Genomic DNA, 72,089 nt, shown 5'->3' with positions numbered 1-72,089 from the left:
TATTATTGACCAAAACATATAGTCAAGCCTAAAGAATGACTAAGCAATAATTAGTCAAATCTGGAGACCTTTTTATACAAAAATACCTCGGAGTTTGGTTCAGCTTCCTGAGTGCATAGTGCAAGTAAGCCATACGCAGCAGCTAATTGATGGCAGGCTGGAGTTCCAGCATTACATTTTTCACCATAAAAGTTCTTCTGTTTAAAAAATACTTCAAGTTTGTGATTTGATTCAACGCCAAAAAGAAGCAATAGAATTACAACTAATATCAATAGGAAAAAAATAAAGAAGCAATCCCATGCAGAACTCAAAACCTCACCATAATAGATATAGCTTCAGACAAGCACCATATACAGTCATTTAAAGCTTCAATCCCATTAGCCCTTAGTGTTCTTCCCTTTCTAATTAAAATTTTTGCTCTCTGTAAAGGATTATCTTTTATGTCATAATCATCTTGCATAAGTAAATCGATAACTTTCATTTGCATTCTCTGACAAAAATCTGGGTACACATGAGTCATTTCTTGATATGCAATAAGCTCCTGAAATTGGAAAAATCATTCATTGATCATAAGCAAGAAGAATAGAAAATACCTAGAAGGGCTATTTTTCCAATAAAATAATTTCAGATATGAACCTGCTCTAAAATTTTGCCAATTGCCCTCTTTGACACTTCCAAAGAAGACAGCAGCATACAACATAAAGTTGGAGCACTATCCTCTAAATCCATGTTTTTATGAAGTTTACATTGTATCTGAAATCAAATGAACAATTGGCCATCATAACAAAAATATGCAGAAAAACAGACCGAGATTTGAAGATTATACCTTAACCCATTGTCTTATCAAAGGCATAGGACTTGACAACTGTCTAAACAAATTTTCAAGAGTGGACCAGTTTTCAAGGCTCTCCACAATAATTCTTTCCACCTTAAGATTTCCACATGCATGGAGAACTTCCAAAAGAAAAGCAGTTCTACTACATGCATCAGAAACCAAATCTTTAATAGAATCTTCTGACAAATGATCATCAGAACTTTTCTTTTGAGTATACATCTCACAGAGAAGCTGAATATTTGTCCATGATGCTCTATGAGAAAGTTTTAAAGCCTTCAATGCCTGCAAAGGTTGGATTGATAACTTATATGAACAAGGAACTTAGACGCAAAGCAAATGAACTGGCAAGGATGCTTCCAAACATGAACATCAACATGCAGATGCCAGATCCAACATAAATAAGTATGCATGAAAATAGCTTCAATCACACAGAAATGAAATAGGTTCATTTAGAAATTAAAAACTAATAGGATTCACCAACCATGCAAAAGAACTGTTATATAATACGATAGCCTTAACATCCACAAATTTCAAAGATTAAGTACCTCTTCAATCTGCTTATTTCTGTACACAAGAACACCAATATTATATAGAGAGATATAGACGTATTTTAGCCCTTGAGATTGAATCCAACTGCTGCCAACTATTTGCTTAATGTAACCCACACTCTTCTGAAATATAAAAGGGAAAACAAATCAGCAACTGTAGAAATTTAATAGACATCATCTCATCCAAAATTAGTCAATAAATTAACCATGTTTTGTACAGATAAGTTTAACTGACCGGAATATTAAGCTTTGTACAGATGGAAACAATAAATCCGGCCACAATTATACTGGGTACCAACACTTCATCATCATCAAATCCTTCTCCCTTTGCTTCAGATGTACAGCTGCAAGGGTAAGTAAGAAAATTTAGACGACCATTGTATTCATAACTGATTTATGTAAATAATGATTTCCCATATATTTTAAAAAATATGTTACAAATAATTTTATTACCATTTAGACTAAATTCAACATCATCCATAGTTGGGCATGTATCAACTCAAATCCGTAAACACGATGATACATCATCGGTTGATATTGTAACCTTCTAATAATGACCCAAAAAGTACATAATTCTTTAAAGTTGCATAATTAGAATAATATCAGCATACACAAGCAAAGAGAATGTCATATTTAGAAGGCATAAGATTATGTCCTTTAGTCACCTAGATACAAAGAAAAATTAACACTCCTTTGACTACAAAGTCAAATTGTAATTGTAATCACATTTGGTTATAACAAAGCAAAATTAGTCCATCCAAGACAGAAATAGGCTTACCTTTCAAGAGAGAAGAAACTATCACAGAACTGATAAAAGGCGTCCTGGATAATGCAAAGGTTGCTAGAATCAGATGAAGCTTTGGTTTCAGCAAGTATCTGTTTTTTCTCTGCATTTACTAGTTCAGCAAGCGGCTGACACAAGAATTTCAGTGTATTATGGTACATCAGTAGATAAACCTTTCTCTCTCCACAGGCCACAAAATTTTTACATTCAACGTCAGATGCTAAGCTAGTCTCAACTTTGCCAGTGCTACAGAAATTTCCAAGTAAAGCAGACAAAGTGTGCAGCTTATCCCTTTCAAGAACCAAAATATCAATAGCTGAATCATCTTCTGCACCTTTGGAAGTGGTACGATTATCATATTTCAGCTTAACATTGTGCTCAGAAAAATCTAGCCCAATTGCATAAAGCCTCAATATTAGATCAACAGGGATTGTAGCCTGTGAAATTTTACCAAATTTAATAACATAACTTAGGGCATCTTATCCAAATAAATAAAATAGGTACAAATCCAATCCGCAGAAAAGCTGAAGTCAAGCAACATACCTCACGAAAATCACCTGCTATGTCATTTAAATGTTTCGCTAGAGTGCTACAAAAAGTTGCACCAGCAGCTCGACATTTATAGGCACAGTAATCAACAAGTTCAACAAACTCTATTGCATTATTATCTAGATCAACCTGCCAACAAATAAGTTAATAAATAAATCACAATGTAAGAAATATACATCAGCTATGAAGCCCTAAGATGGTTGAAATTATACATTAAAATAATTTAAAAAAACTAACTGAAAAGGTTAAAAATGAGCGAGTAAAGCAAAATTATGTGTGGAATAACTAGTAGCAGTTTAGGAAGAATATTTGGTATATCTCAAATTATTGACTAAGCCAAATAAAAAGAACAATGATATGTAAACAAAACAGAATGACACCATCATTCATACAGACCACCTTCAAAAACAGCATCATAGGTCTTCAAGTAATGGTTTCAAAAGCTGATACATAAATTCCAGTTTACGATGCACAATAACTGCTTAATTGGAAAGGTTCAAAAGGGTACAGAAGGAATGCAGGTATCAGCATTCCGAACAAGAAACATATTTATAACGTTACTATCATGTGACACTACTATCAGCATTGGTGTTGGGGAACTATTGGCTGGAACATGAATTTATAGTCAAAACTTGCACGCATACAAAAATCCTAGAATTGTTGAAGCTAAATGACTTATTCCACATATTCCTCAACCATTCTAAAACGTTATATAGTCTATCTTACCTTGCATTCACGGGACGTGGATGCTAACAAAAACGTTACTAAGGCAATCTGAACTGAGCTATTGGTTCTCTCTAGCGAGAACAATGAGGAACATATTCTGCGGGTAAACTGCAAATGTAAAAATTAGAAGATTTAAAAAAAACAATAAACATGTATGTTTGGCTAAATATTAAGTAAAAGCGTATACCTTATAAACTTGATCCTTCATCATTGACCTAGCATACTCGGCCAAACATTCAATGCAAAACCGTCGTACCAACTCCAAGCCAAAATGATTAATCTCCTCAACCAAAAACCGACAGCATCTGCCCAGAAAAGTAACAAGAACATTGTGCGATTTCTCAACAACGTCGGAGTCTAATGCCCTGTAAAGACTCACACACACAAAAAAACAATAAATAAGCAAATCATTTCGCGAAAGTATTTAAGTAAATCAAGAAATTCAATACCTGCACCAAGGCCTCACTTGTTCCACCAAAGCAAGAACCCTTTCATATTTCCCATAATCTTTACTGTGTCCCATGGCCACATTTTTCACTACAGAAGCCACTGCTTCGACCACAATAGATCCAAACTTCGAATCTCCGCCAGCAACATCGATATTCGGAACAACTTCACCTTTTGACTTAGCTTCCCCTCTAAGCCTCTCCAAAACCCTGAGTGCTTCGCTCTCTCCATCATCGTACCGTCCCCAGGAATGCAAACAGTAAACGAGCTTCAACCTCTGGATCTGAACCAAGTGCGCGCCGCCGGCTATCTGCGAAGAGACGAACTCAAGACATGTTATGCAAAGTCGGTAAGTCTCGAAGAAATCACCGAGAGAGGATTTCTGTTGTTCGGTAGGGTTTTGTATGTAGATGCGCTTGTAGATTATCGGGAAGGATTTGGAAATGAAGGACAAGAACTGTTTGGCGAGCGAGCGGACGGCGGCTTCGTCGGGTTTCTTCTTTTTGGAATTCGCGAGAGTGTAGATGGGACGTAGGTAGTCAGAGACCAGTGAGTGGATGATTTTGGAATCGCCGGCGGTCTGTAGATCGGAGAGGATGGACGATTCAGTTGGAGTGGCCATTGAGAATGAAAATGGAAAAAGGTTCGAAGATAGGAATAAAATTTTGGGGGAAAAGCGTATAAGAAAGAGAAAGCCCGCTTAAAGGATGTTCAAATATTTTTCCCATTTGGAATGTAAAGTAAATATAGGGTGAGAGGTAATAGCAGGTTTGCCCCCTCTACTTTATAAAATATTCTAATATGATATCCCTAATTTTTAATGTCTAATTTAATACTTCAACATTTCATTTCATTTATCAATATGGTAACAACGTTAAGATAAGAATGGGCGTTTGACGTAATGAATTTATTAACTACTATTTAAGTTAGTAACGAAAATTTTAAAAATAAAAAAGTATTAAAAATAATAAATAAAATAAAATTATTAAATATGTCATTTATATATAATAAATGAATTAATAATAAAATTTGACTAAAATATAAATTTAACTAGTAAATTGATACTTTAAGCGACTTCGATGGTTAAAAAGAATGTTGTTATTTCTAAATATTCTACGTTAGAGCATATGTATTTGTAAAATGTGTGTTGTCATTGGCTAAGATATGGTTTGAACAATTTAAAAATAAAATAAAATCCATATATTATTTCAAATGAAAAAAATACAACATTTTTTATCATTATGAGAAAAAATGATGAAATTTAAGTACTAACATGTGAATTAAGAAAAAGAACATGAGATGGATGTAAGACTGAGTTTTTTATTGAGTTGAGTTGTGTTGAGTCAAAAAGATTTTAAGTTATTCGAGTTGATAAATTATATTTTTAAAAATATAGTCGGAGTTTATAAAATTCTACCGGAGTCAATTCGATTTGTTCAAATTTATATTTTAATTTAATTGTAAAATATGTATAATATTATTGTATTACTTAATTATAATTTAAAAGATTTTCTATAATCATATGCAATATATATATATATATTCATATTTTTTATATGTGATGTACATATATCATATAGAATTGAAGGATTCGACTCAAACTTTGAAAATAATTATTAAAAATTAAGTTATTTTTTAACTTTTATTTTATAACTTGACTCAAATTTAAATTTTTTAAAAATCAAAATTATTTATATAATTATAAATCAAATTAATTTAAATCGAATCGAGTCAACAAAAACATTTTTCTTCGTGGCAAATTTTACTCATCCTTACAAGAAAGTGTACATAAATTTCATTTCTCATTTTTTTTTAATTATTATTTAGGTTTAATATGAAAATAAATGCTTAAATTATACCATTTTTCTCATGTACATGCATAAATTTTTTTCGTTCAATCAATATATCTAACATTACAAACATATTCATTTTAGGTATTCAAATCGTAAATATCGTTAAAAATTTATATTAAGTGTCACCTGTCACGTATTCATGTTCTAATAACTTTGAGATTTTTTATTTAAAATAGAAAGACAAAAAATATAATTTAAAAAATCAAAATTTCCTCAATCTTAAAAAAACCTCAAACTTTTAAAACCTTAATTTTAATTCTTTTATCACCTTCGATTGATATTGTCAATTGTCCGAACACCAAATAACGTGTGACCTACCAACCACCTACAGCCAAAAACTCTATACTTCTGTAATCGGCCGAACATCTAAAAATGATGTTAATCAACTGTTTCACTTTCGTTAGTCTTTTGTCGTTTGAAAAGATTGCATGGGGATACAGAGAAAGAGGGGGAGGGGATGGTGTGGGGAGGAATTATTTTTTATTTTTAATAATATTTTATTTTTAGAAATAAATAAATTTTTAAAATTTTATAAAAACAACATGTGTTATTTAACTATAAATTTTAACAGTTATTACAATCAAGACTCCTAAAAACATAATGTTAAAAACGTTAAACACTTCAATTGATTGAAAAAGAATTTAAACACTTATTTTGAAACAAAAATATAATTTAAACACTTATTTTTATATTAAATATATTATTTAATCTCATTGTTTCCATATTGTAACACCCTACAACGGTACGACACGCAGTTGACTGATTTAATGTGCTACACGAAATCACTGAAGTGACTAACCAATTTTAAACTTACTTTCTAATGCTTTAAAAGAACCATAAAATAAACTGAAATATAATAAAAATCTTTTCACTTAGGAGTTCTAAAATAAAATATTTACACTTCAAAAATATTACAGATCAACTTTACTGAATCTACGAATCAACTGAATAATAATGCTTACAAATATACATGCCCAAATAAAAACGTTGAGACGTACATCTGATCTACACTAGACTGGTCTGAACCTTGGTCTATCTACTGCTTCCCAATTACTTTATCTACTAACCTGCCCTCGGAAACATCTTAGCTCAACGCCACACTAACAGCTAAAACATACTAATTGCATCACTGAAATCCCAAGCTATCAAGTCTACTGGTATAAGGTCTACTGCTATATGTTATTTTCCACTAGCCCACTCCTTGAGTGTTGGACCTTGCGCCCAAGCTAGTATGCTTTAAAACTGTTTTAGTGAGTATTCTCGAATACTCACTCTCTAAGCTATGGTATACATCATGGTGCGACTGAGGGTTCTCTATCTTGGAGCTCACACATCCCTCTAGTCTACCCTTGATATGGTCCCCAGAAGTCTCTGCATCATAAACCATACCCCTTACTAACCCACTATTTCTTCTAAAGAGTGTTAAGGCCTAGACTAGGGATGGCAATGGGTCGGGTCGGGTCGGGTTTTTGGGCCACCCGACCCGACCCGAGAAGAAAGGGTTTTTCACCCGTGACCCGACCCGACCCGACGAAATTAAGGTTTCACCTGACCCGACCCGACCCGAATATATGACTTAGAAACCCGACCCGACCCGACCCGAAATAATAATAAAAAAAAATTTATTCAATGAAAACAGTGACTTAATTGAAAAAAATTATATATGGAGGGACATTATTGTAATTATCCCTAAATATATAGGATAAAATTATATATATTTTTCGGGTCGGGTCGGGTCGGATTTTTTTCACCCTAAACCCGACCCGACCCGAACAGTACATTTAAAAAAAACCCGACCCGACCCGATTGAGTCGGGTCGGGTCGGAACCCGTCGGATTCGGGTTGAGTTGCCATCCCTAGCCTAGACAAACATAGTTAGTCATAAGGGTTTCGGCCCTACCTAAGGATATCCGGACTGAATCTATACTGTCGACTCTACTATCTTTTCTAAAAGAACTCGGGTGTCCAAGTAATTTTCCTGAGCATTCAAACAAAGCTAGTCTTATTTCACCATACTTTATTCTCGTTTCTACGTTTGAATTAAACAATAATAAATGTTCTCACTTGTAGTCTTATTTGAGAGAAATTATAAGCTTTTGGAAACCTCACTTACTTCTATATTTTCTTTTGACTTAAAGCCCATTTCTCAACATTGGTATCGATATTGGCCTTACAATATCGATACCCTCGCTTGCCCTTTACACTTACTCGTGATTTAATGCTCAAACCATACCCTTAGTATCGATATTGTCCTTATAACGTCAATACCCTCTCTGTAGTATCGATACCCCTATAACTATTTCATCCATTTTAACCCAACTTTAAACACCTTTTATAACACTTATTCTAGTGTTTTACACCTATTCGATTCCATTTATGGTCATATTATGGGTCTAGGGCCTCTCGGGTAACGTTTTGACCAAAATAGACTTCTGCAAAAGTTTCGATACTTTATATAAGTAACGATACTTTTAAACATTATGTTCTTCCTAGTTTTGAAACTTTATGGGAGTTTCAAAATTATAACCCAAAGTTTCGATGCTCTTACCTAGAAACTCACGAATCTGCCCAAAACGAAGAACAGATATCGATACTATCGATACTCTACATGCAAAAGTCATGAAACAAGTACTAAAAAGTCTATTTTTCAATCACAAATACCTTAGTGAGGTCTTCAAACATGCTTAAAGTTTTATGTGAATATAAAGAGCATAAATAAGGCTTTATACCATGCTTATAACAACAAATGAATAATCTACCATGGAAATTGCTAAACAAGCTTTAAACTTAACTTTCTAACACATTTTAACTTTTCATGATCTACACTTGGTATGAAAAAGCTATAAGTTCATCCATTTTAACCCAACTTTAAACACCTTTTATAACACTTATTCTAGTGTTTTACACCTATTCGATCCAATTTATGGTCATATTATGGGTCTAGGGCCTCTCGGGTAACGTTTTGACCAAAATAGACTTCTGCAAAAGTTTTGATACTTTATATAAGTAACGATACTTTTAAACATTTTGTTCTTCCTAGTTTTGAAATTTTATGGAAGTTTCGAAATTATAACCCAAAGTTTCGATACTCTTACCTATAAACTCACGAATCTGCCCAAAATGAAAAACAAATATCGATACTATCCCTATAGTATCGATACTCTAACTGCAAAAGTCATAAAACAAGTACTAAAAAGTCTATTTTTCAATCCCAAAGACCTTAGTGAGATCTTCAAACATGGTTAAAGTTTTATGTAAATACAAGGATCATAAATAAAACTTTATAACATGCTTATAACATAGAAATTGTTAAACAAGCTTTAAACTTAACTTTCTAACACATTTTAATTTTTCATGATCTACATTTAGTATGAAAAAACTATAAGTATATTACCTTACTGCCTTTGGCTGTTAAAACACCTCTTGAAACAACTAGCATTCATCCTACCTTCAAGAAAAACTCATTTTGAAAACTAATTCTAAAACTTAAAATGGAAATTAAAACAAAGGCGAACAAAGCTGTTAATTTGACTAACTTTTTCCTTCCTTATTTTTTCCTCCTGGTTTTCTGATAGTTTTTTTAAAATTTGATTCCCTGAATTGCGAACACCAAGAGAATTGAGGGACGACGTAGCCTCGATAGCCGTACGATTGAGATTATCTTTACTTTTTTTAATCTGATTTAGATTGTTAGCGACTGATAATCCTTATGATAATCTGAGAATTTTCTTTTCCTTTCACTTTGTTACTGAACTGTTCATAGTAGGAAATAGAGAGAGAGAGAGAGAGAGAGAGAGAGAGAGAGAACCTGTTTTTTCAGAGGGTTTGATGAAGGGATATGAATATTTTAGGGTTCAAAATTTCTAGTTATTTACAATATTGGGTCTAGGTTCTTCATTCAAAGCCGTCTCGTTTTGTACTTTCTTGTTGAAATGATAGAACTGTCATCTTAGACATGTGGAGGTCTTGGTCTTCTTAGTTTGTTCTTGTCTGGTTTTGAAGCACTCTAGAAGCAGCCCTTATATTGAATTTGGAATAGGAATATAAAGGGAGGAAATAACCGGGTCATTTGAATTGCAGAAGTTCTTGTTTTGAGTGTTACCGTTTTTAGAAGAATTTTTGGAAAATCTTCAAGTATATTTTATTACTCAGCAATGCCATGATCATAGTTTCTTTGAATTATTGACTTGATTGGCTTGTTTGATAACCTTGAAAGTGTATATTGTATAGGAGGAACACGAAGGACAAACTTAGTTACAGTGTAAAGAAAAGAATTCTGAAATTGCGAAATTTTGGTTTTAATAGTTAGAAACTTTGAAGTACAAGTTAAGGTATTTGATGGGTGAAACTGGATTTAAGGGAGCATAACATTTTTGGAATTTGAGAAGTTTAACCTGGAAATAGAGAAACAGAATTTGAATTTTTTTTCTTTATGATCATGTTTTGTGAGAGTTATGGAAAGAATGAGCCTTCAATGATACCAGAATGGTTGAAGAGCGGGGGATGTCTTACTGTTATTTTTTTCCCTATGTAGTTGCCTGCAACTTCATTTTGCTTGAAAAAAAAGAACATTATTGTAATTATTGTAAAGTTTCTTCTTTATTTTATATTTAGAGGTGGGTCTAAAAGTTGTTGTTTTTCTCTGTAGTTGCCTGCAACTTGTTTGCCTAGTTTCTGATGGCACTGTTGACAGTTAGCAAAATTTGAGATTTATCTTCTTGTAATTCTTTTCATGCAAAATTGAAAATAAATTTATAATTTCTAATCTTCGATTCTTTTTTCCCCCCATATAAAATCATTCTGCATTGAAGCATGCCAGAAATAAGTTGTTTGTTGACAGTGATAGTGATATAGAATGGGCATCTGGTTTGGATAGGCCCTCTTATGTCTATTCTAGGAGGAGTTCTAGTAGAAAAGGATCTTCTGACTCACTGGCTTATAGCAATTTTGCTAAAGGCAACCGGGAAAGGGATTGGGAAAAATTTACTAATGGTTATCATGACTGGAAGAATGCTGTTCTTAGGAACCGAAACTATTCTGATTCTCTGGATAACCTGCTGCCAAGCATATCTGAGAAGGATGTCTTACAGCGTAACAGTCTATGGTAATTGGCAAGCACAGTGACAGATGGCCAAGGAAAGTGACAAATGAATCTAGTAGCAACAGAAAAAGCCATCATGACAGTGGTAATGGTAAGATCAGCACATCTATCCATGATAAATTTGCATTTGAACGTGATTTTCCTTCGCTTGGTGCTGAAGAAAGACCGGTGGGGTCTGAAATAGGAAGCACTTCATCTCCTGGCTTGAGTAATAAATCCACGTTCGAACATGATTTTCCTTCACTTGGTGCTGAAGAAAGACAACTTGGGTAGGAAGAGTTTCATCTCCTGGTTTGAGTAATCCTGGGCAGAGCTTTCCCTTGGGGATCAAACCTGGCACTGGCAGGACATCAGCTCTTGCAGACATTTCTGTGGGTGTGGGAAGCAGTGGCAGAGGTGTGGCAGTTGCTTCACTAAATGCTTCTGCAGGCTCAACTCCAATTACAGCGACGAGCCTTAATATGGCTGAAGCAGTTGCTCAGGGGCCTTCTTGTGCTCGCACACCTCCCATGGCAAACAATTCTTCTGTACTTAGTTTATTCACTAGAAACTATACGAGTGCTGAAATAAGATCTGATGTGTTCCTTCTAGTTTTTTTTGTTTTAAATAGATTAATGATTCTTTCCGATTCGCAGGACATAGTTATTTTTCCTCAGCCCTATAATTAAGTATAATTCGAGGATAATATTATTTCCGTCTGATTAAAGAAACTAATTTGGGTCGGGCCAACTATTACTATTTTTTTCTTTTTTTCTTCATTTATCATCACCTTCGAGAAGTGATGGGTTCTCGATTACCTCAACTAATAAAATTGTGACAAAGATTGATTTTATTCATAATTTTATTTATATGTTGTATTAGTTAATTTAAAATTATAATCCACACGTATATACTACTTGTAAGATTTAAGATTAAATATACAAAAGATGTTCAATCTATATCATTTTTTAATTTAGTTTTTTACGTTTATTTTATTTTAATTTAATATTTAATATTTTATTCCTTAACTCAAAATTAATCCAATCGTGACGATCGTTAAATTTAACTGTTAACCAATTAAAAATGTCACATGATATATTTTTTAACGTAAAATATATAAATAATTTCTAAACTTTTAAAACGCTTACATTTTAATCACTCCGTTAATCTCATCATCCTCCTCCTGTTCATCATTTTAAGCCATGGATCTACCACCTTCCTATGCCCCTAGGCTACGACTGATGTGTAGCTACAGCGGCCGCATTGTCTCACTCCCCAAACCAAATCACTTTACTATTCCGGCGGTGAAAACCGCTTACTTACCATCCCACCACCGACAACTACACCATCACACTTACACTTTCTTCCCTTACCACCCACGTCTCCACCTTTCTCCGCCTCACCATCCCATTTACTCTCAAATACCAACTTCCAAATCACGACCTCGACTCGCTCATTTTTGTCTCGATCGAATATGATCTCCAAATCACTTTTTCCAGTTGGCAATGGCAATAAAACTGAGTTGACTCATCCAAAACGAGAGAGTTGGTTTGTTGATGCTTTAAGCAGTACAAGAGAGGGGTTTGGAGGTGAAAGTGGTGAACAAGCTGAGTCCATTCCTTTGGAAACTTCTTCTTCTTTTGGTTTTATTTCTTCTTCGCTTTCCTTGTCTAGTTTGCCTCCAATCGAACTAGACAATGAAGACCCAAGTTTGTTTTTATGACCTTGGTATTGAATCAGGAGAGGTGAGTGGTGAGGGAAGGAAGTGTAAGTGTGGTGGTGTAGTTATCGGCGGTGGGGATGGTAAGTAAGCGGTTTTCACCGCTGGAATAGTAAAGTGATTTAGTTTGGGGACGTGAGACGATGCGACGGATGTAGCTACACATCAGTCGTAGTCAGGGCAGACACAGAACAAAAATTAAGGGATTATACAAAAAAAATTCTTATAATTTTTGTAGGGGTTGCACAATATTAAAAGTGACACTTATATTAATTAAAAAAATTAAAAAAAATTAACATTAAGTAGATAATTTTGTTGTATAATTTTTTTTTTCTATAAGAATTTATCTGAAATATAGGAATTCTACCTAAAAATCACAAAAAATATATATATAAATACTAAAATAATATCATTTGATCAATATTCCTCATAATTTGAGGGATTACTCGGGTTACCCCTGGCAACCCCGAAGTTCGCCCCTGGTCGTAGCTTAGGGGCAGAGGAAGGTGTTAGCAAAATATTACAGCGAATCAAGCTTAAAATAATGGAGGAGGAGGAGTTTAACGGGGTGACAAAATGCAAGCGCATAAAAATTTGGGGACTATTTCTATATTTTATTCTAAAAAAATATGTTAGGCAGTATTTTTAATGGGTTAACAATTAAATTTAATGGGCTGTCACATCTAGACACATTTTGAGTCAAAGAATATAACTTTATGTATCAAACTGAAACAAAATAAATGTTAGATACTAAACTGAAAAAATGAGCATAAGTAACTTTTGTATTTTTAAGCCTAAGATTTATATGATAAATAAATAATTAAATTATATAATTAAAGTATATACTACTTGTAAGATTTTAGCTTGTTCTTCATGCACATATCTATTCTTATAAATACTTACTATTCTTAAAATCATTCATTAACTTCTCGTAAATATTCAACGAACATGTCTATCAAACCATTTTAGTTTGTTCTTCATGCACAAATCAAGTTTTTGTATCGTTTTGAACGCGTTTATCCCGCTTATAATGTCTCGCATGTACTGGTATTAGACTAAAATGAAATATAAGTTCAAATAATACGAACTAATATTATAAATTATGAAAATGTTACAATTTACGACATGTGAGAACGCGTGTGTCGGAACCGTCTTTCGGTTGGGCCCCGGAATTGGGCTTCGACTTGAATTGATTGGGTTGGAGTCGCCACCGACCATTTTAAAAACATTTAGGTAGATCGGACACCATCTTACCTGATCTGCGTCATACAAAAAACGTGTCGGGTTCGAGAGTCGGTTACGGTCAAGGAAGAATTAGCACCCTTGAACCGCCCTTTCGGTACCAATTAATTTGTCGGTTGTCTCTGGTTGCGAAAATTGAAAAATTTAAATTGAAATTTAAAAATCCGATTCGAATTAGTTACCTTTGATCAATCGAAATTACTACTGAAAAAGTCAAAAAGGTATTAGATGGTAAAATAAAATATTAAATGAAACGCCAGAAACAAAATAAAAAATAATAATAAAAATGTTAAGAAATAAAGAAAAATTTATTTATGTAAAATGACCCGGTTTCTCTATGTACTGTATTACAAAAGAAACACTTATTTATCACTTAAAAATTAATTCGAAAAAAGATATAGATAGGTGTTTTATTATGTTTTCACATGATAGACTCTGGTTTGAAAGAACATTTTAGTATAAGTGCAACAATAATGGGGTAAAAAAATAATCCAAATAAAATTAGAACTGCATGACGCCAATGTAGGGGTCTCACAAGGAATAATCACATGGAGTTTGTAATCCAAGCAAGAACATATAAATCGAGCATGGCCACTGGATCAAAGCAGTAACGAAAACTAAAAGTTGTCATAAAGACAGGGATGGAACAATTAATTAATACATTAATCAAAATGCCAAAAATCAACTAGTCCATCAAGAAGCTAATCTTCAAATAAAGTTGAATCATTAAACATGATAAATGTTCCTCAGATACAAATGAGCTATCTGGAATCAAATAGATAGAAAGGCAAACTCTCATGAACCCACAGAACAAATAAGAAAGATGGCAAACTGGAAGTCACGTTTACTACAAGTTGATTTACCATTCTATTTTATCTCTGGAAATTATTAATGGATACCAAACGTACGAGCAGAAGAGCATAACATTTCCTGGTTATATGGTTTATAAATTTCAGATTCTTAAATAAAAAAGAAGATACCATAATAACTCAAGTTCCGATTACCTGATTTGTTAATTTGCTGTTAAAGTGCGAGTTGGGTCGGCACCAACATTGCTTCCATGGGAGAGCAAAAGGAAGCCCTTGGTAAAGGCTCAGTGCTCGAAATTCCTTTTGGCAAATCAATATCTTCATAGGCCTTCTGTAACGCTGGTTGTTCGCTGGACAACTCCCCCTCGCCCATTCGTCATGGTAAAGTTCGATGCAAAATTCAAACAATAGCAACATAAAGCATGGCAAATTACATATATGAAGCATCTTACACCTCTTAATCTCAATATAAGACAGAGACATGGACCCACGCGTTTTGGAAGGCTAAAAACTCGATGCTAACTGGCATGCAATTAAAAAAGACAAGAAAGTTTAACCCCATAACCTTTACCTGGCTGTCAAATTAGAGACGACGATAGCTACCTTGTAAAGGAACAATGGAGAGGTTGTCATCCATATTGAGTGTAAAACATATATTGGCGCCTTCAATTACAGCAAGCAGAACCCCACCAAGATCTCGAAGCAACACCGAGTCCTTAAAAAGAAACCCTCCAGTTGCAGCACCGGCTATAATCGAGTTCCCCGTATCTTTGCAAACGAAGGTGGAAAATGATCCAGACCAAACAACCAAACAGCGAATCCACCACCAACACGATGGGCGGGCATGCATCTGCACTGCTTGAGTTGCTCCGGCTTGTTGAACTTTTCTCTCGAGCAGTTGACTGAGCAGTTGGAAATCAATCACGAGGTCGGTGCTTCGCAAAGGAGCAGCGTGAGAAATCCTGGCGACATACTGGAGAGTTGCAGCGTCTTTAACAACGGAGATCGGACCAAAATTTGATCGTAACCCCAGAACAGGGAACAAAAGAGAAAAAGAGGAGGCAGTGAGTAGATGAAGCCATGGGAGTGAGGTTGGGAGTGTTTTAAAAGCAAAGGAAATCCAAAACAGAGATGGGAGAGAAGAAGGGTCCCACTGAGTCCACCAACTGATCTCCACTCTGCCTTTTTTCTCTCCCCCCCTTTTGCATTTTTACAACTAGTTTATATAACAAGCCTAGCATGTCGAGAATCATGGAGAAAGATCATAACAACCTCAACTGCCCTCTTTTTTTATGGTGTCGTGATCCTTATCCAGTAAGTGGCAACCTAAAATCCACTTTTTAAGGACCCACAAAGCCATTTCTCTCAAAGTCACCGGATTTCATGGGATTCCAAGTAGATAACTAACCCAATATATATATAACATAATAATAGTAATTAATAATAAGAATTAATTATTATAATATTATATATATATATTTTTTAAACCCGGTCAAAAACGGGTGTCTACAGCTGCCCCTCTTTGCACATTCTTGTGTTAACAAGAATAGGGCAAAGACGAAAAAGACAACCAGTTTTTGTCCAATCTTCTCAAATGTGATTGAGCTTCCTGGAATTGGGCCTCTGTTTTCTTCTCGGTTTAAAGATTTCGGCTTGAAAATTCTTCTAGAAAGTAGTTCACCACTGTCATCGAGCTAAATGAAATCGAACTCGTTAGGTCTTTGGTTGGCAGATAGCCCTTCTCGACTTAAGCTATGCTGCAAATGATGTGCCTCGGAGCTGAGAGTAGTCGAACTCAAGGTCTTTGGTTAGCAAATAGCCCTTCTTGCCTTGAGCTATGTTGCAAATGATGTGCCTTGGAGTTGAGCGTAGTCGAACTCAAAGGTCTTTGTGTTTCAAGAGAAACATTTTCAAAGGTTTTTTGTGTTTCAAGAGGAACGATTTCAAAGGTTTTTTGTGTTTCAAGAGAAACGATTTCAAAGATTTTTTTTGTGTTTAAAGAGAAACTGTCTCCATGAATGCAAAATTTTGTTTCAAGAGAAACATATTGGTTGGTATTTCAAGGGAAACTGTCTCAAGAGAGACAAAATTTGTTTCAAGAGAAACCGTCTCAAGAGAGACAAAATTTGTTTCAAGAGAAATTGTCTCAAGAGAGACAAAATCTTTAGTTTCGAGGGAAACCATCTAAAGCGACACAAAATCTTCTGTTTCGAGGGAAATAATCTCAAAGGCGACCGATAATCCGCTTGTTCCTGCATGTTAAAGAAATCCTCTCAGAAGCTCTAATCGTTGACTTAAGGAAGTCAAATCTGTGGATGGCATGATTGCTTGTGGGCACGATTCCCTTCGTCGTGAAGTTGAAACAGTGGGTGACCCCTTCGCCATGAAGTTGAGCCAGGAATTGGATATCATTCGTCGTGAAGTTGAAATTAGCTCTGAAACTAGAAAGTTTGTTGACAGATGCTCCTTCTTTGAGTTGGATATCCTTCGTCGTGAAGTTGAAATCCAATCTAAAGATGGATTCTGCTCGTGTGTACGATTCCCTTCGTCGTAGAGTTGAAATTGGTTCTGGAACTGGAAAATTGTTTGTTGACAACCAGCCGTCCCTTCGTTGTGAAGTTGAACTTGTGTTGTCTCGAGTCCAATATCCTTCATTGTGAAGTTGAAATTGGCTCTGAAATTGAGAAGTTGTTTGTTGACAACCAGCCGTCCCTTCGTTTGTGAAGTTGAACTTGCGTTGTCTTGAGTCCAATATCCTTCGCTGTGAAGTTGAAATTGGCTCTGAAATTGGGAAATTGTTTATTGACAACCAGCGGTCCCTTCGTCGTGAAGTTGAACTTGCATTGTCTGGAGTCCAATATCCTTCACTGTGAAGTTGAAATTGGCTCTGAAATTGGGAAGTTGTTTATTGACAACCAGCGGTCCCTTCGTCGTGAAGTTGAACTTGCATTGTCTTGAGTCCAATATCCTTCGCTGTGAAGTTGAAATTGACTCTGAAATTGGGAAATTATTTATTGACAACCAGCGGTCCCTTCGTCGTGAAGTTAAACTTGCGTTGTCTGGAGTCCAATATCCTTCGTTGTGAAGTTGAAATTGGCTCTTGAAATTGGGAAATTGTTTATTGACAACCAGCGGTCCCTTCGTCGTGAAGTTGAACTTGCGTTGTCTGGAGTCCAATATCCTTCGTTGTGAAGTTGAAATTGGCTCTGAAATTGAGAAGTTGTTTGTTGACAACCAGCGGTCCCTTCGTCGTTAAGTTGAACTTGCGTTGTCTTGAGTCCAATATCCTTCGCTGTGAAGTTGAAATTGACTTTGAAATTTGGAAATTGTTTATTGACAACCAGCGGTCCCTTCGTCGTAAAGTTGAACTTGCGTTGTCTGGAGTCCAATATCCTTCGTTGTGAAGTTGAAATTGGCTCTAAAATTGAGAAGTTGTTTGTTGACAACCAGCGGTCCCTTCGTCGTGAAGTTGAACATGCGTTGTCTGGAGTCCAATATCCTTCGTTGTGAAGTTGAAATTGGCTCTGATATTGGGAAATTGTTTATTGACAACCAGCGGTCCCTTCGTCGTAAAGTTGAACTTGCGTTGTCTGGAGTCCAATATCCTTCGTTATGAAGTTGAAATTGTCTCTGAAATTGAGAAGTTGTTTATTGACAACCAGCGGTCCATTCGTCGTGAAGTTGAACATGCATTGTCTGGAGTCCAATTTTCTTCACTGCAAAGTTGAAATAGACTCTGAATGAAATTGGAAAGTTGTTTGTTGACAGACAACTTTTCTTGACTTAAGTTGTGCTGTAAATTTCCTTTAAATGAATGATGTCCCCTTTCGCCAAATTTTGTGAGCCGAATATCTTTCGTCGTGGAATTGAAATCTAGCTTGAAAGTGTTAACTGGAAACATACTGCTCATGGTTGAGTTTGTGTCGAACTGGATTTGTTTTGAACTGGTTCTCGAACCTATCTAAAATTGGTTCTAAGATGTCAAGTCGATTGAGGTGTAGCTTCTTACTGCCGAGTTAATCAACCACCATCCTTCTTTGAAGGCGCTTGAGAATCGAGTATCCTTCATCCTGAAGTCAAAACTTGACTCTAAAAGCTGCAAAAACATGTATGCTAAAATGATGAATGTGATGCACCTAAGTATGTTTAAGATGCATGCCATATGAATGAATTACATGTTATCTTCTGGATGGAGTCTCGTGCTTTGTCTGTCAATCAGGTCCTTGGAATGGATCGTGCCCCATTTGCTTCCCGAGCTTTGGCTTTACAGATCTTTCATATTTGAGACTGTTCTGCTTGAAAATGTTTTTCTCCTCTTTCTTGTTTTAGGAGAGAGACATGATAAAAATGTTGTAAATTATTGTTCGCAATTGAATCAAATTGTAAATGTGAGTTCAAAAAATATCAAAGGAATCAAGAGCTCTTTTAATGCTTTCAGAGTTACAAATCTTTGACAAATGTTCAAATGGATGAGTTGGCTTTAGGTTGGCCTCCTTTCTAAGGTTTTGGTAACCCAAAATGTCATTTTTTTAAATATCGAAATATGCTTTGGCATTTCATTTGGGTGCGGACAAAATGACGCAACTAGCTTGATCACTTACTAGACCTTTTATTTCGGTCCTCTGAAATCTTCCATTTGCTCAAGCTTTGTAGGCTCCTCCAACAAAGGCAGTGCAAAAAATATCGGTCTAAAAATGAAATTCTTGAGTGCTCGTGTGTAGTCGACTATAACAGATGTTCCTTAATTCCCTTAGTCCATTTTACCGAAACTTTACGCTTAGATAAATTCGATTTAATTTACCATTATCTGGCTAGCTGAATCCATAAGGCCAGGGCGTTTAACCAATTGCTTTAGAGGGACAACTTATCATTATAATCATTTTTATCAAGTTAACTGAAGGGTTCATCTCATCACAAAGTCTTCGGCCTGACAAAAGCAGTGGAGCAAACACCGAATTGCCAAGTGTCCGAGCAATGTCATGGTTTGAATACAATCTATTCATAAAGCCAGGGCTTTCGAGTTTCCTCTGTAACCAATTGCCTTAGTGGAATAACTCAGTTTTACGGATTTAATTTCTTAAGATTGTCAAGAAGAACCTGTTATAGTCTAGGTGTTTGTTGAAAGTAAAAAATTTCATCTTTAGAGTTCAATTTTCAAGCAACTGACCTAAACTAGATTCACTTACTCGACTATTCCATCTGTGAAGATCGTTATCATCACTGAACGTCTTAAATAAAAAGTATAATAATGTCATATGCAAAAGGATGCCCCATGTTGTCCGCACCTTATGAAAGGAAAATGTTATATTGGTTAATTACAAGAGCAGGGTACGGTGTTTGAGTGTATATTCTGGTAAAGTCAAGTTCATTGTTTTAAATCATGTTATGTCGTCAAAGATATGTAACTTTGAACCATTTCAGAGTTTCTTAATTCAGATGATATTCAAAGAATTACAAGTTTGCAAATGTGATTCATTGTTTAACATCTTTAAAGTAACATAAATTTATTTAAAAGTCCTTACAAAAAAAATAAAAAAACAAATTCAAACAAAATGTCTCAATTGATGAAATGGTCTTCCTCACTTGGATGCCCCAAGTTGTTGAAGTCGATCCGATTCTATTTACGTATTTTATGTATGATTCTCTTGATTGTGGAGTAATTCTCGATAGTGTGCCCTGGGACACCGTCATGATATTCGAAATGAGCGTTCTCATCATACCACTAGGGGTATGGGGGCTTCGTGAGTTCCACCGGATATGGTGATACTATGTGAATGTCAAAAAGTTATTTGTAGAGCTCTTTGTAGGTCATAGGATCGAAATGTTCTCATTTTTGATGAAACATGTGAATGTAAAGAAATGAACAAAATGCAAAATGTTTAAATGCATGATGCATGACATGTCCGAGGCATTGATCCGAAAAATGTGCCTATTATTCTGAATAATCCTTATTGGGGACAAAAATGTTACGTCTGAAGAGACAAAAAACTTTTTGATGGTATAGATCCCGCACAGCCTCTGACAAGTTGATTCGTCTTCCGCTTTTTTACTGGTTGAATATCCTGTCGAACCATTCCGGCTCCTTTGGCTAAAATGTGCAAATAATGAGCTGCTTACCCCAAAAAAGATCTCGAATGACTGCATCTCCGACTTTCACTTTCTACCGAGCTTGTTTCTAACGAAAGTGTCATTGGAGCCCTCCATCGAGAGAAACTATCCGAAGCTTGCTTCTTGAATTCGTCAGTAATGGCATCCAGCTCAGCTAGGGTTTCACCATCTTGTTCTTGTAGTTTTCGAAAGGAGCGACCGGGTCAGTGACCTTTTCCTCGTATTGCCCCTGCAACTTTGCCTTTGAGTATTCTTTGACCACGGTTGGACTTCTGAGTTTTTTTTTATCTCTTTGTATTATAACCCCTTTGTCTATTAATGCAGATTATTTACGTTTAACAAACACATTTTTGGTGGATCAACACCTCGTTTTAATGATGCGAATGATAAAAAAAATGCCAAAGAATAAAAATGAAAGGGAGGAAAAAAAGTTAGTGAGATAAGGATAATAATAAAAAAATAATAAAAATAAAAAGTCCTACCCCACATGATATCTACCCCACATGCTTATTATTCATACCCGGACATGATCTCTATCCCGCATGCTAATTTCAAACAAATCCTAACCGCATATTTGTCTAGTTCGCATGCTTTGAACAGAAAGTAAAGCAGGAAATAATTTCGGCATCCTAGGGTTTGAAATGAGGTTTTGGGGTGGGCTCTAACTCCCTGCACTCTCCTAGTTTAGGTTCTAAAAAGGTACTCGAGTTCTCCTTGCCGGTGCCCCCTTGGGTTTGCCAGACCCTTAGTCCTAAGCCCATCACAGGCTTGTGTGGACTAAGTTAAACTCGAGAGGACACATTCCCTTATGCCCATACGGAGAATAAATTCACACGAAGGCATAAGGTATATGAATCCCGAAGGTTACTTGCTAGGCCCATACGGTGAATAAATTCACACGAAGGCGTCGCTTTCGCCCCCATTTAAAAGGGTTCGGAGCTCGAGTACAGAGCCTGAGATAGAAACTTTTCAAAAATCTAAAATCATTTAAAAAATGTTAGTACAACTATTTATTTGAAAAATAATCAAAGGTAAATAATTGGAACCGAATAAATAAATTAAAATTAAAATTTACAATTTTTGCATAAAAAGACAACCGGAAATTAATTCTGGCCTGACTCACTTACCTGTCCCCAGTGGAGTCGCCAAGCTGTCGGAACCGTCTTTCGGTTGGGCCCCAGAATTGGGCTTCGACTTGAATTGATTGGGTTGGAGTCGCCACCGACCATTTTAAAAACATTTAGGTAGATCGGACACCATCTTACCTGATCTGCGTCATACAAAAAACGTGTCGGGTTCGAGAGTCGGTTACGGTCAAGGAAGGATTAGCACCCTTGAACCGCCCTTTCGGTACCAATTAATTTGTCGGTTGTCTCTGGTTGCGAAAATTGAAAAATTTAAATTGAAATTTAAAAATCCGATTCAAATTAGTTACCTTTGATCAATCGAAATTACTACTGAAAAAGTCAAAAAGGTATTAGATGGTAAAATAAAATATTAAATGAAACGCCAGAAACAAAATAAAAATAATAATAAAAATGTTAAGAAATAAAGAAAAATTTATTTATGTAAAATGACCCGGTTTCTCTATGTACTGTATTACAAAAGAAACACTTATCTATCACTTAAAAATTAATACGAAAAAAGATATAGATAGGTGTTTTATTATGTTTTCACATGATAGACTCTGGTTTGAAAGAATATTTTAGTATAAGTTTTATTATGTTTTCACATGATAGACTCTGGTTTGAAATAATCCAAATAAAATTAGAACTGCATGACGCCAATGCAGGGGTCTCACGATGAATAATCACATGGAGTTTGTAATCCAAACAAGAACATATAAATCGAGCATGGCCACTGGATCAAAGCAGTAACGAAAACTAAAAGTTGTCATAAAGACAGGGATGGAACAATTAATTAATACATTAATCAAAATGCCAAAAATCAACTAGTCCATCAAGAAGCTAATCTTCAAATAAAGTTGAATCATTAAACATGATAAATGTTCCTCAGATACAAATGAGCTAACTGGAATCAAATAGATAGAAAGGCAAACTCTCATGAACCCACAGAACAAATAAGAAAGATGGCAAACTGGAAGTCACGTTTACTATAAGTTGATTTACCATTCTATTTTATCTCTGGAAATTATTAATGGATACCAAACGTACAAGCATAAGAGCATAACATTTCCTGGTTATATGGTTTATAAATTTCAGATTCTTAATTAAAAAAGAAGATACCATAATAACTCAAGTTCCGATTACCTGATTTGTTAATTTGCTGTTAAAGTGCGAGTTGGGTCGGCACCAACATTGCTTCCATGGGAGAGCAAAAGGAAGCCCTTGGTAAAGGCTCAGTGCTCGAAATTCCTTTTGGCAAATCAGTATCTTCATAGGCCTTCTGTAACGCTGGTTGTTCGCTAGACAACTCCCCCTTGCCCATTCGTCATGGTAAAGTTCGATGCAAAATTCAAACAATATCAACATAAAGCATGGCAAATTACATATATGAAGCATCTTACACCTCTTAATCTCAATATAAGACAGAGACATGGACCCACGCGTTTTGGAAGGCTAAAAACTCGATGCTAACTGGCATGCAATTAAAAAAGACAAGAAAGTTTAGCCCCATAACCTTTACCTGGCTGTCAAATTAGAGATGACGATAGCTACCTTGTAAAGGAACAATGGAGAGGTTGTCATCGATATTGAGTGTAAAACATATATTGGCGCCTTCAATTACAGCAAGCAGAACCCCACCAAGATCTCGAAGCAGCACCGAGTCCTTAAAAAGAAACCCTCCAGTTGCAGCACCGGCTATAATCGAGTTCCCCGTATCTTTGCAAACGAAGGTGGAAAATGATCCAGACCAAACAACCAAACAGCGAATCCACCACCAACACGATGGGCGGGCATGCATCTGCACTGCTTGAGTTGCTCCGACTTGTTGAACTTTGCTCTCGAGCAGTTGACTGAGCAGTTGGAGATCAATCACGAGGTCGGTGTTTCGCAAAGGAGCAGCGTGAGAAATCCTGGCGACATACTGGAGAGTTGCAGCGTCTTTAACAACGGAGATCGGACCAAAATTTGATCGTAAACCCAGAACAGGGAACAAAAGAGAAAAAGAGGAGGCAGTGAGTAGATGAAGCCATGGGAGTGAGGTTGGGAGTGTTTTAAAAGCAAAGGAAATCCAAAACAGAGATGGGAGAGAAGAAGGGTCCCACTGAGTCCACCAACTGATCTCCACTCTGCCTTTTTTTCTCTCCCCCCCTTTTGCATTTTTACAACTAGTTTATATAACAAGCCTAGCATGTCGAGAATCATGGAGAAAGATCATAACAACCTCAACTGCCCTCTTTTTTTATGGTGTCGTGATCCTTATCCAGTAAGTGACAACCTAAAATCCACTTTTTAAGGACCCACAAAGCCATTTCTCTCAAAGTCACCGGATTTCATGGGATTCCAAGTAGATAACTAACCCAATATATATATAACATAATAATAGTAATTAATAATAAGAATTAATTATTATAATATTATTATATATATATATATATATATATATATTTTAAACCCGGTCAAAAACGGGTGTCTACAGCATGGAACATGGATAGGAAGAAAAGGAATGCGAGCTATATTTTACAATTTATGACCTCGCGCTTTGCAACCAACGATGTTATTTTTGACACGTTGGATTTTATTCAAATCAGAAATCGCGTTATTGTGTAATGCGAGTTCCTTTCTGACACGTTGGATATTGTTCGATTTAAAGGTAGTGTATTTTCAACGGATCTCGTGTCCTACCAAATGCAAGTTCCATTGATTCCTCGCTTCGAAACGAGTGCGAGAACTATTATAAATAGAAGTCCATTTTGAAGGTTTCCTAAACACATTTCAAAGAAAAATGACAAAGAAAATACATATTAATATTGTGGAGTCAATCTCAAGAGAAGAGTTATAAAAATTCTTGTGCTTGTGGTGTCTAATTCTATCTTCGATTTCATCAACACGCAATTGAGTTGCAAGATTTTTCATGAAACTACATATCACAATTATATTTTTCAAAACGTTTCAATGAAAATTTTCTATGTCGTGTTGTGGATTCAAGTTGAGAAAACTTTTCACAAAAAATGTCTTATTGCGGATAATCATGAAGCTTTATATAGAAACGATATGTATAATTATTTTAGTAGAAAAAATTCAGAGTCCTGTCTGCATTGTTTGAAAAAGCAGTTGGTAAAGGTAACATCAACGTCATATATTTCTATGACCATATTCTAATTTGTCCTTAAGCGAATTAATAGATGAATGACTTCGAATCGTGAAAGCTCTCGATCTTGTCAATTCTAAGAAAATAAATGTAGAAGTTATTCGTTCGAAGATGAATTCGTTTTTAGGGTTAATGTCATGGAGTCGTCACAACATTACATTCCCATAATAAATCGAAGCCTGCAATTGTCCTAACAACCGTCCGCGGAATTCACACGAACAAAGTTTGGCAACCAAGTAACAACTTATGTACTTGTTATGATTCTTATTTTTAGAACCAATAAGCAACTTTGTTTTGTAACATTTTATATTTGTATTGAATTGTAATTTTAATAAGTAATTTTAATTTATTTATAACGATATAATTTTTTGTTATTTTATTATATATTATACAATAAAAATATAATGATTAAAACAAATTCATAAGATGTATAGATTTCACGTTATGCAAACCTCGAGGTTCGTTCAAAAGTCGTAATACTTCAAATTCTCGGGAATTTTGCATTTCGCTGAACACGTGGTCATTAATTAATATATTAAATTGTATTCCTTAAAAAGTATATCCACATTGGAAGAAACTCGCGCCTCATAGGTCTTTACACATTTTTCAAGACACAAGGTAGTCGTATGTGTGCAATTTAAAGCATATTTTTTCACAAAAAAAAAAAATCTTATATGAGACACTGTTAAAAAAATGAATTTTTGGAATTATTAAAGTAATAACGCCGTTTTCTTACTCAGCCCTATAATTAAGTATAATTTTATTCATAATTTTATTTATATGTTGTATTAGTTAATTTAAAATTATAATCCACACATATACACTACTTGTACATTTATATGATAAATAACTAATTAAAGTATATTATTTTTTTCTTTCTAAATATTTAATTTTTTTATTAAAGTATTTAAAATTATATTTTTAGTCAAAATATGTGTCTAAAATATTTTTTTTATCAAAATAGGTACATAAATTTTTTACTTTTTTTTATCTAAGCACCTAAAGTATTCTTTAAATAATCTTATGTATCAACATTTTAGAACTAATATGAAAAAATTGAATATTTTAGATGTTTATTTTGATTAAAAAAATACTTTAAGTACATATTTTAATAAAAAAAATAACTTATACTAACTTTAACAAAAAGTACTTTAGGTACTTATTGAAAAAGCTAGTGTACTTTAGGTACTTGTTTGTATAAGCCTAACTGTAATTATAACTTTAAAAAATTCATAGAATATTCCATTCTATTAAATGAATGAGTAATTAAGCAAGAAACCATGCCATTATTTAAACCAAGTTACATAGACCGTTAATTCTTAATTAAATTACTCTTTGCTTTTTTGAATTAATTAAGATATATTAACAAGTAATTGATATTTTTTAACATGAAGATTCGATCCAAATAAGATCATTGATTACATGTGCAATTGGATACATAGCAGCCTCATAAGTCAAAGCTTCAAATAAATAAGAATCTATTTAAATTTCGTGAACTAGATTGGGAAATTACAAATCAGTTCAAATAATTAAAAGAAGGATGAAATTGTAAAAGTAAAGAAATAAAATATACAAAGGGCAATTACGGGGTAAATTTTTAAGAAGGCTTCACCAAACACAAGAGTGTCCCATCGACACTGGTCCCATGCATTATATTTACAAAAATGACTACATCTGGTTATTTATTTAATATGTGATGTGTATTATGATATTATTATATATATCATAGTTTCTATATATTAATTCAAATTTCAAGATATGATATAATAATGCATATATTTATGATGAAAGTGTACATCTTATTTTTAACATTAATCATATTTTTTTTAGATAATTCAAATTTGTATTGCTCGAAAGAATCACAGTTCTGCTAAAGTACAATCATCAACATAGTTCAACATTCAACTATACAAAAGAAAATGATCGGTTAGACAATACCCCAAGAATTAAAATGAGTGCGGTTTATGCTATCAATTATGTTGATTTGTTTCCCTTTTAATTGTATTCCTACGCTTTCCTTAATGACTTTGAGGAGATCCTCGGTTGTTTTTGCGCTACCTCGAAACATTCTTCGGTTTCTTTCCTCCCATAGAGTATATATATAAGCACACCAAGCAATTTTTAATATTGTTGTGAGAAGCGATTTTCCTTTCCAAGCGTTACATGCCCATCTTTCCATGTCTTCCCATGACGAAGTAGAAATTCTCAACCCATTAAGGTTCATTATAGAATCCCATAAGGAAATAGCCATTGGGCATAATAAGAACAAATGGTCCCTTGTTTACATAGCATTAGAGCATAAAATACAGTCCCCTTCGGTGGTGATGCCCATTCTTTGAAGTCGGTTTCTTGTAGGTAGACGATCCAAGTGAGCCATCCATGCTATTAAGCTATGTTTGGGGATGTGGTGTGGATACCAAATCAGTCTCTGCCAATCAACTTTGTCACCCTTGAGTCGGACGTCCTCCCATATGTCTCTAATATTTTTTGCGCCGGTTGACATTATTGGATATGCTTCAACCCTTAATTTGAGTAATCTATTGAAGCTCCAACTTGCATTAGGTTTGATTTGAAGCTGCCAGAAATCTGTCTCCTTCAAGACGTATTCTTTAAGCCATGCAACCCATAAAGAGCCTTCACCCGAGAGGATTTTTCGGATAAGGTGCAGAAGACAAGCTTTATTCCATGATTTTAAATTCCTCAATCCGAGCCCACCTTCTGATTTTGAATGACAGACTTTATCCCAACTTACTCTAGCTCCGGATGCGGCTTTATTTTCACCTTTCCAGAAAAAACGGGAGCAAAGTTGATTGATCTTGTTTAAGATGGATTGTGGTAGCATTAGTTATCGACACCAATAGTATGCAACACTGAACAAGACTGATCTGATGAGTTACAGTCTGCCTGCATAGCTCAAATTTTTCCATGTCCAGCGATGAAGCCTAGCTTTGATTTTCTCAATTAAAATGTCACAGTCTTTTTCGGAGAGTTTCCGAGTGACAAGTGGGACTCCTAAATATCTCACAGGCAAGGTTTCATGTTTAAAGCCAGTAATTTGCTTAATATCATCTAAAGTTCTAGTAGAAATTCCAGCAGCAAAAAATTCTGTTTTAGATGCATTAAGCCTAAGTCCAGACATTTCATAAAATTGATCTAATACGCTTATTATGCCAACAATTGATTCAACATTACCTTTGCAAAAAATCAGCAAGTCGTCAGCAAAGGATAAGTGTGTTAAGCCGATCTTCTTGCTTTTTGGGTGGTAGCCAAACACGCCTCTAGCAGCAGCCAAATTGAGTAATCTGGAAAGCACATTCATAGAGAGAACAAAAAGGAAGGGTGAGAGAGGGTCTCCCTGTCGGATTCCTCTAGCTCCCTTGAAATAGCCAATTAAGCTCCCATTGAATGAAATTGAGAATCTCGCTTTAGTAAAGCAAGCTTCAATCCATGCTATGAATCTCGTAGGAAGTCCAAGCGCCTGAAGAATGTTTATGATGGACCCCTAGTGAAGTGTATCAAAAGCTTTGTGAAGATCAATTTTTATGGAGCATCGTGGGGAAATGGTTTTCCTACCATAGCCTCTGACCATTTCCTGAGCAAGGAGTGTATTTTCAACTATGCTCATTCCTTTAATAAAAGCTGTCTGGTTCAAAGTTATCATGTCAGGAAGGAGATTAGTCAATCTTTTGACCAATATCTTGGTTATAGCCTTATAGACCACTGAGCAACATGAAATAGGCCGAAAGTCTTTAACAGATTTTGGGTTGGGGACTTTAGGAACCAATGTTAGAATGGTAGCATTAAAAGATGGCAATAGATGAGAATTGTGGAAGAAGTAGTGGACTGCAGCAACCACCTCATCACCTATAATTGGCCAAGTTTTCTTGAAGAAAAGGGGGGTGTACCCGTCTGGACCAGGTGATTTTTTGTTCCCTTGGCTAAAGATGGCTTCCTTGATCTCCTCGACAGTTAATTCCTTAATCAAATTTGTAGTTGCTTCTGCAGGCAAAGAGTAATGTAATAATTCCTTGAGAACAAAAGGATTCGTTTCTCTGACCCTTGGATCGACTGAGCCGATTAGATTGAAAAAGAAATTAGTCACCTCGGTAGCCATATCGTCGAATGATTCAAGTTTGTCACCTTGATCGTTAAGCAAAACCCGAATACTGTTCCTTTTATTTTTAATGGCAAGCCTGGAGTGGAATAATTTGGAACATTTATCACCTTCCTTAAGCCACTGAATTTTGTCTTTTTGCTTAAGGAACAATACTTCTGCCTCTTCAAGACTGCTAAGTTCTGCTTGCAGTAATAACTCCTTATCGATTACATCTTCTCCTTTTAATGTGAGAATTTGTTGAAGCTCCAGTTCGATTCTCTTTTGTCTCACGCGGGCTGAAATGTCGCTGAAGTTATCTCTATTTAAATTCTTGAGGCAGCTTTTAAGTCTCTTCAATTTAATAAAGAGTATATTCATTGGGTTGCCTAACACTGGTGTTTGCCACGAGTGTCTAACCTCCTTCATGAAATTTGGGTGAAGTGTCCAAAAGTTGAAGAACTTGAAAGGCTTCGGTCTGTTACATGGAATCTCCTTCGATAGCCAAACAATGGCCATACAATGATCAGAAATACCTGGGGCAGTGAACTCAACAAAGGATTGTTGGAAAGCGGTAGCCCAATAGGGATTAATAAGAACCCTGTCAAGTTTCCGAGCTAGAAAATTATCTTTCTGTTTATTAGTCCAAGTGAAAGAAGGCCCGAAAAAAGGATGATCCTAGAGGTCGAGCTCATGTACGAAGTCTTGAAAATCGCTCATTTCTGGAGTAAGGTAGTGACCAGAAAGCTCATGATCCGAGCTTTCAGTAGAATGCAGTATAATATTAAAGTCCCCTCCAAGTATCCAAGGGGATTGCTCAATTGTAGAGTCCAGTTCACGAAGTCGTTTCCATAGTTGTCTTCTTTCTATTCCTTCGTTGCTTCCATATACTGCCGAGATGAACATAGGAGCTCCTAGATAGTTTCCTTTTACTGTAATGCTCTGGTATGTTACTTGAATGATGGAAAAATCAGTTCCTTTCCTCCATAAAACCCACAGTCTCCCGTTAACAGCATGGTCGTAATTAGTGCAGACATCCCAATCAGAGAATTTTGATTTAAAAATAGAATCAGACTTGTCTATTTTGACTCTAGTCTCCATTAGGCACATAACGTCAACTTTGAAATGATTAGCTCATTGAAGTACTCTTTCTTGCTTTAGAGGTTTATTAAGACCTCTTACGTTCCAGAAGCTTAATATTATTTGGTGGATGGTCCCACTAAACCCCCATTACCTTCTACCGTGGTGCTTTGAGCTTTATCTATGTGTTCCTTCTTTTTGATTTTAACTCTTTCACCAGTTCTGCTACTCCCAATGAAGCTGTTCAGATTTTCCTTGAAGGTTTATCAGCACTATGTGGGTTTTCTTCAGCAGAAGAGAGGATTTCGAATATGTTTTTAGAACCAGCTAATGGTACTTTTGAGTGTTCTTTGGCAGGCCTACCTCTTCCACGTTTATGATCGACTTTTTGCGCGACTGTTGTATCTTCCTCCTGCTCAGTAAGATCATCATTTGTTTGTTTAGCCATTTCTTCAACTATATCATTTGGAACACTTTCTGTTAGAACAGAAACAGTTTGCTGGAACTGTTCTCCTTGATTTGTAAAATCTGTTCAAGTCTCTTTGAGTACTTTGTCGTTTACTTTAACTGCATCAATAGAATTCTGATCTTCAGAAAGCTTTGGTCCAGAATTAAAAGTTTCTTTGAGTAATTCAACTCCTTCTGTTTTTGAGGATCCATAATCTCCCTTCTTTTTCCAGACTTTGTAAGCTGTTGGAGCTGAATTTTGTTTTTGCTGACATTCATTATCAAGATGGCCAAAAACTTTGCATTTTTTGCAGGTTGGTGGCAGCCAAGGAACTCCCACTTGAATCGATGCAGTTTGTCCATCTTTCAGAACAACATCTATAAAATTAGGAATACCTTCATTAGCCCCGATTTTGACACAGACTTTAGCATATTCAAGTCGGGATTTCGAAGCAGTAATTGAATCCATAGAGATGGGATTTCCAATAGCACTTGCTAAATAACTTAGGCCAACTCGGGTAAAAAGTTCTAGAGGAACATTAAAAAGATGCACCCAAACTGGTAGTTTAGATAAATCAAAGCTGAGTTTTTTCATATTTGGCTCCCATTTTCTACGTATTAGTGGCTTATTATGGATATGCCATGGACCGTTTTCAATCACCCAATCTCTAGCAGTTGCTGTGTCAAATGAGAATAAGAAAATGTTGTTACCATCCGAACTCACCTGAACTTGTGATCCTTGTAAAGCTTTGTTCCACAGGTTGTCGACGATCCGTTGAAGAGAGGGGAAATTGGGTGTTGCTCCGAGGAATTGCCCTACCAGAGATAGTTCCCATTCTGAAATTTCGGCTTCAAGAACCTCCGGTGGGGGGGTGAACAACCGGAGTCCCTTCTCGTTGCTTTGGGGGGAAAAATCTAAGTTTTGTTCTGTCATGCTCCCGAACAATTTCCTCCAGTCCATCGGATGAGCAATAAGAGGAGGTAAAGCGATAAACCGACCAAGCTTTACCGAGGTGATAGGCAGCGTCACTGGGGGAAATGGGTCACCGAGATCCGCTACCAAAGAACCGGTCCCGTCTCTGGTTAGGCACTTTCGAAACGGCCGAGCGTTCCCAATGCCTTATGTTTTGGAAGAATCGATGAATAATGTAATTTAAGGTAATCCACCCATTAATCATATTTGCAGGGTTAATACTATGATTGATAAAAAAATTTGAAGGAAAATAAAAAGAATGATGTCACATATTCAGGGATGGTTCCGATCTGATTTAATCTGGTCAAATCTTTATAGAAAAATTTTAGGTTCGGGTTGGGATTTTTTAACAAATATGTACGGGTCAAGTTCAAGTTTAAGGTGAAAAATATCTAACCCGACCTGACCCAAAAAATAATAAAAATTTACCTTATATATTCAGGAATAATTACAATAATAACCATCTATATATTATTTTTTTTCAATTATATCTATATTTTTATTGAATAAAAATAATATTTTTTTTATAAATATATTTATTTTAGATTGGATCTTCAAAAAACTGGATCGAGTGAAGTCATACCTAGATTCACATCGATTCAAGTGGAAGGTGTATAGTTTTCGAGATTGGATCGACTGAGACCTAACCTGGCCTACATCTATTCCTATCACATCAACAAATTTTAAGAAATAAAAAAATTAATTAAGAAATAAGTGAAGACTTTGATAATTAAGTTTAGTATTCTAAAATCACATGGATGATAAATATATTTTAATGGTTAGCAAAACATGGATCAATGAATAGGGTCATATGAGGTATTCTATAGTTGACATTTTCTTGAAATATATGATCCCTAGGTGGCTTCTTATTCGTTATTGGATTTCAAAAATGGCTCGTAAATTTATTTATTTATTTATATAATTTTCTTCATTTATTATCATTAAGTTTAATTATTTACTTCTGATCACGCAACGATTAGAAAAAGTGTAAAAGTAAATAATGGTTACTCTTGATTAATTAATAATAATAATAATAATAATAATATAGTCAAAGCTCGGATGCTTCTCCTAGTGTATCATATTATACGTCTTAGAGACGATGGCATTGACTTTGGTGCCTCAAAAGCTGCATTTGCAGAGGCTAAAGTTACAATCTTCACAAACAATGGCGAGTTCATCATCAGCAGAAGATGACGGAGCACCATTAGCATTGCCTAGCTTGCAAGGAAACGACAACACAAAAGAGGTAGCTACTCTTTTAACTATCACCTTAGTTGCAGTTATCGAGATTCGAATCGAATTCAAATCTGGGTTTTTCGTAACGATCGTTTTTGCAATCTTAAATTGCATGGATGATGAAATCTTGCAATTTTCTAGTTGTCTGTGCTGCAAATGGAGATGAATCGCATGAAAGAAGAGAAAAAAGTGTTGAGGAAAGCGGTGGAGAAAACTTTGCAGGATTACAACCATCTCCAGATGAAGTTTGCTCTTATTCAGCAAAACAACCCATTGAAGGTGAATATGTATTAGTTTAAATATTTCTTTTTTTGTTAATATTGATTCTTGAGTTTCTGAATTTGTTTGATGTTTAGGACCCTCGAATCTTTCTCTCACCAAATGGAAATGGAGGTTTAATTCAAGAACAACGGCAGGGAATTGAAAGAGACTTAAATATTGTCAACAACCCAAGACATGGGTCACCATCACCAGGTGACAGCGACGGTGAAGATGATCACGAACTGGGGTTGTCCTTAACGCTGAAAACCAGCTCAATTCAACCAGAAATTCGAGAAGAAGAAACCCCAAACGATGTGCAGAACAAGCTTCAACAAACTCATTCATCTGCAATCACAAGCCATGCTGTTTCCACATTCAACAGGAAAGCTAGGGTTTCCATCAGAGCAAGATGTCAAACAGCTACAGTAAGTTCAATATAACAACAACAACAAAACCCTATTTCATATGCAATGGGGTAAGGAGTAAGTTCAATATATATATATATATATATATATATATATATATATATATATAATTTGGATTGATCTTAGATTATGAGTACGAATATGTCTACTTTATAGGTATATTTCGAGTTCTTATTGATATTTTTGATTCCATCAATGTATTAGATATGGTTCGCTAAAAATTCTTCAAAACACGATTATTACAAAACATACTTCAACTTCTAGGTTGGTGAGACCAGTTCTTATTCATTTGCAGATGAACGATGGGTGTCAATGGAGGAAATATGGCCAGAAGATTACAAAAGGAAATCCTTGCCCACGAGCTTACTATAGTTGCACGGTAGCTCCGGGATGCCTGGTCAGGAAGCAAGTACGTATAGTCTCAATTTAACAACGAACGTAAGATTTTATATCAATAAAAAATATCTAAACCGTATGAAAATTTAAAATATTTAGAGGCAACTGTCCCTCTTTTCTTAATAAATACACTCTATTCTTATGTTACAACACTTTAAATTTCGATCTCTTTTGCGATTTAGGTGCAACGATGCATCGACGACATGTCGATTCTTATTACAACATACGAAGGAACCCACAATCATCCGCTCCCTGCGGGTGCACCCGCCATGGCTTCCACAGCTTCATCAACAGCTTTACCAGCTTCGACCTTCATGTTACTGGATTCGGGCCATGGTATCGCGAACCCTCACCTCATGAACTCATCGGCTGCTTCCATGAACGTTAACTACCCTTCAATAGGAATGGTTCTTAGCCTCACAAACAATCAACATTTCGATAATCAAATATTGCCCTCGGTTCCGTTAGCTCATCAACAAGCTTTCCCGTGGATGCCGAGCAGATAAAAACCACCACAATGGCAGGGAATGCAAACCATCTGAACAAGTAGATAAGTCAATGTTAGCTGAAAATGTTAAAGCATGTTTACATTTGGCTAGAACTTGTATTGGAATATTTCTTCTTCTTAGTGAGAATTCATACTTTATACCGTGAGGAACGGATGGAGGATTCTATATTAGAGGGAAGAAATTGAATTTCATGAAGAATATATTTTCAATAGAAAATACATAGAAAAGAATCTAAAATATACAATAATTTTAAAATTTCAAGGGACGACTGCCCCCATCAGTCTCCCTTGGTCCATCCCTAGTTATGCTCTTCTTGGCATAACTGTATGAATTTATCCGTTAATAGTACATCAAATACAAACCCTTAGTTAGATTTATTGTGGATTATATATATACATACTATTCTACATGCAAAAATATCATTTACAAGATAGAATTGAATTCATGTATATAATTTAAAACAAAGCCAAAGCCTTGTACACCATAACCAGAATATATTGATTTGCTTACTTTAGTAGGGAAGAGTACGAGATGATAGGAAGAAAAAATGGGAATTTATTGGTCTTAGACCAAAAAGTATAAAGTTTCCCGGTTCGAGCTAATAATCAATTTCCAGAATCAACCCTCCCATTTGGATGAAAGTTCACCTGATGTTTCATGTGAGCAATACGAAGCCTTCGTTCAAGCAAATTCCCACATGTATCTTGTCCCCGTTCAAATCCAATCAGTTTCATGACTTTCCCGTCACTCGATGAAGCTTTGAGGGATGCACAACCATGTGATGGTAGGGGATAAGAAAAACATCATGTGTTGATCGACCTATTAGTTTTTGGTATTGGCTCATGAAGTTATTCAAAGCCAATTTGCTTAAAATCAACAAACAAGCGATTGTTTATCTGCATGCATGGCTTTGATTGAAATAATTATCTGATGAGCTGCGGTAAGTAGTAATGGAACTGAGCACCGCTCTCTCCACATCCTTATCTGATCTGGGCTTCACTTTAGAACAGTGCATCATAAAGCATAAGAAGCTTAACGTCCCGACTTTGAAAGAGCTGAACAGAGGCTAGCAATAACTGAAACATGAAAATAATAAAATGAACCCTCCAATGGCGTCGCCCGGACTCGAACCGGAGACCTTCAGTGTGTAAGACTGACGTGATAACCAACTACACCACGACTCCTTTGGGTACTTGCGTTCGTAAAATTTATATAAATCTACAAAAAAAAAGTCTACAGTTATATTTTTAGCCAGATAGGTGGTACAAAGTCCATATTAACTTCAAAAGATGTAAGAATTGATGCAAGACAAATGTCATGAGATTGAAAGAGCAGCTGCTGATCCGGGGCTCATTTTAGAACGGAACTTGATATTTTGGGTGCATCATAAAGCAGAAGGAACTTAACTTCCTGATATTGAAAGAAATAACTGAAAATGAAACATATTTTGGTCAGAATCATCTTATAAGGAAACATCTTTTGTTAATACAATATGTATCAAAACTCAACAAAGTGGCTGTTGATCCGCATGTACTTGATTAAAATAAGTATCTGATGAGCAGTGATATCTGAATAAAAATATGTGATTGCCTCCAAAAAATGGAAGATTGTACGCATTTCATGGGATTCACAATAAATAGTGTATGGCTGATGTTTGGCAATGGATTCAGAGCAGAAAATTGTTTTTTCCCTATGATCCCAACATCAAAAGAAGTAAAAGTGTGTCAGTATCCAGAAAACATGAAAAATAATTAAAAAAACTGGCGTCGCTCGGACTCGAACCAGAGACCTTCAGTGTGTTAGATTGACGTGATAACCAACTACACCACGACACCATCTGTTCATGATTTGGTAAAGATTTTATTAATTTAATAAAAAACTTGTACAACTGTATTAACATGATGCGTTTTCTTCTCGGTGTTTGATGCAACATCAGCCTCTACAGCTGGTTCAGGTATGATTTTTAATTGTTTTAATCAGCATCCTAATATTGGGTGGATTATAGACTCAAGGGCTACCTATCACATTGTAAATTCAATGTGTTACTTTAGAGATTATTGTTCTATTGATGGTAAGTTTGTTAGATTACCAAATGGCCAATTAGTTAAAGTTACGCATATAGGGACTGTGGAGATTTCACCAAGTTTAATCCTTAAGAATGTGTTTTACATACCCAATTTTTCGTTCAACCTGCTTTCTACTTCGTAACTTACGAAGGATGGCTCCTGATGTTTAATTTTTTCTTTTGATTCTTGTGTTATACATGGGTTGAATCTTTGGAAGATGATTGGTATGTCTAAGAAAGTAGATGGTCTATATGTCTTGGAAATCTGTGAAAAACAGATTTCTACAGTGTTAGCTTGTAATTCTGTGAACTTTAATCATTGGCATAATAGATTAGGACATCTTGCTGATCAAAAGATGAGGTTTTTTTTTCTTATCTGAACAATAATGTGCCTGTTTTGATTTGGTTATATGGACGTTTGGGGTCTTTTTCCTATTAAGAGCATTTATGGTCACAATTATTTTTTAACTGTGATGGATGATAAGAGTAGATTTTTGTGGATTTTTCCTATGCAAGAAAAATCTGAGGTAAGAAGGATAATTGTTGAATTTTATCAATTGGTGGAGACTCAATTTTCTACAAAAATTAAATGTTTTAGAACTAATAATGCCAAAGAATTTGACTTGGTTGTTTTTTTCAAGGCCAAAGGTATTGTACATCAAAACTCATGCACATACACACCACAGAAAAATAGTGTAGTGAAAAGAAAACATCAGCGTATTTTGTCCATGGCAAGAGCTTTAAGGATCCAAGTTGGTCTTTGTTAAAAGTCAGAAAGAAAGGCTGGTTTTTTGGGTGATTTAATGCACCGATTTCGGTGGTGTTTTTTTGTTGAAAATGAAAATAGGAATATTGCATTTTAGTCCTTGCATTTTTTAGATATTTACAAGATTAGTTCCTAAGCTTCAACTATAAATACCCTTACCCATTTAGCTTCAAAATAATCCCAAATCATTTCTTCCTCCCAATACTAGAGAGTTTTCTTGTGAGTGTTTTGTAAACACCTGTAATTTTTCTCTCTTTAGTAAAAGATCTGCAGTAGTCCGGAGACGTAGGCATAATTAGCTGAACTCCGTTATCAATTTCGGGCAATATTTTTCCGCTTTTATTTCGCATTCTCACTAATCTGGTTATAGGGAAATTACTCGTTTATTTCCCAACAACTGGTATCATGAGCTTTTGGTTGTGAATTTTGTCATTTTTTCTGTGAGGTTACTATTCACATGAATAGTAAATTTTGTGAATAGTGAAATTTGGCCGGATATACGAGTTTGACGACAGAGGTATTCTAATACACGGTGGTTCGTAGAAATTGTCAGAAATGATCCAAACAAAGCCAGATTCGAGTGGGAGCGATGTGTGCAGACAAAGGGAATGTGAAAATTGAGAAGTTGGATGGTGCGCTCAGGACCTTCTTGGAAGGACTTAGAACAGAGGCGATGCTCGAGGGAGAGCAAGGTGATGCCCAGAGACTTTCGGAGGCCATAGATGTAGCCGGAAAGCTGACTAAGCTTGCAGGTGTCAAGCCAAGTAGCGATGTGTCGTCCAAGCCCATGCCTAGAGATAGTGGTAATAGTGGGGGAGACCGGGAAAAGGTGCAGCGAGGATATGGTAAGGAAAGCTCTTCGAATGGCCAATGTGAGCCATCGACTGTTCGTAGCCAAGGAAAGCCATCAGGAAAGAATGACAAGGCTAAGTCCGGTGCGAAGAAGAAGGTGAGCAAAGAAAAGTTAAAGTGCTACTTTTGTGATGGTCCTCATTTGATTAGAGGATGTCCCGAGAAACGTCGCCTTGCAACCATCATGAAGAGGATGGAAGAAGGAGAAATAACGGGAATTGGCGGGGGCACAAGTGTTAAAGCTGCCAAGCCAGGGAAAAAACTTGGTCCGATTGAGGGAATCAATGCGGCCAAGCAATTAACAAGACAAGGCAAGGCTGTTGAGGCAGCCAAACCCAAAAGAAAGCTCGATGCAATTGTGAGTGTTCAAGCAATCAAGTCAGGGGAAAGACTTGGTGAGGCTAGTGTTACAGAGTAGTCGAATCAAAGGCCAAGGATGGTGCGACTACAAGTTCTCAAGTAGTTAATCCAAGATTGAGGTGTGACGAGACTGCAGGTGTCAAAGTAGTCGAGCACAGGAAAGGACCCGGTGAGATAGCAAGAGATAAAGCCGTCAAGCCGAGGGTGCAAAGTGCGCAAGTCCGCTCACAATATGCCAGGATGGAGGTGTGGTCCAAGTTGAGGCGTCTCAGGCATAAAGGGACACTTAAGGAGTATGTGAGCCGATTCAGAAGACTCACGCTCAAAGTCTCAAGTTTGACTGAAGAAGATGGGTTCTTCACCTTCATGTTCGGATTGAAGCCATGGGCGAAGAAAGTGTTGGAATTAAGGGAAGTCAAGGAGCTGTTTAAAGCCTTGACAACCGCCGAGTCCATCAAAGAATTTGGAGTCAAGAAGAACAAGACTTCCAAAGCAAAGTCGAAAGCCGAGGGTAGCTGCAAGAGATCCCGTGATGAAGGCAAGTCAGAGGATGATGAATGTTATTCCTCGAGTGGCAGAGAAAGTCCACTCAATGATGAACCAAATGGTGGATCTGGTGAAGATGTGTGCATACTTGGCACAATTTCAAGTGTTAAAGATGCTAAGCTGAGGGTAAGAGTTGAGTAAACGAGGGGCACAGACTTAAGATGCCAACAGTGTTGCAAAATTACCCGAGGGGAGCCGAGCCATCCAAGGTGATGGATGGACCCAAGATCGAGTTGTCCAGAGAAGATGATGAACCTAGGATCGAAGAGGCGTTGAGAGTTGGCTCAATAAGGTTCCTTTCTGCCAAAGCGAGTAGAAGCCAAGTGTAAGAAGAGTTGTCCGTGTCCAAGGAGTTTGTCGAGCATGTTCGTGTAGAGAACATGGCTTCAGAGACCATCTTAAGAGAATGATTTAAGTAGGGGCTTGTCGAGGATGTCCAAGTGCGGAACAATCCTTCAAAGACTAGTGGACAATAGTCGAAGGGAGCCAAGACGTTGAGGTATAAGGCAACCACGGAGAAACTGCCCAATAACAAATGGGTTTATAGGACGGTGACTACGAACAAACTGAAGTTGTGTTCAACTTCAGTTGGCATGCTAGAGTAACAAGACCATACATGCAACTGCATTGATCGAAGTGTGAAGATAGATTAAAATCAGTCTTCAAGTGGGATATTGTTAAAATTCAGAAAGTGAGGATGGCTTTTTTCGGTGATTTAATGCACTGATTTCGGTGGTGTTTTTTGTTGAAAATGGAAATAGGAATATTGCACTTTAGTCCCTGCATTTTAAAGGTATTTACAAGATTAGTCTCTAAGCTTCAACTATAAATACCCTTACCCATTTAGCTTCAAAATAATCCCAAATCATTTCTTTCTCCCAATACTAGAGAGCTTTCTTGTGAGTTGTGAGTGTTTTGTAAACACCTGTAAATTTTCTCTCTTTAGTGAAAGATCTGCAGCAGTCCGGAGATGTAGGCATAATTGACTAAACTCCGTTATCAATTTCGGGTATTATTTTTCCGCTTTTATTTCACATTCTCACTAATATGGTTATAGGGAAATTACTCGTTTATTTACCAACAATCTTCTTATTCCTTTTAGGATTAATTGCATTTTACATTCTTCTTATCTCATAAATATAACCCCTACTCCAGTTTTAGAGAATTTAACTCCTTTTGAAGTTCTATTTCAGAAGAAATCAAATTTGGATGTATTAAGAGTATTTGGATGTTTAACTTTTGCTTCTCTTTTACATTAGCCAAAGACCAAAATACATCCTAGAGTTGTTAAATGTGTTTTTCTTGGTTATCCTAAAAACATCAAAGGTTTTAGGTTATATGACTTAGATGGTAAGTCTGTTTTTGTACCAAGAGATGTATTTACTGAAAATAAGTTTCCTTTCAAGGAGGGCTCTCCTTGTGTACCTTCTTCTGATATAGTATGACATGCGTATAATAATGAGATGTTATTTGAAGATTTTGTTCAATCAGGAGGTCAACTTCTACATGAGAACGAACCAGTTTGTGTCTCACCTACCGTTATTGATAATCCATCTGCTACAAGCTCGTTGGGTGCTATTTCATCTGCAGCAAGTCTACCCGCCACACATTCCCCTGAGCGGGAGGTTCATAACACATCAACTGAAGTGGTTCACTTAGTTCCATTACCAGCAGCTCTTGATTCTATTGTGCTTTTACCAGTCTCTAACATGACATCTTCTCCACCAGTTAGATCCTCTAGGAATATTCGTTCACCATAAAGGTAAAAAGGTTTCGAAGTATCTTTTGCCTAAGGCTAAAAGTCTAAAACTACTCCTCATAATATAGCTAAGGTATTGTCTTATGATAAATTTTCTTCTAAACATAAGTCATATATTTGTAGTGCTTCTATCCTTACTGAGCCTAAAAATTATGCTTAGGTTGGTTTACATGATTGTTGGAAAGAGGCAATGAATGTTGAAATCAAAGTTTTGGAATAAAATAAGACTTGGGATTTTAGTGTAGTCCCTGAAGGTAAACAAACAATAGGTTATAAGTGGATCTATAAGACTAAACTTAGGTCTGATGGGACTTTAGAGAGATACAAAGCTAGGTTAGTTGTAAAAGGATACACTCAAAAATCAAGAATTGATTTTATTGATACTTTTAGTCTTGTAGCAAAGATTACCACCATAAGAACTATTTTAGCTATTGTTGCAGCAAGGAAATAGAATTTGTGTCAATTGGACATTAATAATGATGCATGAAGATTTACAAGAAGAGGTATATATGGATTTACCTCTTGGTTTACATAGTAGTCAACCTAGTGTTGTTTGTAAACTCAATAAGAGCTTGTATGGCTTGAAACAAGCAAGTAGAAAGTGGAATGAGAAATTGACTAGTTCTTTACTTGCTTAGAATTTTAAACAATCTGTTTCTGATTCTTCATAGTTTTTTAAAGGTGAAGGTAATAAGCAGGGTTTCAAATAGCGGCCAAATAGCGGTGTCGCGGCCATTATATTGCGGTTGCGGCGGTGTCCGAAACCGCATTCGCGGAAAATAACGGTGTGAAGCTGGATCACACTAATAGCGGCGGATCGCAGCAATAGCGGACCGCTATTCCGCTATTATTCCGTTATATTAATTTTTTATAAAAAAACAGTTTTTTATTAAAAAAAATCAGCTCCTTCGGAAAAAAATTCACGATCGTGATATCCGCAATGACCGCAATAGCATCCGTTATATCCGCAACCGTGATATACGCAACATGACCGAAAACGTGACCACAAACGCTATTTAAAACCTTGGTAATAAGTTTATAGCTCTACTTATTTATGTAGATGATATTATTCTTTCTAGTGCTGATATGGATGAAATTAGTAAAGTTAGAAGTTATCTTCATGACATGTTCAAGATCAAGGGTCTTGGTGATTTAAAAAAAAAAAAAATCTTGAGGTTTCTAGGTCTAAAAATGACATAACTTGTGTCAAAGGAAGTATACCTTGGATCTTTTAAAAGATACAAGTTTTTTAGAGTCTAAACATGTTGCTACTCCTATACTGTGAAATAATAAGTTGTCCAAAGGACCAAAACGCAAGGTTAACTCCTTTCTAATATTACAGACTATAGGAAACTTGCTGGGAAATTGCTCTATCTTACTAATACTAGGCCAGATATTGTGTATGTTGTGCAACAACTTTCTCAATTCCTATCGGCTCCTAGAAAGGATCATTTAACTATTGCCCATAGATTCCTTCGATATCTGAAGGGTACTCCAGGACAAGAGTTATTTTTTCCTGCAGAAAGTGATATGAAACTCAAGGTTTCCGGTGATTCTGATTGGGCTTCATGTCCTGGCTCGAGAAGATTTCTAACTGGTTTTCGTATCTTTTTAGGCCCTGCACTTATATCGTGGAAATCGAAGAAGCAACAAACGATCTCTCGATCATCCAGCGAGGCAGAGTATAGAGCAATGGCTGCAATTTTTACTTAATGATTTGAATGTTTCTCATGTTAAAACAAATCTCTATTGTGATAATCTTTGGGCTATTCGTATTGTAAAATATCCAGTTTACCATGTACGTACTAAACACACAGAGACTGATTGTCATTTGATTAGACAAAAGCTGCAAAAGGGGGTCATTGTTTTAATGTCAGTTTCTTCTCAGAATCAACTAGTTGACTGCTTCACAAAGGCTATACCTACAACATCTTTTCAAAGATCTATTATTGGGCATTCAAAATTTGTATGCTCCAACTTGAGGATGGCTAACAGAATATTAGTTAGTTAGATAAGTTGGTTTAGAGGAAGTTAATATCAGTCAAAGTTAGTCTATATATATAGATGTAAAAGTACAGTTTACAGATATAATAAAGCATTCATTTTCTTCCCGTTTCTGCACATTTAATTAGCTCCATTGCATATCTGTGTGCTTAGCGTTATCATTAGCAGAGATTAAATCATATGAACTTCTAAGATGCAATAATTGATGCAAGAAAAAACATTGAAAGAGCTGCTGCTGATCCGGGCTTCATTTATAACAGAACTTAAGTATCATGAAGAAAAAGGAAGTTAACTTACTGACATTGAAAGAACTGAAAATGAAACATCTTTTGGTCAGAATCATTTTATAAGGAAGCATCATCATACTGTTCTAGTATATAAATGCGAGCACAAATGTACTTTTTGTAGACATGAGAAAAATCATGTGACCAATAAACCAAAAAGGATAATGTTAATCAAGTTGGTTTGGATAATGACACAGTATAATACTGTTTTAGTGAGAAGTACTTGTGAGATAGAACTGTTCCCCAAAGGGGAAAAGCGTGCTCATATGGTGAAGAGGTCCAGTGTTGATTTTGTTTGTGTCTACCTTCCTTGTAGGTCTCATTGCTAGTTCAGCTTGTACAGTTCAATATCTGGACTAATTATATTTTTCCCATTCGCTAACAAGTTCCTCTCAACCCTGAACAAGTATCCAAATTACATATACTAAATTAAGACCAGTTAATGTTTTCATGTACTAATGGATCATGTTTTGTTTCATTTTCTGGATAATTATCTACACTTATTTAACATGATATAACTGCTTTGAAATACGAAGACAATGTCCAGAAAAGGAAGACTGTGTCCAGTTCGTGAGATTCACAATATATATTACATGACTGATGTTTTGCAATGGATTCAGAGCTGAAATTTGATTTTTCCCTGTGTTCCTAAGTTTTTAGTTTCTACCGTCCCTGATGGAATGAATCCCAACATCAAAAGAAAGAAAAAAAGTGCATCAGTATGCAGAAAACGTGAAAATTAAAAAAGGAACGTAAAAATTGCATCACCCAGACTCAAACAGGAGACCTTCAGTGTATTAGACTGACGTGATAACCAACTACACCACGACACCATTGTTCTGTGGAACTTGACAAAAGTTATCTAATCCTAATAACATACTGGTATAACTGTACAACTGTATTTTTAGTCAGACAGGTGCTACAATAGTTATTATTTGCTAGTGTCTAAAATTATATTTTTACTAGTGCATAAATAAGTAATGACTGTTGATGTGCTTGTGCTTGATTAGCGTAAGTATCTGACTAATTATGGCGGATAGTTATGTAATTCAACACTGCACTCTCCAAATCCTTGGCCGATCCTTATTTCACAAGGGAGACACTGTAATTCCTTACTGAATTAATTCTCTGGCAGCCATCTTCTGCCACTTTCTTGTCATTCTGATGAGTTTGTTGGTAGGAATCGTATTTGCTTACTCCATGTGTTGTGTTCCAGTGGTAAGTGATTGTCGAGGGAAAGAGAAGTCGGTCTTCTATTTATACAGTAAGAACCAAATGTCCTTGCTATACAAGGTTAAGATGTTGTGTTTTACATGCACAGTGATAATCAGTTTTCATCAACTACCAAAGCTGTTCAAACAGATGCATGGAGGGGGTGAGTTTGGATCGTTTGAGGCCAAGTTGAGTTAGTTAGGCATTAAACATTGATCGAGTCACTTGTCCACAAACATCCCAGCACAACGGTGGTTGAAAGGAAACATTGAATGATTATTGAGACAACCTTGTGTCTCCTAGTTCAAGCATCAATGCCACTTGTCTCATGCAGTACTAATGCCACTTATATTATCAATCCACTGCCCTTCAAAATCTTAGTAATTTGTCTCATCTTTGAAAGTTGATTGGGGAAATTTCAGATTAAAATTTGATCTTTGGTTGCGAATGTTATCCCTATTTGAGGCCTATTTGACAAACATTAGTTGGACTTTTGATTCTCGTCGGTGCATCTTCTTACAGTACTCCCACCATGGGTACCGATGTCTTGATCCTCAAAGCAACATATTTTGATCGAGGCACGTGAAGTTTGACTTTCCATTTTATTTCACTAAGACAAATGCGAGTAAAACAGCAGCAACTTATACATCTGCACCAGTGCCAGTCCCTTCTACCCTGTTGTTATATACAACATATGTTGTAATCATGGCAATCATATTGAACCTGAACAACCATTATAGTTTATAATACATTTTCAATCTATATACTATAATGATTGAAAATGTGTCATACGGTGGTTCAGCTGTTGGCATTGTTTAGGTTCAATCCTTTTCTCCCTTCCTATATAGACTGTATAAGCTTTGATCAATATATAAATATTAAAAGTTAGCAATGCCTAAGGATCACTTGTGTCCTTTTGATCAATATCTGGACTAATTATATTTTTCCCATTCTCTTACAAGTTCCTCTTAATCCTGAACAAATATCCAAATATCATAGACTAAATTAAGACCAGTTAGTGCTTTCCTGTGCTGCTGGATCATATTTTGTTTCATTTTCTGGATCTTTCTCCAACTTATGTAACATAATATAACTGTTCTGATATAGGTAGACTGTGTCCAAAAAATGGAAGTCTGTGTCGATTGCTTGAGATTCACACAAAATATATTACATGGTTGATGTTTTGCAATGGATTCAGAACAGAAGTTTTATTTTTCCCTACGTTCCTAAGTTTCTAGTTTCTACTGTCCCTGATGGCATGAATCCCAGCATGAAAAAAAAAGTGCATCAATATGCAGAAAACGTAAAAATTAAAGAAGGAACGTAAACATGGCGTCGCCCGGACTCGAACCGGAGACCTTCAGTGTGTTAGACTGACGTGATAACCAACTACACCACGACACCGTCGGACTACACACTTTAAAATAACTTAAATAAAGCTAGTAAAACTTGAAAAATAAAAATTGATCGTAAAAATGGCATCGCCTGGACAAATCTTTGATGCCTTTCTAAGCTTGAGATTGGAGAATTCATACATAAATCGCAGTTATTTGAAACATATTTAATCTGTGTAACAAATGCCTTCATCTGAAAGCCATTGCTTTAAAGCAGGCAGTGAATCAATATGGAAAGATTTGAAGTACTAGTATAACTCTTTAGGCTTCTCTACGTTGCATCTCATGCCCTGCAACATAGATTCAAACATTAGCTCATAGAAAACCCTCCATATTCGTGAAAAAAAGTATCCTCACGTGAGATGTAAACTGCATTACTGTTATACTCTAGATTAGACTTGTAGGTCTTGTATCCTGCAGCATGTATTTTAGCATCGAATATGGCTTGATATCGGTGCCGACATGTTCTGGAAATCGAATATTTTGATGCTCATGTATTCATTAAGTGATAATGTTGTCGTCACCAACTAAAGAAAAGGAGAATAAGGATATGGGAAGAAATTATTTTAAATGATCCTGCAAATACGCAGCCTGACATGAATTTTCGTTAGGTCAGCGATTTCATCCACATGGGACCAAAACACTGCCAGCTCCTACTGCATGCAGCCATGAACTGTCTGTTGGCTGTTCCACCCAGGGATTCAAATAGCAATAGTGACTGTTATTTCGTGGTAGCGTCGCCGTCTGAAACCGATATTCGAGAAAATCACGGTAGATAGCGGAATCATGTCAATAACGGCGAGTTGCGCCCTCAATTTAACGGGTAACAGTGTATAGCGTCGATATTGGGACGCTAATACCGTTATCTACCGCTACTGTGGGAAAAAAAGACAAAGCTGAAACCTTAAGTGCATCGTCGAGCTTCTCCGCCGATGAAGAAGTTGAGCAGTAACGACGGGCTTCCACTTTGTAGAAGATGAAACTAGGACCTTTTTTTCTTTGTTTCAAAAAATGAAAGGTCGTGGGAGGGGGAGGGGAGGGGGGAGTTGAGATTGTATAACACATCAGTTCCAGCTGGGCCTGGTGAAGAAGCGTCGAGGCTAGGAGCATGTGCCTCGGTTGATGAAGACAGTACGCTAGAGGCCAACAGTGATAGAGTTGGAGACTTGACTTTCGGCTTGTTAGGTGTGTTGGAATCGTGGTTGGTGGGGATTTGAGAGTGAAAGCAGATTTTTTTTTGTTTTAGAAAATGAAAGGTCGGGGAAGGGGAGGGGGAGGGGGAGGGGAGTTGGCACATTTGTTTTTTTTATAAATAATTTTAAAGGATATATTAATTTGACATATATCCCACCTTTTAGAATTTATAATTTAATCCTTAGTTTAAAATGTAAACTTTAATTTTTATTTAATTTAATTTTAATTTCAGTCATATAAATTTTTGTAATTTAAATTTTATATTTTTATTTTAATTATATTTAATTTAGTCATTTTAGGGTAAGTTGTGCAACATTTAAAAAAATTCACGACCGCGACATCTGCAATGATCACAATGACATCCGTTATATCCGCAACCATGATAAACGCGATACGACCGAAATCATAACCGCGATCGCTATTTAAATATCTGGTTCCACCCACTCTCCTTGTTTTCCTATTTTTGGTTCCCTTTCGGTACAAGTGAACTGCTAAACGCCATCCAATGAGATAAGCTGCTGATGATGCCATGGTGTTATAAAAACATGGGAAATGGAGGAATCAGAGTGTTGTTGTCATTGCTAAATCGATATTTACTATTTATAATATATACCGAACCGTTTTCGAACATTTCTGAGACCAGGACTGTATCTGGTCTTCAGCAAAAAGGCACCTGTCCAGGCTCATAACTTTTATAATGTATTATAACTGTAAAAAAAAAAAGAAAATAACTTCAGTGATCGAAAATGTCTTATAATATACGATTTTAACCAACTTTTTTTGAATTTGCGAAAATGACCAACAAATTTGCAACGCGAACTCTGATTTCGCAATCCAGTTTTCAAATTCGCAACGCGAATATGTAAATCGCATTGCGATTTTCCAAATTCGCAACGTGAATCTGTAAATCGCAACACATAAGTCAAATTCGCAACGCGATAGTCAAATTCGCAACACAGAAGTCAAATTCGCAAAACGCGTTTATTTTCGCAAAAAAAATTCGCAACACTGTTTACCTATATCGGTAATTAGCATTGCAAATTTGTAAATCGTGTTACGAATTTGTAAATCGCGTTGCGATAGTACTGTTTACATATATCGGTAATTAGCGTTGCGAATTTGTAAATCTCGTTGCGAATTTGTAAATCGCGTTGCGATAGTACTGTTTACCTATATCGGTAATTAGCGTTGCGAATTTACAAATTCGCAACGAGATTTTCAAATTCTCAACGCTAATTACCGATATAGGTAAACAGTACTATTGTAACGCGGTTTTCAAATTCGCAATGCGGTTTTCAAATTCACAATGTGGTTTTCAAATTCGCAACGCTAATTACCGACATAGGTAAACAGTACTATCGCAACGCGATTTACAAATTCGCAATGCTAATTACCGATATAGGTAAATAGTGTTGCGAAAATTTGTTGCAAAAATAAACGCGCTTTGTGAATTTCACTTTCGCATTGCGAATTTGACTATCGCGTTGCGAATTTGACTATCGGGTTGCGAATTTGACTTTTGTGTTGCGAATTTGACATTCAGTGTTGCGAATTTGACTATCGCGTTGCGAATTTTGACTTCTATGTTGCGATTTACAAATTCGCGTTGCGATTTACAGATTCGCGTTGTGAATTTGACTTCAGTGTTGCGAATTTGACTATCGCGTTGCGAATTTAACTTATGTATTGCGAATTTGACTTCTGTATTGTGATTTACAAATTCATGTTGCGATTTACAGATTCGCATTACGAATTTGGAAACTGGGTTGTGAAATTGGAGTTCGCGTTACGAATTTGTTGGTCATTTTCATAAATCTAAAAAAAATTGGTTAAAATCGTATATTATAAGGCATTTTCGGTCACTGAGATTATTTTCTAAAAAAAAATAATTTTATATCAATGGCCCAATTATTTTTTTAGTAAGTTAAGTGGTGACAAAGTAATATATATTCTAATCCTAATTATTTTTTATACTTATTTTTATACTTATTATTACGGGTTTGACTTTAACTAATATTTATTATTATAAGCTTAGTTTTTTCTAATATTTATTATTAAGGACCTACTCTTATAATTTATTTTTTTCTAATATTTGCATAAATGTCCAGTTTTTTTACAATATTTTATTTAACATTTGTTATTTAAGGTCCAATTTTTCAATACTTATTATCAGGTTTTTTTTTCAATATTTATTATTAAATGCATGCTTTAAAATTTAATTTTTTTAATATTTATTTGTTGTTACGAGTCTAATTTTTAGTACGTGTTTATTAAAGGTCAAATTTTTTTAATATTTATTATTATGAGTATATTCTTAAGATTTACTTTTTTAATATTTATTATTAGGGACTCACTTTTTCACTACTTGTTATTATTGAGCTACCTTAAAATTTATTTTTTTTCAACACTTGTTATTATGAATAATTACTTAAATATCGTTTTGTAACTGCAACAATGACTGTTATGCAGTGATAATAATATCATTCAAAACTGTGATATCCACAATAGCATATGTTATTAAAAATTCAGAACCACAATACTTACGGTGATTGTAATATTATTTATTATGTCTACAATAAAAATAAACGTAAAGCGATCAAAGACACAATACAAATTATAATTTAAATCTGTTCGGGCCCTCGTTTGTACCATAGCCCACACCATTATAGATAAAAATAATCATTGTACCTAAAAGAAAGGTCTCTTTCGGCCATAGGCCACACCATAGCTGCTTAACTTCTAACTCAAAATTTTTATTTTCTAAATCATTTATTTTGATTTTTGAAAGCTCTAAATCATTTTTCAAAATTTCATTTTTATTTTCAAAATCAGTTCTAGCTTTCAAAATTGATTTATTTTCAATTTTGAGTTTTGAAATTAATTTCGTATATTTGGAATTCATGGTCTCAAATCCCAAATACAACCTATTATAAGCATCTTGTAACTCATCAAAAGTAAATGAATTAAATTCATTTGAGTTAGAAGATGCCTCTAATTCTTCATGAGTAGCCTTTAGGCATAGGTTGACTACTTCATCATCATTGGAGTCATCTTCATCACTCCAAGCTGCAACATATGCCTTCTTCTTGGAAGATCCATTCTTTCTTATAAGGGGACAATTATATTTGACATGCCCTATTCTTTGACAATTGAAGCACACCGAGGGACTCATCTTCTTGGTTGATTCATGCTTTACTTCCTTGGAAGTCATGCATCTTTTTAACTCTTTTAAGAGCTTGACCATCTCATCTTCTTATTCATCATCTTCTTCATCCACTTCATTACTTGAATCTTGATAGCTTTCTTTGGTGGATTTGAAGGCAATGCCTACCTCATTCTTCTTCTTCTTATTTTTCTTCTCTTCCCTTTCTTCATCTTCCTTCACCATCATCTCATGAGTGAGAAGGGAACCAATTAGCTCATCGAGAGTGAGAGACTTTAGGTTTATTGCTTAGATAATGACCATCTTCTTTGATTGTCACTCATTTGGAAGAGAGTAGACCATCTTCCTCACAAGCTTCTCATTAGGGATTACTTCTCCATATCCCTTGAGACCGTTGAGAATGACTATCCATCATAGCTTTGATGTCTTCATCGGGTTTCATCTTGAAGTTCTTGTAGTTATAGTTGATAAGACTTTTCTTTGATTCCCTCACTTTGTCGGTTCCTTCATGAATGACTTTGAGCTTATCCCAAATCTCTTTGGAACTTGAAAAAGATGAGATTCTTCTATATTCATTTGGGCGTAAAGCACTTAAGAGAATATGTATAGCCTTAGAATTAACCTGAAATTTTTTTTGCTCTTCTTTACTCCAATCGTTGTTCTTGCTGGGTGGAGAGGAGTAACCATTCATGATTGAGTTCCAAGCTCCTATATCATAGGCTTGAATAAAGTACATCATCTTATTCTTCCAATGAGCATAATTTACTCCATAGAAGAAGAGTAACTTGTTGAGCGGTTGCGATTCCATAAAATGTATATCTTCAAGGTAATAAGCACCGGAGGTTGAAGTCATTTCTTTGTCGGTTGCGTTGGGAATTGGTAGAGCTTCTTCGAGGATCGTCTCAATGATGTTAAGCCTTCTAACGAGTTAGTCTCCGATGCCAATTGTTGATATTTACGGAAGCTCGAATCGACAACCGAAATGGTTTGTAAAGAGGGGTTGGAATGGTTTTTGTGTTTAGGGAGTAAGTAGATTGAAATATAGAGAATTGCACAGAGATTTATAGTGGTTCTACTTCTCAACCAAGTCTACATTCACTACCTTAGCTCCTCACCAAGGATTTTCCAACAAATTCACTAATTTATTCTTTCTTTTTAAGGACAAAGAGATAACCTTTACAACTCCCTAGTTTTTCACGGGATAAACTAGAACCTTTCCCTAGCTTTTACACGAGCTAAGCTAGAACATTTCCCCTTTAACAAAGGATAAAAGAAGTAAACAAATAAACCTCTCAAAGGTAGGTGTTTACAATATTGAGCTCAAAAGAACAAAATATTTACAAGAGAAAGATGAAATAAGAATGAAAAACTCTTCTCTTGTGTTTGATTGCTTGAATAGTTGTTCTCTTGCTTCTTCAAGTGTCATTAGCTTGTATTTATAGCTTGAAATGTGTTTGATGTTGTATATAGCCATTGGGGATGTTTTGGAGCCATTTGGGGATGATTTTTCTATTAAAAAGGTTGCCCATAACAGGGTGCATCGGTACACCATTAAGGTGCATCGGTACCCCTTCATTAAATTCAAAAAAACTAGTCCTTGCAGCCTGGGTGCATGGATGCACAACAGGGTGCATCAATGCACTAATTGCATTCGATGTTTGAGTGCATGGATGCACTGCATGGTACATCAATGCACTAGTGGCAGGTGCATGGATGCACTGCAGGGTGCATGGATGTACTTTGACACCCTTTAGCATTTTTGCTCAAATCCAAATTTAATGGACTTTAAATTATTTTTGAAACCTTTTTAAAACTTTGAATAAATTCAATTCAAGTCCAAAAACATTTTGCCTTTAAATTTGTTATATCGAAACATAATTTAACACGATAATTAAAGTTAAATAATAAAATTTAAATACATACTTTTGTACTAGCCTTTTGATAAATGAGTAGCCAAATTTCTTCTGATTCGTTTGGTATATCACGGTAATCTTTCCTTATATATGATCACATATTCAGTGTAAAAAAATTCATTATATACTCAAAAAATATTTATATACAAACTCAGTATTGAAATTACCTTAAAAATAACAGGAATACTAACGAGTTTTTCACGACAAGACATAAAAAAACATGCGATACCACGCCCATGATTATAGAAGAAGGAGACATCCGCTCATAACATTTTTTGATAATCAATTCCTCGACACATTTCTCTATACAGAGATATCAAAACCGTGGAGCCCCAACTGAATGAGCCTACAACTCAAAAATCTGTGAGATGACACCGCTACACATAATGAACTTAGTTGCGAGATTTATCGAGCATCAAGATCCCTCCTATGAGTTGTAACATGCAAGCTCGGGAAAATATTTGAGAATGTTCCTTGGAACAGTTGTCGCTCAACCATAAAAATTTCTAGCCAACTATGATAACGATATTCGACTATCTCTGAAATTAGGCGGGATACCTCCAAGATACCCCTCGCACAATGAATGTCAATCACCATCTGCCACACCATAAATAACATCCCTATCTACCGTAAACCCCAAATATAAGGAAACATCCTCCAACGTAATATTGAACTCCCCACGCAGAAGATGGAATGTGTGTGTCTCTGGTCTCCACTTCTCAATTAGTGTAAAAAAAAAGGTTGGATTCAAGATTACAGGGCCCTTCATATTTTTCTTTTTAACTGAATCTAGCCTCAGCTAAATACGACCAAACATGACTCAATATTTCTAATTTAGCGTTACAAATAAATGAATCTAATATACGATCATTCACCTAATTAAATAAATAATATAAAAATAAAATATAAACTAATAAAAAAATAAATGAATAAAATATTCACAATAAATAAAATAATAGAATTTAAAATTATTATTGTATCTACAAAATGACTTAATATATGATTCTCATCTAAACACAACAACTCGTCAGCCATTTTATAACTGCAAAAAGAAATAAAAAAAATTAGTACAATAAAATATAATAAAATAATAAACTATTAAATGATTATAATAAAATAAAAAATTTAACTTCTAAAAATGATAACTATACTCACTTAAAACTTTATAGAATGATATATAGAATGAAGAAATAAAATGTTTTTTTTGTGTGGTATGAGTGTTGGATAAGGATGTATTTATAGAGGGAGAAGAATGGGCGTTTGGGATGTATTTAAGGATGGACGGTTGAGATTTAAAGCAAAGACGCGTTTCATGATCCGTACTTTACCACTATGGAGCCATTTCATATAGATCATGTCGAAGACATAGATTATGATCTACGTTTTTTTATCGTGATATTAGCTCGGACAAAACTTTACGAAGATGCGTTACATGATTCATATTTTATTAGAAAGAATGCTAGATAAATAATATTTATAAAAATATGTTTGACATATAATATTTAATTGTTAGGGTGATTGTTTTTGATAAAATTACCTTAAAAATCAACAACCCAAAAGAGTAAATAATAGATATTAATATATGCACAATAGAGACGGCGCAGAACAATCATTGCAATTCCTTTCTTTTCATCTATAACTGTTTCTGAATTTAGAGCTTTCACTGTGCAAAGGTCAATGCTCTCTCCTATTGTTATTTCGCCAACTTCAACTTACACTTTCGTCCCCTACATATAATATAGAGAAAATCGCCTCAGTGACCAAAAATGCCTTATAATATACGATTTTAATCAACTTTTTTTGAATTTGCCAAAATGACCAACAAAATCGCAACGCGATCCCCAGAATCGCAAATCAGTTTCCAAAATCGCAACGCGATTCTTGAAAATCGCAATGCGATAGTACAAATTCGCATTGCGATTTTCAAGAATCGCAACGCGAATATGAAAATCGCAACGCGAACACATAAATCGCAACGCGTATCCGTAAACCGCAACGTGTATCCGTAAATAGCAACGCGTATCCGTAAATCGCAATGCGTATCCGTATATCGCAACGCGTATCCGTAAATCGCAACGATAATCCGTAAATCGCAACGAGAATCTGTAAATCGCAACGATAATCCGTAAATCGCAACGAGAATCTGTAAATCACAACACTGAAATTTTGGGTATATAACTACGCAACAGCAGCAAATCATAAACTAAATCCCTAAATCGCAACTCATTCCATCTCCATCTATCACTCTCTCCGGCGACATCCGTTCCTATATCCAACGACATCCTTCCCAATCCGGCAACAGGTTTTAGTTTCGCAGCTCGTCTGTTTAGTAAATTAATTTACAACCATGAAATCATCTAATGTTGATCATGTTTGGACTCCGGTTATATCAAGAATCAAGTTAGACTTCTAAGCTAGACGACTCTTAACCGAAAAATATTGTAACAATAATGTGGTTTTGGGGTAGGCAATGAGACTCTTGTCTGGTCCTGACAAGAGAGTAGAATATTAAGAAATAGAGGGATTGGTATGCCCGAAGAAGCCTGTTATCATCAGGTTCAGGTTATGGGGCAACGCGAAAGCAACAGTTGGGAACCGATTTTAGTTTGGTTATTTCTTGTCCGACTCTTTTGTGCCTTTGGGCAAATTGGGACAACGATGATACAAACGTAGTGGTGGCCATGGCCATGGCCGCCTTTAAAATTTGGCAAAAGTAGAGACTGAGATTGCTGTTGTTCATCAACTAGAAGGCAAAGGTGGTTAATACTTGCTGCAACGCAGAGCCCGGGGGACCATGCTCTGAAAATTGCACAATCACTGTTTTGTTATATATATTTGGTTTATTATATTGGTACCAAAGATTACTCCCCTTAATAATTATCTTTTCTTTAATCGAAATACCCCTTAGGTTACATAAATTAAAAAAGAACATCATATTTTAACTGGTCTAACAATTCAATTGGATGTCAATGTCAAATCAACACATGTATAAACTTACGAAATAATAACAAACTTAAGTACCAATTTAAGATTAAAAAAGATTAAGAAATTAATTTAAAAAGTTATGAAAATCAAGTACATAAACCTATGTTTTTATAGAATAAATTCTAGGTACAAATCATTTCTAGGACATGATCAAACGATTGATTGTTACTATTTTTGTAAATAAATAGTAAATAATAATATCAAAACCAAAGGATAGAACATGAAAAAGGTGGAGGTCCCAATCAGAAAGCTATTAGGCTTGGGGGTGCCTAAACCAAAACCAAAAGAGGTGATGCTCAAATAGTATTTGAAATGTCAGATTGACTGAAGAATATACACTGCAATTTTAAATTAAAAATTTCAAATAAATAATTATTTAAAGAAATAAGGTTTTTTAGAAATTATTTAAAAGAATAATCTTCAAATTGACAAAATTTCTCAGATAATGGTATGAAAAAAATTCGTGAGATAATATTGTTAGAGAATTATTTGTTGAAATAAAGTGTTTGATACAGGTCCACGGAGGTCGGCAAGCCACCCAGCGACCACTGCTAAGTTGCTGAAGCTACGTGCTTTATTGCTCTTTTTGGAGGGACTGATTTTAGTTTATTTTGTATAGTTTTATTGTTTTTTTGGAGTTAAAAGGTGGACTCAGATTGGATGCTAACACTGAGCTGGCTAGGATATTCCCAATACTTATCTATCTTGATTTAATTCTAAAAATATCCTTATACTATGTCACCTTTTAGATTTAGTCCTTGTTATAATTCGACCATTTCTTGTATTTCCACTTTTTCTAAAATTACACGAAACAAACTACTTTTATATAACTTAAACTAATAAATTAATTTTTTTATTATAATATTAAATCATTTAATATTAATAATAAATCATTAGTAGTATCGGTACTGCCTTAGTAGTATCAATACTACTTAGTTTAAATTGAGTTTTTACTCGATTAAATTTCAAAACCTTTAGTAAAAAAATTTCTTTTGAGTAAGGAGTAAAAATTGAATCGAATATAATCTTAAAATTTATAAAAATTAATTAACAAATTTGTTTGGTATTTAAAAAAATCAAAAATATTATCAAATTAGTAGTAATCATTATTAAAACAATATTATGAAATTATTATCAAATCTTATAATTTTATTGTTAGTAATCATTACTAAATGATTAGTATCAAATCCAAAACATTAAATATTTATAATAAATAATTATTAGTAATCATTAATAAATCATTAAATATCAAATCATTAGATTAATAATAATTATTAAATCATTATTAATAACATTAGTAATCAACCAATCATATTAAATAAATATTAGTAATAATTCCACCATGCATTATTTTGGGAAAAATTATCCCCATGCATTATTCCGGCCATTTTGTCCATAGATAAATTTTATAAATTCAATTTAAATTGAATAAATTTGATTATTTATAAATAATAATAATAAAATAAAAATAAAAATAAAAATAATTCAATTGAAAATGAACTTAAATATTATTAAAAAAAACATAAAATCAATTTAATAATTATTAGTTATAAAACATAAATTCAACTTCAATTCGAAGATTTAATAATTTAACAACAAAATTACATAAATTTCCTTGCAAAAGTAGGTTCATTATTACAAAATCAAATATATAAATACATAGAAATACATATATGATTACTAATGAGGCCTATGTCTTGGTAAATTAGAACATTTGTTTTTTGAATGACATTCACCCCCTACATAATATGCATCTCTTTGGTTGATCTCTCTCTAGCATGGAAATCCATACTGTATGAATATGACTGGACTCAGGTCGACCCTTTGGACTTCTACGAAGCATTGGATTTGGTAGCCATTCGTCATGATCCTTTTTGAGCCAATATGATTAATTTGGGATCTACCTAAACGCATAGTTGTAGACATTTAATATCATATGTAGGTGAAAGCATTCATCAACATAAGTGTAGGATATTTCCATGCCTAAAAACCACATAAAAAACCTAAATTAAAAAAACCACATAAAATGCACAAATATTGAAAATAAAACTTACTCATGCTTATTATCTCGCTACGAATGTGTGCGTTATGAAACTGGTTGATACTATTCTTACCAATATGACGGATACAAAATGTCGGATATGCATTCGGAGGTATCTAACGACTTCTTGGTCGTTCAATTACCGCTAAAATACTCGTTCCTCTATCAGATATCAAGTAAACTCCATCTTCTCGAACGACATATTGACGTAGATTAGTAAAAAAGAAATCTCAACCACATACCATATACTTGGATCATATGTTTGCAAAATGGAAATCCTTCAAAACATGACTTGAATGCCCAAAAGAGTCTATGAAATATTTTCTTCCGTGACACAAGTTGACCTTCTTCGTCATATGCGGGCATGGTTTGAGACTTCACTATGGTTCCAGGGATAAATCGCTTAATTGCTTGTAGCAAATGTGGTAGCTCATTTAGAATTGAAAATACAATTTTAGAAAATATTTTTTTATACACGAGTTCAAACATCATGTTCAAACTCGAGATCTTTAGGGATTTGAAGGGAGAAAAAGAACATAATTGTGAGTCATATTTTATTGGAAATCTTTGGATTTGACATTAATCATTTAGTAATGATTACTAACAATAAAATTATAAGATTTGATAATGATTTTATAATATTGTTTTAATAATGATTACTACTAATTTGATAATATTTTTGATTTTTTAAATACTAAACAAATTTGTTAATTAATTTTTATAAATTTTAAGATTATATTCGATTCAATTTTTACTCATTACTCAAAAGAAAAGTTTTTCTAAAGGTTTTATAATTTAATCGAGTAAAAAAATCAATTTAAACTAAGTAGTACCGATACTGCTAAGGCAGTATACTACTAATGATTTATTATTAATATTAAATGATTTGATATTATAATAAAAAATTAGTTTATTAGTTTAAGTTATATAAAAGTAGTTTGTTTCGTGTAATTTTAGAAAAAGTGGAAATACAAGAAATGGTCGAATTATAACAAGGACTAAATCTAAAAGGTGACATAGTATAATGATGTTTTATAGAATTAAACCAAGATAGATAAGTATTGGGAATATCCTAGTCAACTCAGTGTTAGCATCCAATCTGAGTCCACCTTTTAACTCCAAAAAAAAGCAATAAAGCTATGCAAAATAAACCAAAATCAGCCCCTCCAAAAAAGCAATAAAGCATGTAGCTTCAGCAACTCAGCAACTCAGCAGTGGTCGTTGGGATGGCTTGGCGACCTCTTTGGTCTCCCGGAACGCCTGGCGACCAACGTGGACCTGTAGCAAACACCTTATCCAGCAAATAATTCTCTAACAACTTTATCTCACGAATTTTTTTTCCACACCATTATCTGAGAAATTTTGCCCTTCAAATCATTAACATCGGACGACTTTATGGTCTACAAATCTTGTGTTAAATTATCACACTCTTCAACATGCGAGATATATCTAACATGTACACACTTTTTAGGTAAGCCAAAAAAACAATTGGATAAAATGACATCGCGTATTGCGAAGCGCGATGTAGCCTTTATGATCTAAAATATCGCAAGATTTATGAAGGACTTCGTGGCTTGCAAAGCGAAAGGGTTCTTTCTAATTTTGTATAACAGTCTAATTTGAAACGTAGAAATTAAATAAATATATAATAATAATAATAATTAATATTATTAATTATTAAATATAATAAATAATTAAAATATAATAATATATAAATATAGTAATTAAAATAGATATTTTATAAAAAATAATTATAATATATTTTGTATATTTTGAAATAATGAAAAATTATATGTGTAAAATATTAAATATAATAAATAACTAATAATATTATAATTATAATATATTTTGAAATTTAAAAGATAAAGTAATCTAGCCTCTTACAAACCGCAAGGTACTGGGAACGAAATAAATTCCGCGTGTTTTCAATATAAATTGCGTCTTGCAGGACGCGAGTTGCATTTAAAATAACGCTTCCCCGATTGTGAAAAAGACTATAAATAGGGCCCTTCACTCCTATTCATCACCACACCCATCCCTTTCAAATATTCAAAGATTTCATATCATGGCGTCGTGTTTATTAAGAAATGATCGAAGTAATGTATTCGATTATCGGAGGCGAAATGATTAGGTAAATTAATTAATATTATTATGTATTTTTATTATTTATTTATTGATCTAGTCTATTTGTTTTGGTATTTAAATAATTTTTTAATATTTATATTTCTTAGGGATATGAACATGTATTATAGTGTCATATAAATCGTGTGGCACCACCCGATGCATATATTATTGACTATTTACATTTAGCGGGTTTTAGATATATCTGTAGTATAACTGGTGAAAATGTGAAGTACACCCTCCACTTATAAATGTGTGGAGGAAAGATGGAGACTGAAGACACATATGTTTCATTTACTGTGTAGGGAGGCAACTATTACCCTGCAAGATGTTGCATTTCAACGTGATTTCTAGCCATTTTCAACGTCATTTTTATCCCGCTTAAAATGTCTTATATATGTTGATATTATAGTCACCTTAAAGATAAATTGCAACACTACGCGTTTATAATTATTATTTTTAAATAGTTTCCCACTAGAAAATAGTATCCGAACAAACTATGGACACTAAAGGGAAGGTAGACAATCTATTGTCCTCGTGCTTTGAAGGCAAATATGTCATCCATAAATCTCACGATATTTTGGATGATAAAGGCTACTTCGCGCTTTGCAATGCGCGATGTCATTTGACTCTATTGTTTTATTGGCTTACATGAAAAGTGCGTTTACGCCGGATGTATCTCGCATGTTAGAGGATGCAAGGATTTAACACGCGGTTTACAGGTTCGAAGTCGTAAGTCGTCTGATATGAACGATTTAAAAGTTATTTTTCCAAATAATTTCTAGAGGGTCATATTTCTTTAAATAATTATTTATTTGAGATTTTTAATATAAAATTGTCAATATAGACAACCCGGGCAGGATAAATCCTTTCACCAAAATGCGAAACCCCTATGCTATGATTATACACAAAACCCAACCCACCCAGTCACCCACAACCATAACCTTACAGAAAGCATTTCACGTTTCCCTTACTTTTTACCTTTCTAAGATAATCATGTTTAAAAATATTATATATTTATACAGGCATTTTTTTCCGAAAAATCATTGGTGATCGGTATATTTACCGATCTAACACCGGTCAGATTATATTTTTTGATTTAACACCGGTCAGATTATATTTCCCGATCTAACACCCGTAGCAGTAAAACACACTCTCTGCCCCGCGCTATATGCTGATTTGGCGCCACGTGGGGTATAAGGCGCCCCCTGTACCGCGCTATACGCTGACATGACTTATACGTGGGTATAGCGCACCCCCTGATCCGCTCTATAGCTATTTATCTGACACGTGGGGTATAACGCGGTACAGGGGGCGCGCTATACCTTTAATTACCCCCAATCCTCCCTATAAATACCCCCATCCTCTATTACTTTCATCACACCATATTCTCTCAAATACTCTCTCTATTTAAGGTATATTTTATAATATTTTTAATATTATGTATTTAATTTATTTAAGCATTTTACTTTATTTAATTTTTACTAATATAATTTTTTTGCAGATATATAATGGAAGGCGGTCTACTTCACTTGGATGGAAATCATATATATCGACAATTTGCTGATACGGTAACATTTTAATGTTTTAATTTAATTTAAATTATTTGTAATAATTTGTTGATTTATTTAATGCATGATTATCAGATTAAGAATTAATTTGTGTAATTATTTAATTTTAGGAGAAGGATCGTGTATTAGATCATTTTATTAGGAATCTTAAGTTAGTGATATCTAGCCGTGTCTTACCGTATTTAGTAGAGGCTGGATTTGGTTACATAGGTAGATATCAGGGTCACTGTAAGATAGAATCAGACCTTATTTCTGCCTTAGTATAGTGGTGGAGGCCGAAGACCCACACATTCCATCTTCCGTGCGAAGAGTGCACGATTACACTTGAGGATGTTGCTATGCACCTAGGGCTTCCGGTGGATGGAGATGTGATATCATGGATCTCGCAGGGTTCTTGGACTACTTTGTGCCGGGATAATCTAGGACGTGTCCCGGAAAGTTTTATGGAGGTAGGATACCGTTAAATTGGTTAGATACCAATTTCCAGGAGTTGAGCGCAGACGCCTCTGAGGATGAATTTAAGATGTATGCACGAGCATCCATACTGCAGTTGATAGGAGGGTTGTTGATGCCAGACAAATCACGCAACCTAGTTCACTGCATGTGGTTACGACATCTTAGCGACTTTCGTCTGGCCGGATCATTTAGTTGGGGCTCGGCAGTTTTGGCTTTGCTGTACAGGGAGATGTGTGGAGCCACTGACTACAGGCGTAATGCTATCGGCGGATGTCTCCTGCTGCTGCAGTCTTAGGCATGGTATCGATTGCCCTTTTTATGTCCCGTTGTGAAGGACTCATTCGTATTTCCACTACTTCTGAGGTAATTATAAAACTGATTTTGTATATTAATAATTTTATACAGCGTATAATAAGTTTTTTCCTTGAATAGGTGGTCTACTGATAGGAAAAATCATCAGGAGCTACCTGATGATTTAGAAAAAATTAGGGTGCTAATCGATTAGAAGACTGTCACACATGTATGAATTTTAATGTTTAAAAATTGATTTTAGATTATAGTTATATAATTAGATTATTATTTTGATAAAAAATTATATAATATTTGTTTTAGTTTGAATGGGTGCCATATTGTTCTGATGATGTGAGGGCGGTGATCTCACTTGAGTTGAGGGGCCCATTAGATGTTTGGATGGCGATGGTCCCTCTGATTTGTTATACGGCCGTCGAGTGGCACTCTACTGATCGCGTGCTCCGGTAGTTTGGTTGTTTTCAACCAATTTCGGAAGCACCTCGTAATATGGACGAGTTGCATAGCTTAGATAGACGAGACAAGACAGATACATATTGGCTGGTGAGGCATCATGAGTGGGTCGTGTTGTGGGAGGATCGATATCGGCGTCTTCCCCATAGAGAGTCCATTTTACTTGACCTCTTGAGTGTTGCTGACGGTTATTATAAGTGGTTCAACAGTAACGGGAAACCGTTTATGCTTCCCAAGGATGCACGAGGGCAGACTTTTCCGCGACGTCGATAGAGACGTTCACCGACACAGCACGATCGTCCCCCGACTCGTGGACGGAGAGTAGGTGCTTCCGGTTCATCCTCAACTGCACCAGCAAGACCTTCACAGCAGCTACCGTAGCCATTTATGATACCGCAACCATATATGATACCGCCGCCTTTCCATTACTAGATGCCGCTGCCGCCGTCTTCACCTGGATTTATGACCCTGCCGCTGTCACCGTCATAGATGACCCCTCCTGGAGGCTATAATGGGTCTATGTTTGTAGATTCGACTTGGGGTTCATATGCTGGATATCTGGCGGGTTCAGCCTCATCACCCATGGCCGCAGCACAGACACCTCCTGTACAGTTTTCACACTCAGCGATGTCTGGGTTTTATGAGTTTTCCCAGTTTTCGCAGGCCGGTGGGATAGTCAGTTATACACCTACAGGGTCCTTATTCTATGGAGGTGCTTCATCGTCATCAGCTCATCATCAACCTAATGTACCTGCTCAGGACAACGACGGCGACGATGGTGATGATGATGACAACGAGGAGTCAGAACCAGTGATACGAAGAAATCCTCCTCGAGACCGACATCCACCGCCCTGCGGAACACATTCGCATCGCAGGCATCGAATATATTTTTTTATATTTGTATTTACTTTATTTTGTTAAATTGTAATTTTTTATTATTTCTCATTTAATACTTACTTTATTTTGTTAAATTTGTTGGACTTTTTTTAATGTATTTCAGTTAATTTGTTTATTACCATTTAATATCAGTTATTGTAATTTGGTTATCATTTACCATTTGATTCTTATTGTAAGTTTGTTGTATTTAAAATTATATTCAAATACCAAATTGTTATTAGTTTGATAAAATTTAATGATTGGGTTCGTTTTTTTAATCTTCATCAGCGATTATCGAATGACATTAACTTGAAGTAAATGCAAATCAAAGTACAAGAATTATTATTTGATAAACAAATACATCATTTCCTCATCAATTGTTACTTGATGGCAACAGAAGTGGACATGTTTTTCTAGTATATCCTGGGTTTCTACAATGCCCACATCTTCTGTCTTGTCTAGATCTTTCTCGAATATCCATATCGTAATGAATTCGATTGAATTTTGGACGACCACGCTCCCTCAATAAACTCGAATTTGGTATAATCAAAAGCCAATCTTGAACCTTATCAGGGTCTTTATCATTATCTATGGGGGAAACTCAAATTGGTATACCTTAAAAACTTCAAATAGTAGGTATACAGGATCCACAAAATGGTTATAGTCTTGACATGTATGCGAGCAAGCTGCTATCACATGAGAGCATGGATACTTCAGAGCTTGAAAAAACCCACAGTCGCACGTTCTATCCCTTAGATTTACTCTTAACGACACAGCTTCAATCCCTTGAAGAGGTCGCGGTAACTCTGTGACATGAAACATTTCATACCTTCTAGAGAAGCTTGTTACAAACATTCCATTTGATGCAACAATTTTTTTCTGTAGATCTGCAACTAATCTAGGGTGATAGATATGACCGCCTTGCATCCAGGTTTTAGTTTGTCCCCCGAGCTTCACAAAAAACGCCCCAAACAAAAATATATAGTCTTTACCAAAGCCGTTACTGGTAAGTGACGTGCACCCTTTAAAGTTGAATTGATTGTCTCTACCAAGTTGGTCGTCATGTGTCCATATCGATATCCACCATCATATGCGTTCGTCCATATTTCTTTATCGATGAGGTTGATGTAATCGTATCCTTCCTCGTTCTTCATCCGTAAATCTTGAAGCATTGATTCAAACGTTTGAGGAAGTAGTTCGTAACCTGATCAAAAAATGTATAACTTACTAACTTGCTTTCTTTGCAAAATTAAAACGATTGAAAGAAAACAAACTACATCAGTTTCACTTACCCATGCACACAATTAATTGACGCTCATCATTCTTCTTGTACATTCCATGATAGTTCGCAGCAATGTGTCGGAGACAATACCTATGTTGGACAAAGGGTGGTTGCCACATTGGACCCAAAGACTCCATTGCTGCTTTGATCCCAGCTCCGCGATCTGAAATGACACAAATGTTTTCCCTCGTGATAACATGTGCACGTAAATTTTGGAGGAAAATTTTGGAGGAAAAAAGTCCAAGAATCTGTATCTTATCCTTCGACAAGAGCAAAAGCAACTGGAAGAATATTGCGATTTCCATCTTGGACAACTGCCAATAATAAAACTTGCTTGTATTTTTCATACAAGAAAGTCCCGTCGATCTGGACCAAAGGCTTGCAGTATTTGGCAGCATTAACGCATTGTGGGTAACTCCAAAAAACCCGGTAGAATTAGCTTCGATCGCAAAGAACTCGATCATTATGGTATGCATAGGAGGTTTCGAAGTCCAAAATTGTCCCAGGATTCAACGTCTGCACCAGCCTAAACCAACCTGGAAGTTCGTTGTAAGATGCATCCCATTCGCAATGAAGTTTGACAATGACATTTTGTTTTGCCAACCAAGCTTTTTTATAGGAGATAGTGTACCCATACTACGATTGTGTAGCTGAAATCAATACTGCAACAGCTATATGAGAGATTTTTTTTACCATGGGCATGATGGCTTGGCATATCATTTCAGAGTCCAAGTTGGGATGATCTTGGTTGACCCCTCCAGCACAACATGTGTGAGGACCGTTGTATACTGTTAGTTCTCATATGTTGTTTTTCCTCTTCATTTTCGATACGTGAACCATCCAATTGCATCCGTTTTCGCGTCGGGCACAATAGCATACATATTTTTCGGTCGTCGATCGATTGACTCTGGACTGAACAGAATTACGGATATTGTAATTTTTTATAGCCATCACTGCTTCTTCTTTGCTTGAAAACTCCATGCCTAAATATAACTCACCATTATTTATTGATGAGTAATATCCATAGTCACCGAGATGAGGCATATCCACAAATTCTGGCCCGTACATTGCACCATAATCAGCTTCATACATGTGTGCAGGAGGGTCAGTTTGTGCCACATTTCCTGGAACTTCATCATCATCGGAGTTGAATTGCGGTGATTCTGGGTGAATGAATAGTCCAGTCTCAGCACCATCCGCACCAGGCTCACGAAGTGGTTCTTCTGGTGGAGATAATGGTTCCTCCATGCTCTCCACATTTAGGTCGAAGAACCTACTACTTGCAAGCATTCCCCTTGAACTGGAAGACATATCGACATTGAGATCGAAAAAGCTCGCAGTCGAATGCCTCCCCCTGGAGCTTGAAGCCATCGTGTCAAATGGAAACTGCACAGATGGTTGCGTATGGTCAAAGAAATTTGCAGATAATTGCCTTCCCCTTGAACTGGACGCGGTGTTGCCATACGGATTGTTCATGGACCCATCTCGGTACATATCGTAAGGAGTTACGGATGAATGTATCCCTATTATGGCATTAAAATCATTACACATTACTGTAGTCGGGCTGTCAACTTGATCAACTTATTCAGCCAGCCCATAGTGGGAGCTTAATAATTGACCCCGAACATCACGCACTTGAACAAAATGTGAATACATCTCAATAACGGCGTCTGAATAATTACTTTGAGCTTCAACCATCATTTGAACATCATCATTGTTCGAAAGTTCGAACGCTGTATAAGTTAATGGCAACAATGATGTTGGAAATCTGTACTGCAACGACGATATTCTTCTACTACTTACAACATGAATCTTCCTCGAAATCTTCGTTATCAACTCCTCAAGAGTTATGTTTCTCTTGAATGATATTTTAACACGCTCATTTGATACGAAAACAACGCCGATTTCATCTTCTCGAATTTCACCATCATAATAAACAATAGCTGAAAGTTGCGCCATTTTTTGAGTTTAAAAGTGCGACAATATTATATCTGCAAAAACAACTGAAACAAACCTGATTAAATAAATTATATATGAACGAAAATATAACACAATAAATTTTTTACACATCAACGTAAATAATTTAAATAATATAATTTTATATTTTACCTGTACTGCAAAACTATTTTGATGTATGCTCATGCTTTTCAATTTTACAAACACAAAAATTAATTGAAAATAATTAGTATAATATTTTTTCAAATAATCATAATAAAAATAAGTATAATAAAAAAATTTATAACCAAATTTACAACGAAAAATCGCACGAACTTCTAAATCAAATATGAGAAAATTACCATAATTATTACTCGTTGACGGAATTGTTGTATTAATTTATAAGTTGAGATGAGAGATGTGAGAAACTTAACCGGGAGTGAATGGTATTTATAACCATATAAGGCGCGGTACCTGCACCGCACTATATGTAATTATTCAGATAAAAGGTATAGTGCAGACTAGAGTTCGCGCTAAATATAATTCATACCCAGGTATAGCGCTGAGCAGAGGCAGCGCTATACCCCTACGCGGCGTATAGCGCGGATCAGGGGGCGCGCTATACCCACGTGTAAGCCATGTCAGCGTATAGCGCGGTACAGGGGGCGTGCTATACCCCACGTGGCGCCAAATCAGCATATAGCACGTGGCAGGGAGCGCGTTTTACTGCTACAGGTGTTAGATCGAGAAATATAATCTGACCGGTGTTAGATCGGTAAATATACCGGTCACCGGTGATTTTTCGGGAAAAACGCCTATTTATACAAGTGTTAAAACTTTATGGTATATAAATTTTATTTTCATATGTATGTAGTAAATTTATTTTATTTATTTGTTTATTATCAAATCTATTATTAAATCGGTCTACTATTCTAAAATCAGTTTGGAGTGTGACGATTTACTTTGTTTGAAATTAACATAACCGAAAGATTTTTAAGGGGTCGGCTAGAAGCAACCATGACGTGTTTAAATTGGTGAAAATCGCTGTTTAGTTCCAGCTTTTTAACAGGAATGTGAGCAAGGTAAGATATGGGAATAATAGTCTTTGTATAGCTTGAGAACCTTTTGATTGAGTATCATGGTTTTTTTTTTTAATGCTCTGGTATTATTGTAACAGCTTGTTGATTGAGTATCATGGTTTGTATGCATCTGATGCATAGATGATGTAGCAACAATAAAAGAGAGATTGAATAAAAAACCTGATTGCAGCACGTGTGAATCTCACCAATCAAAATCAGACAGATCAATGACTACATCAACATCTGAAGCGACTACGATTTTCATAACGCAAACATCCATCTGAAATAAGACATTGGTATTTGAACGACATGGTTCAGATTTCGATCAGATTTCTAGAATGAACATAGAGAGTCAACAGTAGCAGTGGTGTTGGCGTCTTTATCAGACGATTTGGGGTGAAAGATCGTGATTCCAAGTCTAATTATTGACAATGATGATCTGATTACTAGAAGGGGAAAAAAAAGTGTTTGCACACGAGCGCCATATAATCGAACCGAAAGCTGATGAAGCAACGATGAAGGAGAAAAAATGAATCGATAAAAATGCGATCGAAGCGGAGATCAGAAGGAAGAAAATGCAGAGGAAGTAATCGTTGCACCAATGACGACTAATGAATGGGATGGTGACAGCAACATCGTCGACGGAAACAATGACTTTGATACTATGTGAGAATGAGATCCTCAATGGTCTATAATGATGAACGACAATGGCCAATGGTGAATGCGAGAGAAATGTGATGGACGACCGGGGTTCAAGGATTAACCAGAAAATGCTAAAGGAAATATATATTGAACTAGTATTTTCAACGGCGAACACTTGAACTCCTACCGACGTCCGAACCGACCCTCAACTAGCCTTATACTTCTTCCTACTCTCCTCTCTTCCTATACGGAGGCAACCAACAAGGCAACAACTAAGGTCGAAATGGCTCCCTCGCCGGCCACCAACGTGAACCCCCGAAACCACAAAGAAAAAATAAGAAGAAAAAAAGCAAAAAGGAGAGGAAAAACGTCAAAGCAACTCTCTTTTCATTCCCACCTTTTAGGGGACGGAGGCCAATGTGATTTTACAGGGTGGTTGGGTATTAATACCCCAACATCTATATAATATAATATTAATTTTTTCCAAATATAATAAAATAATGATATAATAAAAAAGGGTAAAGTATAGTAATGGTCACTGAACTTTTTTATATTTTTCATTTAGGTCCCCTAACTTTTAAAACTTGCAATACAGTCCTCCAATATTTAGTCCGTTTGCAATATGGTCCCCCAACATTTATTCTGTTTGCAATATGGTCCCCAAGTTTTAAAAGTTAAGGGACCTAAATGAAAGCTTTAAAAAAGTTCAGTGACCATGACTATACTTTACCCTAAAAATAATTACAGTAATACCCTTTTATCTATATTTTTTCAATTATATCCTTATTTTTTTTAAAAATAAAATAAGATAAAAACTTAAACCCGAGATTCGGATTGGTTGGAACTCTCAAAATTAAATTGGTTGGGGTGACTGACAGAGGGTATAATACTCAATCTGAATTTAAATATGAAAAAAACTCTGACTAACCCGATATGTATCTATCATTAAATCTCCATGCTTCAGATTCTCTTTTATTAGAGTCATCTATGATAAATCATAATTAAAAGTTAATTTATCAACATACAAATAATATTATAATAATAAAAATACAATAACTCATGTTTAGAAATGAGTAAACATTGAAATAATATATTCACATAAAATATGCAATAATCAACCGTTTATATTTCCCGGAATTTATTTGTAGGGATTACTTTTCATTACAGACGCGCATATGAAAACTGTTCAACTATGTATTTATATATATATTAATACATGCATTGCATTTTATCTCCATTTTTAATTTTATGACTGTCGGAGGTCTTCCACGGAAGTTGCTCTCAACCTGGCGTTGGGGGCAGCCTACTACCCTACCTCCTCCTTACCACATTACATATGGGAATAGGGTTTTGTTGTTGTTGTTATGAGTTGACTCGTTAATATATGGAGTAAATTAATGAAATATGATGGTTAAATTTAAGTAGAGAGAGAATATTATTGTTAATAAAATTAAAAGAAGTTTTGATTGGGATAGAGAGAAGATATATAGGGGCATAAGTCGGCAGTGGAATATGGGTGTAGGAGAAGACAGTAGAAGACAGATGTGAACATTCGATTTGTTTGATTGGTTTTTTTATAGTTGTTTTTTTAACTCAATCGATTCTCTTCTATATTAATCTAATTCACCAATTAATTTAAGGGTAAAGTATAGTAATGGTCATTAAACTTTTCTAAAGCTTTCATTTAGGTCCCCCAACTTTTAAAACTTGCAATATAATCCCCTAACATTTAGTCCATTTTCAATATGGTCCCCAACATTTATTCCATTTGCAATATAGTCCCCAACGTAACTGTTGGGGACCATATTGCAAACGGAATAAATGTTAAGGGGACTGTATTGTAAGTTTTAAAAATTGGGAGACCTAAATGAAAGCTTTAGAAAAGTTCAGTGAGCATTACTATACTTTACCCTTAAATTTATTACAGTAACCATGAGCATGTATACGCACACACCAACACAGACAGGAAAGAAGTTACAAAAACGAGTCATGTTAATCGCATAAGGATAAGTTCGTTGATGACATGTTTCCAAGAATACAATTAAGGGGAAAGAAATAAGAAAGATAAACAACCATCCCAACATCAGAAACTAACTGGAAAAGAAATATTTATATAAGTTCTTCTAAATCGACGAAGGTTCAAGTCTCAATCAAAACCAGTAAGTTCTAAAGAAAAAAGTGTATGGCCCAACCGATATTCACCTTCGCATCTTCATTTACGTGATGATAGTGTATGATATCTCCGTTTTAGATGCTGCTGCCTCCTTTATGCAGTTGACCGGTGAATGGCAGGCTCGGCAAATTATATCCAAAGGTTGCATTAATGGGTTGCTGAAGAAGTAGCAACAGGATTGCCTAATCCCATCTTATGCCCCAACTGTGAGAGTTGCTCAACAAACTCCATTCCTGTTAAAATTTCTGTTGTTCCGTATATAACATTCTTGACAGGTTGCTGATGCTTGGCAAGGTCTTGCAAGCTGCCATAATCCACATAATTTCCACCACCAATCATGAAAACAATAGCTTCTTTAAAGGGTCCTTTCAGATGGCTGCTACTAGAGCCAGAGCTCGATTTAGGGGCACGAGGATCAAACACAAGGTAAGAATCAATTTCAGGGTTTGGCTTCCCCTCCATCAATGCTTCCACAGTCCTGGTCAAAGCCAGCTGCCTATCACTAGATAATAGGTTCTTCACACCAGCTGTGACAGCACTGATTGATTGGCCATAGAGCTTCTCAGCCCAATCAACAATGTTATTTCTACTAGCAGAATTTGCTGATGCCAACGAAACAGTCAATGACTTGATCTTCTTCACATACTGATACGCACTAGTATCAACCTCAGATTCTATTAGTGCTGCTTCCACTGCTTCTGCATCTGCTGGATTAATGGTTTCAGAAGAGATAACATATGTTATAGCAAAGCGCAGCTTATCCATCTTGGTACCTTTTCCCTTAAGTACAGCCAGCAACTCATTTCGGTCAATGCCTCCTCTGTCCATCATATCATTCTCCTTCTTTACATAAGCATCAAGGGATCTCTCCTTTATTTGACCCAAGAGTACTGTTGCAATGTTTGTGTGTTTATCAATAACCTGCTTCCGTTCTGTCAGTTCAGGCAGGGAGTTCACTGCATTCATTAAATGCTTTGTGTTCCCGATCAAGTCTGTCCCATCAAACTCGGCTCCTGCATTCCCACCAGTCCTTCTGTTCACCTCATCAACATCTTTCTTATATGTGTTTAATTGAGTCTCAATCTCAACAGCGACTTCAGGGAATTCCAACGAGCCATTTGCCATCCAAAATGGGTCTGAGCTATCCAACTCGTACGATTTCATTCCACCTTTCTCTCCTGGCACACTCAACCTATTAAGCTTCAATCCAAGAATATCATGTACAAGTGGGCGGTACCTAAAATCATGTTGTATCGCAGCCGACAACTCGAAATTCCTATCAAAGATACACAAAATTGGACGCTGAAATGAGCTCGCAAAGCTCCCACCTTCAGAAAACAAATTGTTCTTTGACAACAAATGATCCCTCAACTTCTGATCCAATGCTGAAGCAACCATCTCTGCTGGTCCACCACGTGAGCATCTTATTATGGGCACCACTGCGAGCGTAGCCAAAACACAAAATAATCCACTAACAATCCTCTCAATAATATCTTCAATCTCTTTATCCCCAGCTGATGGATCATTCAGTTGAAGATAAGTAGACTTCTGGGACAATGAGAACAAATTATCCTCCAACGTCACAAACTCCAAATACTGATCATGAACCTTTGAAATCTTATGGATTGAATCCGAACTCAAAGTCCCAGAAGCAAGATCCTCCAAAAGTGGCCTTGGTATAGATGAAGAGAAATTCAGATAAAAATTGTCATAGAGAGAACGTGAAGCATCGGCTACAATTCTCTGGATATTAGATTGATTAGGCTGAACAAAGTAGACAGCGGGTACATCATTGACAGGTTTACGATCCTTGTCAACAAGAAAGTATAGGGTGACGCCGTGTTTCCGCAGATCCTTGACATGGATCAAGGGGGACAGTATATTTTGACAAAATTTGTCATAAATCAAGATCTTATAAACCTCCTCATTAGCCGTTCCAGTGGGATTCGCTGGTTGGTTCAGATTCAGCATTCGGATTATACATTCTGTAAAAATAACCAAATGAAGAAGAAGAAAAAAGAGCAATACACACAATACGGTCAAAGCTCCCAATGAGATCAAATTCAACAGCACAGGAAAGGAAAACCCAGATAAAACTAGATCCAAAAAGCTCAACAAAACAAACGATTGGGAAACACAAGATTTTGTGGATTTGGATCCAAAGAAAACATCAAAATTAACAAAAATATTAACACGGTCAAAGCTCAAAACTAAGATACATGAAAGTTTATTGCAATTGCATTCATATCGAGATCTAC

The 72,089-nt window shown here is 35.5% G+C and overlaps 4 protein-coding genes and 3 non-coding genes across 7 annotated transcripts in view; 2 read left to right on the top strand and 5 right to left on the bottom strand.

The window, feature by feature from the left end:
• LOC120145063 (separase-like) overlaps positions 1-4,550 on the bottom strand; it is a 12,480-nt gene extending 7,930 nt beyond the window's left edge. Inside the window, exons 1-11 of the mRNA XM_039158966.1 lie at positions 3,892-4,550; positions 3,630-3,807; positions 3,443-3,550; positions 2,711-2,845; positions 2,162-2,604; positions 1,619-1,727; positions 1,381-1,506; positions 827-1,117; positions 637-753; positions 320-541; positions 87-197 (exon numbers count right to left, since the gene is read on the bottom strand). Coding sequence (XP_039014897.1) covers positions 87-197; positions 320-541; positions 637-753; positions 827-1,117; positions 1,381-1,506; positions 1,619-1,727; positions 2,162-2,604; positions 2,711-2,845; positions 3,443-3,550; positions 3,630-3,807; positions 3,892-4,511 — 2,460 coding nt within the window. The 5' untranslated portion in view covers positions 4,512-4,550. The remainder of the gene's footprint in view (positions 1-86; positions 198-319; positions 542-636; positions 754-826; positions 1,118-1,380; positions 1,507-1,618; positions 1,728-2,161; positions 2,605-2,710; positions 2,846-3,442; positions 3,551-3,629; positions 3,808-3,891) is intronic.
• A 28,118-nt stretch (positions 4,551-32,668) lies between these two features.
• On the top strand, positions 32,669-34,393 carry LOC120145390 (probable WRKY transcription factor 9). The gene is made up of 5 exons (XM_039159236.1): positions 32,669-32,815; positions 32,947-33,084; positions 33,162-33,491; positions 33,787-33,900; positions 34,070-34,393. Exons 1-5 carry the CDS (start codon positions 32,669-32,671, stop codon positions 34,391-34,393), a joined length of 1,053 nt encoding a protein of 350 aa, XP_039015167.1.
• Positions 34,394-35,506: 1,113 nt separating this feature from the next.
• Positions 35,507-35,580, bottom strand: TRNAV-UAC. Its single transcript has one exon. It is a non-coding gene; the product is annotated as a tRNA-Val (tRNA).
• Positions 35,581-36,157: 577 nt separating this feature from the next.
• Positions 36,158-36,231, bottom strand: TRNAV-AAC. The gene has a single exon. It is a non-coding gene; the product is annotated as a tRNA-Val (tRNA).
• A 5,599-nt stretch (positions 36,232-41,830) lies between these two features.
• On the top strand, positions 41,831-42,457 carry LOC120145389 (uncharacterized mitochondrial protein AtMg00240-like). The gene is made up of 2 exons (XM_039159235.1): positions 41,831-41,891; positions 42,087-42,457. The coding sequence occupies exons 1-2, from the start codon at positions 41,831-41,833 to the stop codon at positions 42,455-42,457; spliced, it is 432 nt and encodes a 143-aa protein (XP_039015166.1).
• A 3,117-nt stretch (positions 42,458-45,574) lies between these two features.
• TRNAV-AAC lies at positions 45,575-45,648 on the bottom strand. The gene has a single exon. It is a non-coding gene; the product is annotated as a tRNA-Val (tRNA).
• A 24,044-nt stretch (positions 45,649-69,692) lies between these two features.
• Positions 69,693-72,089, bottom strand: part of LOC120145554 (SEC1 family transport protein SLY1-like) — a 2,573-nt gene continuing 176 nt past the window's right edge. The window contains exon 2 of the mRNA XM_039159385.1: positions 69,693-71,816. Within this exon, the coding sequence (XP_039015316.1) occupies positions 69,979-71,816 (1,838 nt within the window). The 3' untranslated portion in view covers positions 69,693-69,978. The remainder of the gene's footprint in view (positions 71,817-72,089) is intronic.

Source organism: Hibiscus syriacus, unplaced genomic scaffold, assembly GCF_006381635.1.
Source record: "Hibiscus syriacus cultivar Baekdansim isolate YM2019G1 unplaced genomic scaffold, ASM638163v2 tig00110893_pilon, whole genome shotgun sequence".
Taxonomy (NCBI): Eukaryota; Viridiplantae; Streptophyta; class Magnoliopsida; order Malvales; family Malvaceae; genus Hibiscus; species Hibiscus syriacus.
Note: the sequence above shows the minus strand (reverse complement) of the source record. Positions and strands in the feature narration are given on the sequence as shown.

Bases quoted from the DNA above. Each gene is read 5' to 3' on its own strand.
- LOC120145390 (XM_039159236.1), top strand. From the start codon at position 32,669: ATGGCATTGACTTTGGTGCCTCAAAAGCTGCATTTGCAGAGGCTAAAG. The intron at 33,085-33,161 runs GTGAATATGTAT...TTTGATGTTTAG, and splicing joins AGCAAAACAACCCATTGAAG to GACCCTCGAATCTTTCTCTC. The intron at 33,492-33,786 runs GTAAGTTCAATA...ATTCATTTGCAG, and splicing joins CAAGATGTCAAACAGCTACA to ATGAACGATGGGTGTCAATG.
- LOC120145389 (XM_039159235.1), top strand. From the start codon at position 41,831: ATGGATGAAATTAGTAAAGTTAGAAGTTATCTTCATGACATGTTCAAG. The intron at 41,892-42,086 runs GTGATTTAAAAA...CTAATATTACAG, and splicing joins GTTCAAGATCAAGGGTCTTG to ACTATAGGAAACTTGCTGGG.